The 66,251-nt window shown below is 43.8% G+C and overlaps 2 protein-coding genes across 2 annotated transcripts; both read left to right on the forward strand.

Moving 5' to 3' along the window:
- Positions 1-2,789: 2,789 nt before the first annotated feature.
- smim32 (small integral membrane protein 32) lies at positions 2,790-3,131 on the forward strand. Its single transcript, XM_076103293.1, has one exon. It carries the CDS (start codon positions 2,790-2,792, stop codon positions 3,129-3,131), a length of 342 nt encoding a protein of 113 aa, XP_075959408.1.
- A 2,970-nt stretch (positions 3,132-6,101) lies between these two features.
- On the forward strand, positions 6,102-42,630 carry diaph1 (diaphanous related formin 1). The gene is given in 19 exon segments (XM_076103972.1): positions 6,102-6,897; positions 22,369-22,395; positions 23,017-23,187; positions 24,740-24,841; positions 25,422-25,552; positions 26,024-26,107; positions 26,198-26,261; positions 26,659-26,798; positions 27,146-27,251; positions 27,446-27,556; positions 27,795-27,913; positions 29,275-29,391; positions 31,450-31,565; positions 34,116-34,180; positions 35,494-35,673; positions 37,759-38,058; positions 38,060-38,272; positions 39,771-39,885; positions 41,955-42,630. Coding segments are annotated over 19 exon segments (2,322 nt in total). The 5' UTR covers positions 6,102-6,798; the 3' UTR covers positions 42,017-42,630.
- Positions 42,631-66,251: the final 23,621 nt, after the last annotated feature.

The following is a 66,251-nucleotide window of genomic DNA, read 5'->3' on the forward strand; positions in this document are numbered from 1 at the left end:
AGTGAGAGAGACGGACCACACAACAGAGACATGAGGGAATTAGAGACTGAAAGAGCGAAAGACGGTCGGTGGTGTGCAGAGTCTGTTGTGTTCCCATCTGTGTGCATGTACACAAACACATAGCAGGTGAGAGGTCATTGTTTTGTTTGACGTGATGCCTGACAGTGTCGAGGAGGATGAGAGCGGCTCCAGTTAGTGGAGACTCTTATTGACGTATATATAGTGGTGGAGAACTACAATTCACCGTTCCTAATCAAAATTCCATTGTCATCGGGAGCAGCTAATGAGCAAAGACTGATAACTCTCACAATTAGTCACAGAGCAAGGCATCAATCGACATGGTTTATCATAACCCTTCTCTCTCTCTCTCTTTCATCATTTTCCTTTTAACTAAACCAACATCACATGATCGTGATGGGTGAGTTAGGTCTGTTGGCAACATCGCAGTGGATTTTTTGCAAATCAAACACTGATCACCACTTGAAGGCACTCACACGCATTTTGGCAAAATGGGTCAGATTGCCTTTGTGTGTGTGTGTGTGTGTGTATGTGTGTGTGTGTGTGTGTGTGTGTGTGTGTGTGTGTGTGTGTGTGTGTGTGTGTGTGTGTGTGTGTGTGTGATGTTGATGAGGATAGCAGCAAGCCCGTAGCAGCGAATGAGTTCCTCTTCCAAAAAGCAATAATAAACAGTAATCTCCTTAGCCATCACAATTACTGCTGTCCCTCCACATGTAAACTAGGCTTCTGGCTGTATTTAGATTTCCCATGTGACATGCATTTCACCGTACCCTAATCCTTTTTATTGCTGAATCGAGCTGATGTGGGACACCAGGACATCGCCAGCTTTTTGTCTGTTATTTGTAGACCAGTGCATACCTCAAACTTTTTATTGTCTGTCTGTGTGTATGTGTGTGTTGCATCAAAGTTTCCAAGTTGGGGATGGTTTCACGTATTTTGTTGATGCAGTGCGCGTGTGCGTGTGTGTGTGCGTGTGTGTGTGTGTGTGTGTGTGTGTGTGTGTGTGTGTGTGTGTGTTTGTGTATGTGTCCCTCTGTCCTTGCTCTCTATGCCTGCCAGTCATTCTATTGTGACAGAACAGGTGCAGATGAATATGAAACAGGTCGGCAGAGCTTTTAGGGTCTGGCCCTTTGTATGCATGCTCATGTCCGTACCATCGTTTGAGAGCAAACATGGCTTCCCATCTCCACCCTTAACACCTTCTTTTTGGTGTCTATAGCACCAATGTCAAATCAGTTTCACTGAGAGCACACACACACACACATGTTCTTAACAAACAGACAAGGTCATGTGCGATGCAGCTGCAGAGCAGTTTTAATGCCCTTTAAATCTTACAGAAAGGAAATGGACTGAGGATGAGTCAGGCTAAGACTCAGACAAAAGACCTCCTGGTAGGTCTTTTCTCAAATGTAATCACTCCCTATGAGTTTTTACACACACTCACCAATCTCACACCCTTTCCTGATGTCACCCCAGTGTGACACATTCCCCACACTGACCCAGAAATGGACAGTCTCAATGTTCTCTCATCGCTTTGAAAATAATCTGAGGGATACTGTAAAATGGAGATAGATAGATGGATAGAGAGATAGCTATAGACGGGACTTTTGTTGTGTGACTCTCTCTTTACAGTAACACACCCCTGTCTGGTGACGTGCCTCCTTCCCTTCTCCTGATCTGCAATTCTCTCTCTCTTTCCCTCTCGCTTTGTCATACGTAGAGCACGGGGGAGATGGGAAGGTGTTCACGACCCAGGGTGCTGCTGCGTTGTGTCCTTCATTAATCCCTCCTTTCGTCAAGTTGTAGTCATACTGGATCGATAATCCTGTAAAGTCAGACCGTCGGCGGTAGCATCTGTCTGACACGTATCGACGCTTAGCTGGATAAAAGAACGAGCGAAGGGTTGGAGACGTCCGGCGTGTCCTTCCTCTGCGCCCGGTACGCACAAGCAAAGGAGATCTCGTTTAACTGCGCACCAAGACGCGCAAGATGCGCACTGGAGATCGCCCGTTGAACTTCACCACCTCTGGCAGACCCTATCATTAGGATTTGTGTCCGGTAGCCTATCGCAGTCGGTGCTTAACCACACGCGTGGCAGAACGGTTTGGATTTAAACGCCAACAAGTGGAATCGGTAATGTGCTCTTTCACCGGGACCCATGCGCTGACACGTGGATTTGATTAGTTCTGTTTAATTAATGTGAGGGGAGACGCTCTGCTAATATCCCACTCAGCAACTCATGGTCTGCGGGCGCAGATTTGAAGCTATAAACCCACCGCTTCTTCACAGCGCGTCCTCGGCGGGGCTGGAGCGGAAAGAACCGGGAACGCTGAGGAATGCGGAGCCGGGATTTTGTTTTTTTCCAGCTCACCTGCGGAACTCTTCGCAGCACAAACCAAAGTAAGTTATTCCCTTACAAGGTCCTATGATATTTTGTTGAATTTATTGTTTGTAGGCTATACTTAATCTAGCCTCTAGCCTACTTCATGGTGTTTTCAAGATCACTTATGGTATCGCTATGACCTGATTTGTACATACTGTTTTATATTATCAGTGTCACTGGATGTTAATGAGTGACCTTGTCAGACATTAAGCTATGGGTGCAATGAGATGACTGGATTTTTTATCACACAGGAATCACTGATTCTTCTTGATCGGTGCATCAGGACACACACCCAGACTGAACGGACGCGGGGTCAGTACTACATAACCTTCTCCGTGTCTTTTCATCCTCCAGCCGACCGACGCAGCCGGTGAGCACGCGGGGCACCATGCTGAGGCAGATCCTCCTCAACTCCACTGACACCCCAGACTTCGACCTGGTGCTCATGGCCCAGTCCTCCACGCACGGCCCCTCCTCCCTGAATGCCTCTCACGGCGGTTCGGTGAGCGTCGCCGCTCTTCTGAGACCCACCACGGGGCGAGGGGGAGGGGGGCTCCGGGAGGGCGAGCTCCACAAACCGGACCTGATCACCTACATAGTCATGTGCCTACTGCTCTTCCTGTTGGTGCTGCTCATTGTGTTCTTCATCAACTGCCAGCTGCGGAACTCTTTCTTCGCCTCCATGCCATATGACAGGTCGCTGAGAGAGGCCCGGACCTCCTACAAGTAGCTAGACAAGACCCCCACCAGGACAGATCTCTGTGACCGGGTCTTTAGTGAGACTCCTGTGGGGGTCGAAGGACTGACTGGCCACCCCTGGACTGCTGCTGCACGTATACAGGACTCGTGAATTCGTTGCCTTTTAGAATTTGTAGACAGGCCTAAATAAAACCTGATTTGTCAGGGTCTCGGTTGAACAAATGTTGCCGATATTTTCCACTTCAACGCCCACAGCACTATCCCAAAAAGATAGCTCTTCGGACCATGGGGGGGCCTTGGGAAGATGAACACTGAATGGGCCCACTGCAGGTGGAAAGATAACATTAGACTATAATCCTGGTCAATTAGGCCTCATATAGCCTATTTTCTGTTGATTAATGAATAAAATGTGAAACAATCCATCATCCCCTTCAACCAACTCGTGGTCCCCGTATTGCACTTTGGAAATAAATGATGTATTGCTTTACGGTATATTCCTACGCTTGTGTTGATTCATCTGCTTACAAATGTGACCTATAGCGCCTGCAATTGGGGTCCAAATTCGCAGTATTTCTCACTGGCTCAGAAGATTCTTTTTTTTTTTTTTTTTCATAGAAACGTGACATAGGGTAACAGAAAGAGTACACAGTAGGTTGTATATACAATATTTTGTATGACTGTAACTTAACTGTCTTGTCTCGTGAAATGAAACAATCAACACACAAGTCGTCCATGTAACATGCTGATTAAATTACAGACTGTTTCTATATCGTCACATAAAGATATTCAAATGGCTTTGAGTGGCAGTCTCTTCATCTATCCGCCTGCGTATTAATGGCAATGCTGAAAATGATGCTGCAGCTGATGATGTGAAGATCCAACTGTTAATCATTTTAATACGTCCGTAGAGGCGTTCTCACTAGTGCCATAGGGCTGCTGGCCTTACCGTGCACTTTCACTTTTAATTAACCTCTCCCCCTCAAATTATAGCTCCAATACACCAGATAATGAAGACCTGACTGAAGTTTATGACGATACCTGTGCGATAAACTAAACTGCTGTCGGTTTAAGTGCCACCGGTGATGCGCAAATCCTCTCCAATCTTGTTGTTGGAAACATCTCTCCCATACCAAGACAGATAGATGAGACTATCTCTGTAATCCTGTGCGTGGTCGTGTGCGCGCCCAACTTTGTGTACGTCTGAGAGGTAAGAGACACGTTGCATTTCAAGTGTTGGACTTTATACAAACACAGTGCGTATTGTTGTCTGTGGTGCGTATTCCAAATCGTTTCTCTGAATCGGAGGAGCATTGCAAGCGAGGGACATAAAACTAGATCTGCCCGGAGTGTTGAATTCATAATCACCGACCAACTACTGTTTTGGAAGACATTCCGCTTAGATGGGTCGACTTAGTCAGCATATTCAGAACAATATGTGCCTTCTTGATTAAATCAGTTGCCTTGTATATTCTAATCTTCTTTCCCCAACTCTAAGCGCCACCAGTGCAAATCGCATCAGTGAATACAAATAAATCATTTTAGAGAACAAAAACACCACAATTGCATCCTAGTGGCACGTTAACTTTGCTGGACATTAACTCCACTGAGAGTGCAGCGCTTGCCAACGCTTGGTGGCGCCCCAAGTCGGATTATTTGTTTGGACAGTATGAAACTTCAATGTATATAGAAAAACACCTGCTGGAAATAGGAACCGAAAATAAGCAGCACCAATATAAGTTTCATAAGGAAAGGGGGTTTCTATAATAATAATAATAATCATTGTAACACTTGCTCAAGTAAGATCTCGCTTAGCTACATCCGACTCCCTTTCCAGATATGCGAGATATGATTAATTGCTTGTGTAACATCGGGGAGTGTGTAGCTTTAGATGTCTGAATGGATTTTTGGGATCTAAACTTAAGAGTCAAGGACAGAGACTTAAGTGTCACAGAGAGAGATGCATTTTGTAATGCGATAAGTAATTACAACAGAAACAGTGACAATGGCTGTGGAGCGATCACTCTGGTTTTTAACGACATGCAATACATTCTCTCTTATAGGCTACATGAATAGAATAACATGGGGAAAAGGTATATTCTTCAAACTGCACTCTGAGTGTCCCTTGAAGCGATTTAGTGCTGGACTGTTAAACAGTACAGTAATGCCTACCATTACATTGTACTTGCTGTATCAATATTCAGATAAACTGGCCTTTGCTGGCTCCTGGTGGTGGGTTATTCTACTACACTGCTAGTTTGATTTATGACTTGACCATCTGGATTTTCGATTATGACCCAACCGTGACACATTACATTGTGACATCAGAATTAGATTTAAAGGGGAACCACGCCGATTTTCAAATTCATACTGTACTGTTATTACATTTGTCTAAGACAGTTAAAAAATGTCAGTAAATAGAAAAACTATGTCCCAAATAAAACAATTTAGAATGTTAAAACTTAAATTAGGGATGCCATCAAGTACAAAGTCTGAAACTGCTCCATAAACAATGAATAGGGGAACGATGTTATAGATAACACTGAGAGCACCCAGGGTGTTCTGAGCTTATGGGTACATTTTCTGTTTCAGTACCGAGGACACCACAATAGAATAAAGATCATTTGGGTATTATACACTGGGTATTAAAAGTAACTTGACTCTAGTATTTTGTTACATATGGTTAAAAACAAGTAAAATAAAGGTAAACATAACACACACACAAGTATAAATATATTTATCTATATATACAGTAAGAAAGAGGTTTTATTTCTTTATTTTTAATGGGCCATGGTGCAGTCTCAACAGGGAGGTTTTCAGTTTGCATCCGAAGACGTGCAAGAGTTCCTGCTATCCTGAGTTCGTTCCACCATCGTAGCCATGATAGCAAGTAGTGAGACTCGTCCTCATTACACCGGGGATCCCTGTTCGTTAACTCTTTCATGGAGCTCTGATGAACTCAGTGCAGTCTCTGCAGAAGTGTCATCTAAATCCTCTCAGGTGTCGCTGCAGAGCTTAGGCTCCTCCCACAACCAGCTCTGAGCGGACTGTCAGAAGAACAGGAAGACTCCTCTTCAGCCACAGACGCAGTCACCCAGGGGTTAAAAAGTTTACTAAACTTGTAGGAGTCATGGGAACTAATTTAGGAGACGCAGTCGGGCCAAGTTATCCGTAACACCAACTCGCCGCCCGTGTTACGGTCGCCGAAACAACTCGTGAAAGTGGGAAGAGTATTTTTTTTTTTCCACGGAGACTTCACCTACTGTAGCCTAGCTAAAGCTAACGGCTAGCTTAGTTAGTGCCGCATATTTTCGCGACTTAATTGTTTAAAGCTTCGGGTTGTGTTCTATGTGGATACCATTGATGGCAGAATAAATCCTCATTTGTTTTCTATAAGCGCAACAGATTTGTTTTTGTACTTTACGTCTCGACGACTTGGGGCTGTGCTTTGAATTTCCCTCCTTCAGTGGGACACACAGGCGGCTTAGCGAGGGGCTCGTCCGGCGTAACGTTGGCTTTCTACCAAATCATTAGCAACGTTGTGCTAATTGTGGCTAAGTTAGCTTAGGCCCAAGGGAATTAACGAGTGGCTTCTTCGCAAAGTTAGGAAACATCGTAGGAGGAAACATTTGCTTTGTCCGGGGAGATTACCGGGTTTATTCTAACACCTAATTGAAGGAGATACGGATTAAGTTATAAATATGGATCCACACACGGGCAACTCTGCCTCTGCAGCTGGTCCCAAGAAGGACAAGAAATCAAAGAAGAACTATGAGGATGGAGATGGGAAAAAGAAATTTGTGAGTATCCCACAGGTTCAACTTGTTGCACCTTTTTTATGATATTTTTTTGGGGTTGCAAAAATGTTGCCCCTAACTTCACAGATGGTCTCATTTTCTTCCTCCCAATGTTTGAAGTGAAGCTACAAAAGCAAGAAGCTGCCACACCGTACCTGTAATTACTTTCACCCCCTCAGGCTGTGTACCAGCTGTCGTTCTAGCATGACAGCATGTCATGGCTAGGATGCATGATTTAGGTCAAAGTAAGTGAGAACACACGAGGAAGTAGCTTTGAATACTTGTAACAGGACTGTGCAAGATTGCAGGTTTTGTTATTTTGAAAAAGTATTAAAACATCCATTTGCCCAATCATATATATATATATATATATATATATATATATATATATATATATATATATATATATATATATATATATATATATATATATATATATATATATATATAATAATCTTCTATTGTATAAACATAGTACAGCATGTCTCATAAACACTATAAAATAAGTGACCTAACTTTCAATGGTAAGGTGTGGCATTGTGTTGTATTTTCTCAAGGTGACTTAATTGTGATGACATCATGTGGTCTCAGGCTACCTGGCTGTGTCAGCGTGTGTGATTCAGTCTGGTGTCTTGATGGGAGCAGAGCAGTACTTGTGCCTGTCATCAGCCAGCGCACACTGTTGTGTAACATAACCCCTCGGCCACGTCTAGCAACAGGCGAAAACTGATATTGCACCCTCTGACAAATGGGTAACCATAGAGGATGCACAGAAGACACATCTGGTCGCTGAGTAAACAATTACTACACACACACACACTTTATTTCAGAGACATAAATAGATGAAAATAGAGAAATTGATGAATGGCATTTTATTACAGTACACACAGGTTTAGGTAGGGCTATAAGTAAGTATGAGTCACAGACAGAAACCCTTTGTGCAATGTGTCCTGAGATAACGTACATGAGTATTTTTTGAGCGTCATTCTGCCCGATAGTGTAATCTAATTAGTACAATACAGCTCTTTCACTTATTTGATTTCAGTGGAGTTGGTCTGCTTTGTCCTTGACTTCAGTCCACGACTAACTCTGACATTTCAACCCATTCTGGCCGATTTTCATACAACACCGCAGTCAGAGTTCAGACAAAGGTGAAGCAGTGTAGAGTTATGCACGCTGTGTACTTGATCCACACATGTCTGTGGCTTTAAGGGATCTATGACTTCACCACTCTCTGCTTTCGCTGCTTCTCAGACATACCGGTGATAATAACATGATAAGATATGTACCACTGGGTGACGTGTGTATTGTCTCCAGGCCAGCTTGGTATTTGGTATACCAACCCCCAAAATCACCCTCGTGTGAGTTTCTCGTCACTGTGCCGTCTGGGACTGAATGAAGCAGCGTGGGTACATTATCCAGTTTTAGTCATCTCTTTCTCTAGACACGGTCACACAGATTACTCTTTTATTTTATTTAAATACATGCGTTATTGTAATAATGTCACCAACATCAACTAGATTTGGCATTTAGACAAATTCTATGGATGTTTGCAGCATGACACATTTTGGACATTCTTGTACTTTTGTTTTAAATCACCAAAATAAGTATCTTAATGTTCTGCCCAATCACCATTCAGTGTATTAAATGTTAACTCTAAAATCACCTTCTGTAATGTTTACTTCAGCTCAACTCCACAAAAACATGTAAACTGTGTTGGTGGAATGTGTCCCTGCTGTATATTAGCATGTTTGTGTTCAAACACTGGGTGTTTATTTTTTCACACATGTAACCTTCACAGGAACGCTGAACAGGAGTTGCTCTTCTGACAGATACCTCTGTAGCTGAGCATGATCCATGTATTTAGTTTAAAAGCAGGTCATTTTGGCCGTGTCTTCCTCCCTGAAGCGCCATCTGTGTTCTTCAGGCCCAAAGAGGAAGGATCCGTATCCGTAGATGCTGTTGACATAAACAGGCCGGCTCAACCAAGCAGGCAGGCGCGGTGTGGATTAGCCAGGGATCACTGCCTCGGACAGTGGTTTGGGACGTAAGGTCACTCGTAGATCACAGGTTCTCTCTCTGGGACAGCGTGTAGAGTTTGTCAGGTTATCTGTTTTATAGGTGAAAGGTTGGCCAAAAAGTAGATATTCTTCTGGCCTTGGTCAGGGAAATGAGTCAACAAGAAGACCAATAACCAATATCTTGATCATGTTCTTCTGGAAAATTGGAAAATTCTAAGTATTTTCATGATTTGCAAGTTTTGAGTCTATGTCACACAAGTGTTTAAGCAGCACATGTTTGTCTCTCCAGTTAAATATTCACAGAGTTGGGAAATATGCTGGCTTGCTCATGCATGCAACCTCATCCTACCGGTTCGATAACTTCTTTTGTGTTAACAAATGAAAGTGGAGGTGATTTCTTCTTACTCCTCTGTGACAGTAATGATGATATTGTGGATTAACAATAATGAAACACATGGAAATAAAACATTTAGATGTATAAATAAATGGATTGTAGCACACTACATTGAAATCAGATTTGTAGGTACAGAATTTCAATTTTTTTTGTCTGACTTGTATGTAGTGTTGTATTTCGGGGTGCTGCCCAAGATGTCGCCATTGGGCACAGGTTTAAGCGTTGAATGCAGGTTTACATATTAGTGTATGTCATGATTAATAACAAAGGTAAGTGCACCTTCCTTCAGGCATGAAATCTTGTGCCTGCATCTGTGTCTGTGCAGCCGTGCGCTACTTCCTGGGGGAAGCACCTCAGCAAACGCTTGATATAAAGTAAGGCCATGAATTAAGCCAGTCGGGTCACAGCTCTTTACTTACTCTGACTCAAGTAAGAGTCAAGTGGAGTAGTTACAAATGTGCTTTGTTGCACAGTGGATCTCTTTCTTTTCTAGTCCCCCAACACACACACACACACACACACAGACGCACACCTAGGCACACACAGGCATACAGCTTCCTGTCCTCTACATCTTAGGGGAAGAAGAGCATACTGTGAGCTGAAGAATAGGAGGACTGGGTGCCAGCGTGAAACTGGAGTGGTTAATGGACTGCTTGTGGCAGAGGCCTCTTGGCTCAGAGTGAACGGGAATATTTTAGTGAGCCTGGCTGAGCAAGGGACTGCAAGTGAGCCATCAGAGAGCAGGGGACTGGGCGAGTCGGAGAGCAGAAGAGTGTGTGACAGAAAGCAAAAGTGAGTGGGGAAGAAGCTAGAAATGCAGAGGAGGAGACTAAGGAAGGTAGAAAATGTGCGAGAGTGGGGGTGCAGTCAATGATAATAAGAAGTTACAGGAGGTGTGATGGCAATGGAAAGCTTACATTACCGAGTTGATTCTAAAAAAAACACAATTCAAGGTTAAATTCTCTGCGGTTGAAACATTCAAGTATGTTGCTCATGTGGTCACACCCCGAGTCAGTGATTGAATCACAGGTATTTATTGGTTGTCAAAGATAAAATTCCTGGTGTGCTGCATCATAATTGATGAGATGTGGATAGAGGTGCAACATGAATACACTAGGAACTGGTCCTCCATTGTTAACTTCATGAGACGTATGGTGGATTAACAGACATTCTTTGGTACTTGGGAATTGATTTCTTGTCATCATTTTTAGATACTTTAGCTCACGGCTGTTGTCGTTCCCTCTCAAACTAAACTATAATCCTGTCCAGACATCAGTGACACTCTTTGTAATAATCTGACATGGATGATCATCCTATTTAACATAGTGGTCTCTGTTAATTCAGTCCGTACTGTACTTCACAGATCAGTTTGGTTTGCTCTGAAGCCTGTTCTTACTGGATGTAAGGGCTGCATTGTGTAACATGCACACGAAGGAATGCAGAGTCACTACACCACTGATATACTTATGTGGAATCTCACCTTTTACCTGTTTTTTTTTGTTTTGTTTATAAGATTTCACATGTGACTTCTTGAGCCTTTGTCTTCTGATTACAATACATCAATACATCTGTGTAGCTTTGAGGTAGTCACAGAACCCTTTAATGATGGTGGTCCTAGCACGCTGCTTCAAGAACCAAAGTCTCCACACTTCCAGTGAGTAATCCCTCCACCACTACAAACACAAGCAGGGGATTTCCTAATAAGAAGACTGACAGAATACCCACCTTGATGGACTTACTCTGACTGCTGAAGAGTCACATTAACGTTGCTGAGTGTTGTAATTCATTTTGATGGGGTTTGTGTCCCTCATTTCTTCCATTGATCTGACACTATGGAGCTAATGTGTTGTGGCAACTGTGAAAAAGAGCTTTATTGAGACAAAGAGCCCTTCTATTTATATAGTACAATTCCATATTTTGTGATAGAAGACTGAATCCATATTGCCCACTCAGACTAACTAACGGACTGTTTAAGGAGCAGCCATGCAGGTACTCTTCTGTTTCATGTCACCATGACCAATCCTCAGGAGGCACAGTTGGTGTTGCTGTCTACTGTCACTTAAACAGTGTTCTGCATGTTTATTCTACGACTGCTACCGTCATTCTGTCACTTAATAAGCTGGCTGATCAGAAATGTTATTTTTAGGCTGCTGTGTGCAAAGTTAAGTCCTACAGAGGCAAAGCATGATATTGAATAGACAGGAATGATGACTGCTTGTTGAAGAGAAGAGTTAGATCAGTCGACAGCTAACGTATACTCTCTGTATGAAAACAGTCGCAACTCTCTCTTGTCCTTTTCAGAGAGTTTTTATGTTACTTTTGTGTTTTGTGCATAAAATCCTGTCCTGCAGTCTGTCTGCATAGTAGTGCATCATATTCTGCCATGTCTGTGTTGTTTAGTGTGATACAAGAGAATGTTTATGCACATCTTTCTGTTTCTCTGCCTGCCATTCTTTGTACTACTCAGAAAAGAACAACTGCTTGTGTGCATGTGTTGCCTGCAGCGGTTGAATATTTACCAGTCGGGCTCGGATGTTTGTCTAAGGCCTTTTGTAAGGTATAAAGTCAGTTCAGTTAAAAGAGAGAAACCGGCTCGTCCAGACAGTGGTCTGTCATTTGTTTTGTTTACTCTCATACCTTTCACTTAAAATAAACTGCCACCGCTTTGCATTTCTGGCACCTCATGGCGGAGTTAGGTAAATGTGGTCGTCTGTTCTTCAGTGGAGAGAGATGAAGATACGGAGCAACATGTTCACTCTGTGCTCGGACTACTCTGACCTCCTGGGTGTTCACCTATCGTTCACATGCTCACTTTGTCAGCTGTTCAGTCTAGGTTCTGCTTCTTACTTGTTCTAGTTGCATATGTGTACACGCGTACACACACATACATTCGCGTGCAGAGGTGTCAGCGCTTCCACCCTGTTGTTATTTCTCAAATTCTGAGGGCTGTGACAGGAAGTTGCGCAACAATAACGAACAGTGTGCTTCCTTATTCGTCCCCATTACTGCTTACCCTTATCTCCTGCCGTCTCTCCTTTCCATCCATTGTACCAGGCGGTACCAGCGGTCTACTACATATGTTTACACACAACCCGCTCCCAAATCTGTGGAGGTCTGGATGATGTTAAAACATGGAGCAGGTTTTTATCATAAGAGCCTAATGGACCGGTGTGAAACATTCCACACTGGAGATGGATAACTCGGAGTAACTGTGTTATCCTTAGTATGTCAGGACATAAGTTGTTCAAATATGATGTTTTTTGAGCACTGCAAATTAAATTTGGCTCACCTCTATTGTAATGGGGTCGTGGCATGAATCTCAGATGGAAGAGGTTGTAGTGTCGTGACCTCTGCCCTGAGTTGGACTTCCACTGATTATGTTGGTCAAGAAAATGTCAAGTTCATTATTATATAGCAATAGTATATTGTATTTAATATTTCTAGTAAGAAAGTGTCAGAGAGTAAGAGATGCTAGTTAGGTATAGCTATGATTAGCATACCAGGATGCAACTGCTTGGCTCAAGGACTTTACTTTTGCTAAGTAATAACAATAAAAAGTTCTTACTCTAAAAGTGATAGATGACGGTAAGACATGCATGCAGTTGCACTGAAACTGGTCTCCTTGTGTCTGGTATTTAGTCATAAATGGATGAGCTCATACATGCTGTCATTCTGTCTTTCTCAGTCAGTGAGCTGATCAGGGTCGGGCAGCGTTGTGAAAGGAGTTTCCCAGTTTCTCTGCACTAGTCATCTCTGTCACTAGCAGCAGAGCTGTGTACAGACAGACCTCTAGACTGATCCTCACAGATATGCATGCTCTTGACTGTGTTACCTAGGGTGTGTGTATGGGATGCTTTGTTAGGATTACAGTGTCAATCCTGCTCTGCCCGGTCGACCCCTGACAGATTACAGCTAATCTCAGACTGCTCTGTGTATCTCAGCACCGTGACTGTAAACAGCGTGAGCCTCTGTGCCTGGAGGACAGCAGTTTATTCTCGTAGGAAGGGAGGAAGACGTTTAGACATTCAAGAAATGAAGCTGCTGGACACACATGCGCACAATCAGTGGTGTCTTGGCGAGGAGTGTATGAAACTTAAGTTTAACCTGAAATCTCTCATTACTTCACATTATAATCACTACGTGAGCTGATGTACAGCAGAGGCTTTAGTGCCCGTATTCCAGTAACGAGTAGCTGGAGCTGTCTCGGACCACAGGCAGTAGCACTAATGTTAAACATGGATAAACCCAAGTACAGCTGAGCAATACTTGAGGCTCTCTCTCAACAGAACTCCGCTGTTTACTCGTGTACATCTTTAAAATCTACTGACAACAGCCAATGGTAAATGTCCAAATTATATTCAAAATATAAGTAGAAAGCTATACTAACTAATGCTAGTCTGTGAGTATCTTTGCTGGAAATTCAGAAATGTAAAAAGGAATAACATTTGTTTATTAATGTGCTTCTTCATATCCAAGAAATTACACTGTACAGATGAAGCAACAGATTTGTGTTAAAAATAGAAACTTACATTTTATATGGGCTAATGGGATGTAGGTACATATAGTTGTTATTACCTCCCTTTTTTACCTAGGTTGTATGTGTTCAGTTTACATCCGCGGTTGTTTTTGGCTACTTGTATCTAATAATAATTTACAGTATACTCACTCATCTCAATCAGCTCACAAGCCTGTGATTTATTGTGTTCGGCCTCTGCCTGAGTTCCTATTGTGGTGGTACACACCAAAGGGACACACAAAAACACAAAGCAGTTCTAATTACTTGCAGTGTCCGCCTTTCTTGGGTCATAAGTAGGGCTGGGCGGTATGACCAAAAACGCATATCACGGTATTTTGTAAGATTCTGGCGGTTTCACGGTATATCACGGTATTTTTTTTCTCACGTTAAAGCATTAATTAATTAACGCCGAAAAGAAACGGCCGGCCAGCGAGTGGTGAACAGCTGTTTGTGAGGTGTGTTTTCCGTTCCATCACTTCCTGTTTTCTTCACCTACATTCCTTTGGGTCCTAAGCCCCTCCAAGGAAAGAAACGGGATTAGACCGTAGGATTTAGTTGTTAGTAGGTGTTGTTTAGGTTTATTTCTTTATTTCTTTATATATATATATATATATATATATATTATTTTATTTTATTATCAGAACAGTGAAGAAAAGGTTACCCTGAAAATGCACACTCCGGTACAGTAGGTGGCGGTATGCACCTATGCAAGTTGGTTGCGATCCGCCAATGGAATTTAAAGAAGAAGAAGAAGTCTCTCCACGTACAGCTTCTTATCACCGTCTATGTAACAACATACATTTATAACAAATACCACACATATTACGGTAATCAGCGTTGCATATGTGTCTGACCACAATACCTTTTGTTGTTCAGTCTTTGTTCATCCTGCATCACTCTTTTCTGTTCTTCAATGTAACGTTACTGGCACGACAGAGCCTCTCCCAGCTGTTAGCAGACTGTTAGCGAGCTTTACCCAGCATGCAGTTCGGTGGGGAAATTTTATAAATGTACAATTATTAGAGCTACAGATTGTTTATCTGTCACAAACTGTTGTCGTGATGTTTTGCTCTGTTAAAGAGCGTTAGTTGTGGGTTGTTAATTGTTGTTATAACCATGACTAGGGTTCCCTCTCGATACACTTAAGACAACTAGCTTCGACTATAGCGCTCTCAGCCGCAAGCAATATATTTTGCTGCCTGTTGAAGAGCGACAGAAGTTGTTTCGGCTGTGCACCAGTATGACTATATGAAAAATTCATATTGTACGGGAAATTAAAACCGGTATACCGGTATACCGCCCAGCCCTAGTAATAAGTATGTAACGAGCTCGTCGTTGTTGGGCCTCTAAGCAACCATAGGAACAAACCCTGTCTCTGTTGATTCAGAAGGCTGCAGTCATCCGTAGGAGCAGTCAATGATGCAAGCACATCAGCCGAGTCTCTGTACTCAGTTCAGAATACAGTAGACCGAGTATGTGAGGGTACGAGGGAGGTAGTGAGAATGTGTGCGTGTGTGTGGGAGACACTTGCCAGTTCCTGTGGTAATGTGGAGGTGAAGGTCTGAGATTTGTATGCAGTATGGAAACTTGTTTGTGTTTGAGGGAAGCTACTGCGAAGTGCTCTGATGGATGCTCCGCTCTGCCTGTGAGCAGACAATGTACGTAGGTGGAGGAGCTACAGTGTGTTGTGTCGCCGCCTCATCACCTCTAAAACTCCAGGCCTTAAGATACAGACGCTATTTAAATTACTCCGAAGGCCGTAGTGTTGCACGGTATACCGATACTGGGAAAGTAAAGCAATACCCTACAGTTAATAACGGTACAGTACAATATAATGTTATTGGTGCCGATACTTTAAGATGACACTTGTCTCTGCAAAGATATAAGCAGCAGTGTGACGTGAAGGTGGAGAGATGTGAGGGTGTAGCTGATCTTCATTAAGATTTGACCTGTTTGGATATTAAAATATATGAACACCCTATGGTACAATAATTCACTCGTCAAAATATGTTCTGTTTATTTAAAATTAATGTTAAAACGTGAAAGAGATTTTATGATTCATAATTGAATTGTGTGCTAATAGCGTAGCTGATTCAGATCTGCTTTTAAATACCTCTTCATTTGTAAAATCCTGCCTCTCTCCAAATTATAGGTTCAGCACTTCGCTTGTGCTGTTGAATCTGCCTCCCGCCCTTATTTCCTACACACTGTTGGTGCGTCACGTTTCGTCTTTGTTGTTGGGTTTGTTTTGCTGTCTCCTTGGTTTTGTTGTGGACAAATGCAGCCTCTCTCCCATTAAGTGTCACGGCATGAGAGAGTACATGTGTGAAATGGTAACGTTATAAATGTGAAGGTAGCAGTGCAGTGTGTACACTTTATTTTTCAGGGAATAAGTGCTACAACTAACCACACCTGCCACAGCACCCCTGCATGCAAGGCACTAATCCTGTTAATGATTGCTCAACAAGGGTCAGCTATCGGTCAGAAAAAATTAAATTAATGTTATTCATTTGTCACTTTGTGAAATGTGAATATTATTTGAGAGGGATGCAGAAAGAGAGACATGGACACAGTGGCCTCCCTTGTTTTAAGACGAGGTGGGTGTGGGTGGGTGGGGGGGGGGTTGACCCAGGACGAGGAGCAGTCATGCAGTAAACATGCCCCACTTGCACTGACATACACTCACACTGTCGCTCACACAAAGACAGTCGGTGCACTCAGATGCACCTTGAGTCACTCGGTCAGCGAGGCGTGCGGTAGGAGCATTAAAAAGTGCCGCACGGAAAAGATTGGATGTGAAAGAATTGGATGATGTCAAATTCAGTGTTCTCCTCACGGCCTTGGTAAAAATATTGCGTTTGCTGTTTTGGGGACTCTTCATCTTTTCTGTTTTCATTGCTCTCTTTCACTCTTTGATGGGAAGTTATAACTAACCTGGCATGTGTCAACATACAGGGTTTCTTTGAATAAGCAACTACATTATGTTCAAATGAGCATGTGTGTCGGATAAAAATTGTCCATCTTACTTTTTTTTTTTCAAGATGTCTCGCTTTCCAGCGTAGGGCAAAGTAAAGTCTAAAGTGTTTTACCTAAGACGCCTGTTAATCAACCACTTATGTGTGTGTGCAATACTTCAGGGTTGTTGGTAATTTCCTGCTGAGTCGTTATTCACAAGAAACCGCTCAGCCTCGTCTGGGCGTGTCTGTGCTGCTTCCCCCTCTACGATGTCATACACTCTGTGTAGCCGTGGCAACACTGTAAGCAATATAATGACACACACACGCACACACACACACACACTGCTCTGTGGCTCATCCACTCTTAATATTCAGAGGGTTTCATACAATCAAGATATTACACCCATTTTTCCTCAAAACATTAACAGGCGGTGTCATTTGCATTACCCACTGCCACACTCCATACAGTCAGGGCCTCACCTGTCACGCTCATACCCCTAACCCTCACCTGTCTCCGTCATGCCCCTAACCCTCACCTGTCGCCGTCATGCCCCTAACCCTCACCTGTCGCCGTCATGCCCCTAACCCTCACCTGTCGCCGTCATGCCCCTAACCCTCACCTGTCGCCGTCATGCCCCTCACCTGTCGCCGTCATGCCCCTCACCTGTCGCCGTCATGCCCCTCACCTGTCGCCGTCATGCCCCTCACCTGTCGCCGTCATGCCCCTCACCTGTCGCCGTCATGCCCCTCACCTGTCGCCGTCATGCCCCTCACCTGTCGCCGTCATGCCCCTCACCCTCACCTGTCGCCGTCATGCCCCTAACCCTCACCTGTCGCCGTCATGCCCCTAACCCTCACCTGTCGCCGTCATGCCCCTAACCCTCACCTGTCGCCGTCATGCCCCTAACCCTCACCTGTACTCCTCTCTCCTGCCCCTAACCCTCACCTGTACTCCTCTCTCCTGCCCCTAACCCTCACCTGTACTCCTCTCTCCTGCCCAACGCAATATTAATATCCAGAAATGTTACAACCCCAATTCCACGTTACCTGGCATTACAAATAACAGAACACAAACAGAAATACAATACAATATCCCTGTAAGAGCCATATGAGACTTGATAAGATGTCTTAAGTGATTTGTGTAACAAACGTGGAAATGTCCTTTAGTTGCATTACTGACTACGTCACAGCCAACAGCCCTCAGTTGAGGTTATTCAGTCTGCGGAGCAACATAGTTTTTTGACCGTTGTGCTAACACTGACAAGTTGAGCAAAGAATGTATCTTGTAACTTTATTTTGTTGAGTAAACCCTTTTTAAATGAAGCTACTGCCTATGAAGATTCATTACGCGTCAAGCTTATTGCCAAACCCAGACTGTAACAGTAGTGGTAATGTAGACTATCGGACGGAGGGAAGATTGCCGCTACAATCCCCACATCCATCTTTACAGACAGGTCATTGGTTTTCTCTCCATTTCTGTGAATACTTATAAGACCAAAGGGGTTTCTATGGGATTTCTTTCTAACTTTAAACATTTGATAGTCTGAGACAAAAGGGTTTAAGTGTTGTGTAAAGCATCTATAGATTAGCAATTGCATTTTTATTTCATTTTTTTTTTTTTTTTGCATGTTTTTAAAAAAAAAAGGTCCCTGGCTGCTACACGTGATTTCTTTTTTTAGTACGGGACAATGGATGTTTGTGTGTGAAGCTACATTGTTTGACCAAATTAAGACCAAGTGAAACTGCAGGCCAGGCCGGATACAATGAAAACCATTACAACGCGGGACACTAATAGGCAGGGCTTGACACAAATTCTTGCCTCGAGATCACTGATAAGTGACTCAGGCTGACAAAAAGAAAAATAAGTAAATCCAGCTTAACTTTGACTTAAGACTTCCTGTCCATTCATTTGAACAGTTGATTACGAAGGCCTTTTCCCAGTGATATACTACTTTCAGGATAACGTACCAGCCAGTTGCTATAATCCTACTTTGATAAGAAAATGTGAATGATCCCACTGTACTGGTGCCTCACAGACTTTAATTGGTCAGCATCACGACCATTTTTAGACATACAAATATCTGTGGACACAGCGGACACATCGTTAGTATTTCTGTAGATGATATAAGGTTGACATAATACAATAATGACGGGATGTTATTCCCTTAATTAGCAAATCTAGCCCTAAGACAAATACAAAATATGTCACATCCTTCTCAAATTTCTGTCAAAACATCCTATTTTTCCCTATTGTGCAGCCTAACCATTAACCTAGTGTGCAACAATCAAACGATCATCTGACAGAACTGTCGCTGCTGCACTCATTCGCCTGTAAAAGTGGCCACTCTGCTTTCTGCCAATCGGCATTTACCTAGTCTTCAATCATGCTCTAATTTACATCAATCTATCTCTCACCACTCTCAGGTCCTGTGGTGAATACGTATTCACAGACAGCTGATTGTACGCACTCAGAGAAATGTATGACCCTCTCATTATATCGCTTTCACAAGCTAAATGCATCTGCATCAGCTGTCTGGTCCTAGAGACAGACGGAGCCCATTCCTTATTTTGGGGAACTTTACTGCAACTTTTTGTTTACTCAAATTATGTAATTGTTTAGACTTCTAATGACCATTTTCCTGGGGGAAACCCTAGTATTATTTGACGAGATGTAACCACCTAAAAGTTACTGAACCTGGCGAGGTGTCGGTGGATTGATGTTCACACAAACTGTAGTAGAGCCTGTCGCATGCACCACTTCATCTAATCCACTCATTGAGGCCGATTAGATGAATCTGCTCATTCAGCTGGCAGCTGAATTGCATAATTTATAATTGAGGAGTTTTGTGAGTTTAGCATTTCGTCAAAATCAGTGAAAAACCTTTTGAGCCCAAGTGGAGGGCATTCTCTTTATAGATGAATCTATTAATTATGTCTATTACTAAATGATCTAATCCCGTGGTCTATAGGATGTCACAAAATTATGAAAATTTGACTGACAGCATTATTTTTAATTTCTCTGGATATCCAGATAATATGTTACAGTAGATATTGTTGTAGTGAATTTTAAGAAAACAGTTGTTTATGGTAATGACTCCAAGCTGATTGTAATTAAACTTACAAACAACAATTTGATGATTTGATGCATTATTTTGCAGTCGTTTACTTATTATGATATGCTGTGTATCTGGAAAAAATCTTGTTATCGATGTGGTGTTTATCTTAACTATATCGCCCAGCCGTATGAATAACCAATCAGTACTTGGATCACAGCTGGCGTTTGGCTCACATTTATCTAACGGAGGCCTTGTTACTGCTTTTGGGTTCCCTTCAGATAGACAGTCGGTCCTGTCGTTAGACTTGTACGTGAAACATATTTTGTCGACTGTACTTGTGGGTTGAAAAGCGGAACTTTACAGTTCTTTGAATTCACAAATGTTTTTTGTCTCTTCCTCCCCGTCTATCTCTAATGCTGTCTTCCTGGCACATTGTACTCAGTTTCCTGTGCGATTACCCACAATCCAGTGTGCCTACTGTCGGCTGTGTATTTCTGCTCTGTGGGCTGAATAGCACCACAACATTTGTGAGTTTTTCTGCCCTGTCTGTGTGCATGGGTTAAGGGGCTTGTGTAAGCGGAAACATCCTTCTCTTGACTGCTCTCCCCATAATCAGAGCGCCTCTTTTGTCTCTCTGTTTTTCTTTCTTTCTCCTCTTTACCTTTTCTCCTGCCACAGAAAGAAAGCCAATTAACTTGTCCATCTGTTGTAAGGAAAGCCCATCTTGTTGTAGGTGTGCAGAAGCCCCAGGAAGTCTTAATAACTACTGATATTACAAAATCTACATTAAAAAAAGATACTCCATACCCTTTTTAATAGGTGTTTGGCCAGTGAAGCTTCAGTTTTGCAAGGCCAACTATTGACATCGTAGATCTGGAGACAATAAAACAACTAGAGTTGTCACAATATCAGATGTTCACTATTATAGTGGCCAAAATGTAACATCATCTAGCAAGCAGCCGATCTCACGGCAGCCTCTACTCATTTGATCCTAGCTATTGAGATGTGAAGGCTGTCTTCAATATGTAAGGCATTGTGTAGGTGTCGTGGTTGTGGTGTTGTGTATCATGCATTTCATTTGAAAGCATTCGGTGAAATATTCTGTAGTGCAAAAGTCTTTACTTTGTCCTGTCAGACTTAGTATTGACGTACGTGTCTTAGATAATGTTTGGCCTTTTTCTTCATGCGATCCTTTACTGTTGTAAAGTGAATTCTAATACTAACAAAAGACTTTCTGATGTTGCAGTATGTGCTCTCTCTGTAGAGCCGTTGGGGCATGTGTGAAGGCTTTTTAGGACAGTTTCTTTGTCTCTGCTGTGTTTCCTAGTGGGACATTATTGGGTGTAGCCTGACACCTAGCAGGCAAGACATGCATTCACATCAGCGCAGTCAACAAGAGACAAAGCAAACATATCACAATGTACTGCTATAGACGTATAATGTACAACTGTTATTTTATTTTGTTAGTATTTCACTTGAACGGTGAAGCTCACTATTGGAGCTAAGAGCCAATCAGCAACATCTGGAGGTCAGAGATGAATGGAGAGACAGGTTTCACGAGAAATACAAATAACAGAAAGTCAATGTCAAGGTACAAAGGATGAACTGTGGTCAGCAGTTATATTGATAAGTAGATGGTGTCACTTTATACTGTTAAAAAGCAGTTTTTCACAATATTGGTCCATACAGTTCACATTATGAAACCTCAAATAATTATTCCCAGCACTTATCATTGCATCTAAAACATGGCCTCGATGAGATGAAGAAGAAGAAAGAGTTGTCGTATTTTCACCCCACACCACCATTACTACAATTGTTACATTTGCTAATATTTAGAAATTTCGACTCCTGAATATCCTGAGACTTGTGAATTGTGTGAGTGTAGATTTTGTCTACAAGCGGAGCCAAAAATAAAGAGGCTAATGCACTTCTCGGCATAGGCTTTAGCTGACAAGAGAAGGGAAACATCTGTCCACAGCTGTATTAGTTCTGATTATTCCACGAAGAGACATTTGGATGTTGTTGCTCTGCAAGGACATTTGGTGCTGGACATGTTTGAAAGTGGTGCTGCCAGCAATGTGTTTCCTAATGGGGACATTTACGGACATAGCCTGACACCTAGTGGCCAAAACACGCCAGTGTATTTCATATTTAATGGGGCCTCTTTCCCCTCTTTAAAAATGTACTGACGTCTCTCTGCCTTTGACTGTTTGACTGCTGATCTCCGAGGTCTCTCATGTAATTACTACCTACCAGGTGTCTTGATTACTTCACACTCTAATTTACATGTGTTAGTTCTCCAGAGATGTGTATCAATGACGAATGCTTTGAATTCTAACGGTAATTTATTGACAGTGTTTCCCTCCGCCCTGCTGCGAATCACTCATGAGCTTCCTGGATCCGTTTCCTGTCATAAATGATTTCTGTCTAATTGGTTCTTTTTCTTTCTCTCCCTCCATCTTCCTCCCCCGTCTGTTTTTCCTTCCCTTCCGTTCCGTTTCGCTCCCTTTCATCCGTTCATCCTTTACAGAAACTCAAACGTCTGATTCCCGATGAGGTAGGTTTGTAAATGCTTTCAACCGTCTCCTGTTTGCTTCACTTGTCCATCTGTCACTGTGAACATAAAACAACTCACCATTATGCATTCAATGTCATGTCACACAAACCTAATCCACCATAACACAAATGTTCACTGTGCTGTGCTCACGTTGGATGTGCATGCTGTGAAGAAGATGCTCACTGAATTGCATATATCCAGAAGTTAATGTCCTGAAGTGTTTTTCATTTGGCAGTAAAACACACGTTTTGTCAGTTAAAGGAAGTCCCACATTGTTTATTAAAGTTGAGTGTTATGTTCTGCGCCGGCCAGTGTTGACTGCATGTCATCATAAGTTTGTCTGTCAGCGTTTGTTGGCAAAAGCCTTTGACGTCTTTAATCCCTAATCACTGTCACGCTGTTTAAAGGTTTCTACTGTTAACACATGATATCCCAAAACTAAGGGAGAAATATCCCATTGGTATTTCATTCCTGTTAAATGATTTAACATTGGTAATGACTGTGAGTTGATTAGGGATTGTTGCCTTGTTTTTGTGGCCTTACAGTAATGCTTCCACGTTGCAGTTCTTCTTCCCTCTGACCTCTTTCCTCTAACATGCGTCGTGTTGTTTGCTAATCCAGTTGGAACGTTTCACCAGCATGAGGATGAAAAAGGACAAGGACAAGGAGAAGCCCAGCCATGTGCCGGCTCAGCGACACTCTTCAGCTGCCAGCTATGAGATCAACACCCAGAGTGCCATGATGCACGACCATTCTGATGAATACGTGCTGGAGCTCTTTGAGCAGATGCTGGTGAGAAAGACAGTGTGTGTGTGTGTGTGTGTGTGTGTGTGTGTGTGTGTGTGTGTGAAAGATTCATCTGTTGGACAATCACGTTTTCATAATCTTCCCTGAACAGCCATGAAAACTTGTACTTGATATATTCCACTCTAAAATACTTCATCACTCCCTGATGAAAGACCCTTCATGTAGAATTACCAATACTGTTAAGAGATGACAAAGACAAACTAATTGTGAAAGAGTTGACTCTTTCTCTGTGACAAAAATGTAAAGCACTGCCTTACAGCACAAAGCACAGATCTCTGTGAGACTGCTGTGTGGAATTTCTAATTGAAAGTAGCGTTGCAGCGGATCATAAAACTCACGGTTCGGATCGTATCACGGATCAGAGTCACGGATCGGATCAGCACAAAATAAAAAAGGGAGCAAATATACCTTTTAGAGATCCCTGATCACGCTTTATTGTTGCCGCCCATACTAACTGCAGATCATTGATGATCCGTATTGGCAGATACAGATCCCTTTGTTGTTTGATAATAGCAGCTGGTCGACAAAGCTCCAGGCTTTTTGGCCACCGTCCCAAACATCATTTCAACCACTCTGAAGTCAGTGTACCATCAGAAAGTCTAAATGTTCTCCTTTTACTTTTTAAAATTAATTTATAGTGTTTTTTCTTAAAGCCACACAATTCACATGATTAGGAAATAATATATTGTGTTTTCATTGATTAAAATAAATCTTGTCATTGGTATTTTTAATGATGTATTATAAGCTGCTTAGAGCTTAGTGTAAACAGGTCATAGTTCATCTCTAATATCTATTTATGTTGCTGTCAAAACGTGTCCTTGAAAACAACTGGATTTATTCAAATTTCTCACCAACACTACATTTTACGAGTTCCCATGTGAACACATCATGATAACGTTATACTTTACCTTCGCCCAATACTCATTTTCACTGAACGGAGCCTGAACGCATCATAATGTAATTGAACAGAGCCTTCGTTCGTTGTCCGTTAGTCACGTTACCGGTCATTATCAACACAGATTGGTTGTTTACTATGTAACATTATCAGAGATCAGCGATAGAAAAGCATGAATGCTGATGTCCTGATCGCATATTTTACTGAATATCAACGGATAATAATGTCAGTAAAACTTAATTTCACACTGTGATGGTTAACGTTGAACTGTGTAATTAATCCGCAGTTCACATGTGTGCCGAACCGTGAAGGGTGATCCGTTACACCACTAATTAAAAGTGTTTCTGAGTACCAATTCTGCTCGGTATCTTAACACATGAAAAGCACCTCTGCTCACACCTTTAACCTGAGCATCTGCTACATCTCACTGGGGGCTTTATGTTCCAATCTAGGAGAGACTAGTTGAACTACGTTGATTCATTTCCTCACGTTTATTGACACAAAATGACTTTCGTTTCCGTACGGTTTATTTGTTATTCATTTCTTGAGTCTACAGATTTGTCATCATGCTATCTGCTAGTCTTTAAAATACTTTGTTCATCCTATCTCTCTCTTTCCCTCCTTCCTCCCATCTTTCTTCAGGTGGATATGAACCTGAATGGGGAGAAACAGCAGCCTCTGAGGGCAAAAGACATCATGATCAAACGAGAGATGGTCTCCCAGTACCTCCACACGTCTAAAGCTGTCAGTACCTAAATACGTGTTGCTCATTAGCCGACAGCTTTGTGAAAGTTACAAAGTCCTTTACGTGCCATATCGGGAACACAAAGTGCTGTATACAGTGTGGGTTTTATCTTATTCATTTTTAATAAATGATCAGATCATACAGTGACACCATTATGTTGGACTAATTGTTCTGAGAAATGTGCAGTCAAAGGCCTTTCCTTGCATGTTTGTGTTTAGGGATCGTCTTTGGATCTACAGTTCAGGTGTTTCCTCACTCAAGCCAATACTGGATTGTTAGACGCATTATACAAATGTAGAGTCAATTAAATATCACAGCCATCATTAGAAGGGTCGGGTACCCTTCTAGTAGTTGGGTAAATAGAAGCAGCAGGTGTAATATAATCAAATCTGGTGAAAGTGTGTCGCTCAAAGAAGCACAGATGGGTTGCTAACACCGTTCATGTAACTGAAATAAGCCAATGAAGAGAGAGCCCTACACGCAGTGCCCTTTAATCCTGCACATCAATCAATAGCATCAATCATAACCTGTTGTTTGTATGAATGCAAAACACAAAGTGATTTTGTCTTTGTTGATTAGGGTCAAAACCAGAAGGAGAGCGCCAAATCAGCCATGATGTACATCCAGGAGTTAAAGACAGACTACCGGGACACACAGCTGCTGAGCTGTCTGGAATCTCTGCGAGTGTCCCTCAATAACAACCCTGTCAGGTAATACACACACACACACACACACACGTAGGCTCAAACATACAGTGCATCCTTGACTGATCTTTTATGATCACTTGACTGCTGATTATAGAGTTTAACCTTAAGATAAAAAGGTGATTCTGAACTATCATAACATAAGGCTGTGACTCCTTTATTTCAAACATTACAGTATCAGGAAACATTAATAACTTAGGTTTTATCATCTGGTGATAAATCTACTTTTCAAAATACCTCTAATTCAATTTGGGGATGATGATATGAGTTTTTTGGACACTGGATCGTGGATTGTCCCGATATAAGAGGGCAAAGAGCCTATAGGCTACATACAAAAAAAGAACAAAAAATAACAAGTGATAATTGTGCTGTTGTAAAACATGTATATTCCAAGAGATTGTCAATGGGAATAAGGCGTGCACTAACATGTGACAATGTCAAAAGCACAATGTACTGATCGTATGTTGTCTCTTCCAGTTGGGTGCAGAACTTTGGAGACGAGGGGCTCGCCTTGCTGCTGAATCTGCTCAAAAGACTCCAGGAGGACAAAGACGATTACCCGTAAGACACTTAAACCACAGAACAGGCGATCTCACTCGACGTGTTTATAACGTCTTTATTTATCTGTCTTCTCTCTCGTCCACCAACTAGAATGATGGGAGTGAAATGTCAACACGAGATCATTCGGTGCCTAAAAGCCTTTATGAACAACAAGGTAAGAACATTGACTGTTTCTTCAGTTGCACCAAAATACCTAATCCTGTCTTTGGTCTATTGGACATAGTTGTTGCGTAATTCCTCCTCTAGAGGGCAGTGTTACACCAGTCTGACCAACAATGAACGCAGTCGCTTCATCTTTGAGACGGATTTGAGTTTTGAGTGTGGTGACGGGTCTAACCTTAGATAATTAGTATAATTATGTTAATATTTCACGTTCAATAACTCCACACTGGTGATTGAGTATCAATGATGTAGTTCCTGCAGAGACATTGTGATTCTGGTTCATTTCAACCATGAAAGCCTGGTCTTGCTGCAAAAAAATAAAATAAATCTTAAAGGAATTTTTCTCCATTCTGCTCTCTGTCGTCCTACTTCCTTCCTCTCCCCTTTAGTACGGTCTGACATCCATGCTGGAGTCGGATGAGGGCATTCCTCTGCTGGTCAAAGCCATCAACCCTCGGGTGCCTCATATGATGGTGGATGCTGTCAAGCTGCTTTCGGCCATCTCAATATTGGAACATCCTGAGAACCTGTAAGCATCGGTGAAATGTTCAGACCATGCTTTTTGAATATGTTGAACAGAAATAATGGCCCCGAACAACCAATTCTACACGGTTAAAGTCTGTAGCACAAGTCTGATACGCAGCGTTATGTGAAGTTACAGCATTCAACTAGCAACTTAGCATTGACATCAATAATTGAACAATTGCAAATCATATTTCTTTTCTCTCAGTCACCTGTATGTCAGGTTCCAATAAAAGCTGTCAAATGAGTTCTGCTTACATGTTGTTCATGGTACACTTTGTAGTTATGTATTATTTGATGTAACAAGGCGTAGCAGCGTTTTATATGATGTGCATAACTGTCTGTTTTTTGCAGTCATGAGCGTGTTTTGGAGGCCATTACTGAGGAGGCAGAGAGGCGGGACATTGAGAGGTTCCAGCTGCTCCTTGCTGGCATGCAAAATCACAACATTGCTCTTAAGGTGCACATGCACACACATACTTCAACAATTATACATCCCCGTGTGTGTTTTTGTTGACGAATGACACCAACCCAGTTGCATTTGATAGACGGCACAACTCTGACCTACTCAGCTGACAAATATAGTGTTTTGTATTATAGTTCTCATCGATCCACTTACTTGTGAAGTTGACTCTCTATTGTGTTTTTTTGCAGGGTGGCTGCATGCAGCTAATCAATGCCTTGATAAGCCGGGGAGAAGAGTTGGACTTCAGGATCCATATTCGCTCTGAACTGCTAAGATTGGGACTCAGAGACCTGCTGACGGTACAGAAAGCTCTCTTTATATATTCTCTCAAAGCGAGTCTCTAACAACACACATTTTGCAAATCCTTACTCGTCATGTTTCTCTTACTCTCGATGCCTCCGTGTGGCTGTAACACACTCGTATGCTGTGTATAATGCCTCCCGACTGTCCAAACTCAATGTTTGTCACACTCTCCCTGTTATTTCCCCCCCTATGCCTTTTCATCCCACCGCCGACGTCCCATCGCTCTCCCTGCAGGAGGTCCGGATGATAGAAAACGAAGAGCTGAGGGTGCAACTCACAGTGTTTGATGAGCAGGCTGAGGATGACTCCGAGGACCTCAAAGCACGTCTTGATGACATCCGCATTGAGATGGAATATCCTTCCACTGCTCAAAACTGTCCCGCTGTAGAAACTGTCAGGGTCCACTTTTTGACCTGAATCTATACACCTGGTTACATCACTTGTTTTGTGTTGCTTTGCTAGTTTCGATAAGCAAAAGGAACATCCGTCATACTGTTTTTATATAATGAAAGAATATGTATGATTCACACAGTTAGGATGCAGAATTATAAGCATGTATCCCCTTCATTATAAAAATGAGTCTACAAGGAGCAATATACACAAAAGCAGATTGCTCCTTTCTATCTAGTCATCAGGCTGACCACTTACTTTATTCCAAGACAGATTCAAAATGAATGTTTTCATACTTGATGAGCATAATCCTTCAGGCTCTAGGGACATTGTATCCCTGTGTGGACTTTTTTACATTCAAAATCCGTCTTTGCCAATTAGCATCTCACAGACACTTACTACTCATCTGCTGTGCAGTAAAGAACAGCAAAAGCCCCGATCACTGGTGGACTTTGTCATTGCTTTATTGCCACTCTGAGTCATCTGTTTTTGTTATACAGATGGGAGCCCGTCCAATTAGGTACACAACAACAACCGAACCTACTCCGTTAAGTGTTCATTTCTTTTGTTCTATGTGGACGTGATGGTTCATTCTACTACTCTTAGGTGTCATTTTCAGCACATGCATATCTGACCACTTTGTGGTGGGATAACTGGACCTCACAAGAGTACTTTAATGGCTTTATTCTATGCAAATATGGTCTATCCCAATAAAACAGATATGTATAATTTTGTCCTGATTTGACAAAGATACATATTCACAGGGAAAAAGGCAAAGGATGCTGTTTTATCTTTATCACACAACACATACTGTGTTTGGGTGTTTGATTTAGTGTGGCATTCAGGATGGACTGGATTATGATCAAATGTAGCCACCCTAACAGTGTTCTTTCAAAGAAATGGCTAAAAAATGAATTTCACCAACTGCTGTAATTCTCCCTGTTGTTTTTGACATGCAGTTATAACGTCCACCACCAGGTGTCTCCCACGGGTAGCGATGCAGTGTAAACAAAGTCTGCACTCGATGAACACTGAGCTCCGATGAGTTTTGAAAACATATTTCTGTGATCGAACTGATTGTGGTCGTTGTACAAGACATGTTGAAATGTCAACACATTGTCCCTTTACAACAAAGATTATTCGATGGTTTACAAGTTTGCTCTCTATTTCACTTTTATTTCACTGTAATTTTGAAACGCACAAAAGCAAACGTTGGTGTGAGACTGTTGAGAGTTGTCACTGATTGTTGAAGATGTTGTGCATCGGGTGTTTAGTATTTCTGTTGACTTCTCTGTGCGTTGAGCCTTAACTGCTTTTGCTTCACTGATGCGAGGGAAGTGTTTGACATCCTAGTCAACACGGTGAAGGACTCCAAGGGCGAAACCCACTTCCTGTCCCTGATGCAGCACCTGCTGCTAATCCGCAATGACTATCTGGCCAGGTAGCACATGAGCAAATACACACATACATGTCTCACACATTAGCTTATTACAGCTGATATGTGGTTGTTTTGGAAGACTACCTACCTACGGCTGTTCCATTATGCTCATGTCTTGTCCACCATTGTCATCTACGTGTAAGAAAAACTAGATTAAGGCTAATTGTTAAAATGATCTGAATGATTGGGCGCATTGTGAGAAGCTGCATTTAGCTGCTATATGTATGTGTGTATATATATATATATATATATATATATATATATATTAAAAACTGTTAAAGAAACACCCAAATAACAAGACAAAGTGAAACTTGAGATGTAGTTTCTTCCTTTCTTAGATTCCCACTCTTCATCCTCCTCTCCCTCCTCTCAGCCCTGTCCTCCATTTGCTGTTTGTTTTCTGGAGCACCGTTCAAAGGCTGAGAAATTAATACATGCAAAGAAGTCCAATTCCATTTTAATAGAAATGAACGCCATCACCTCTTATCACCAGAAATATGCTAATGTATCTCCCTGTGTCTTCCAAAGCCCTTGGGGGTTTAGCTAAGGAAACAGAGGAGGGAGGAAGAGCGAATAATTGAATGACAAGACCGGGGTTAGAATAATAACAAGTCCAGAGTTGCATGGTATAATGTATGCACACACGCATGTTCTCTTCTGCTTTGTCTTACTCAATGTCACAGAAAACGGGCAAAACACACAACATATGTCGGCATGCACACATTTTAGACTGTGATTAATGTTTAGCACAGTTTAAATAATGCATTGTGAGGAGGGAAAAGTTAGGTTGGCCCACACAAATGGTCCAAGCTTAGGTCCTTTTTTCTTCCACTCTCTCCCATCCATCCGATCTGTCTCTCTCCATCCAGGTGATCCAGTGGAACACAATAGAAGTGGTCTGTAACGGTCTCCATAGAGAGACAGCAGGTGTGGGAGGGAGGAGAGCTGTAGAGTGGCAGAAAATACAGCTGGATAATTACAGAGAAAGGAGGTGGAAGGCGGGACTATAATGAGGAAAAAATAGAGAGTTGAGGTAAATTGCTAGGTAGATGCAGAGAGAATGAGGAGGGACGTACGGGGGATATAAGAGTGAGCATTTGAGTGGGAATAAATGAAAGGGTACCTGCTGCTTTGCTATTTTTACATTCTTAGTCTTACTGTGTTTCAGTCTCAAGTGCAGATTGAGGCCTGAGGACTTTGTTCGAGTACACAAGTGCACTTATATGAGCGGTCATTCACATGCTGTGCATGTACAGGACTTAATAGATGTAGTTTAAAAGTGAAATGACTTCTGTATAGTATATTCTGTATATAGCCGTAGGTCTACCAGCCACCCTTTTCCTAATATACCGTCATGTCTGAGTTTAATTCAGGCTCGTGAAGAACGCCAGATCCAGCAAATGCAAATCTATTTGACTTTGACTCAGTTTTCTTGACGGACACTAGATGTCTCTCTCGCTCCACGGAAAAATCTGAGCTTCATGAGGAAAAAAAACCCCTTTAAGTATATTGAAGGAGTGGAATAAGTGTTAGACAAAGGCAGAGTGACTAAGAGAGACAGGGGAGGGAGGGTGGCAGAATAAATAAAGTATTGAGTTTGTGACTCTGGCAGCATCTAATGGGGTCAGGGAATAAGACACCTCCAAAATTGAGTGTCTGTGTGAAGCTGGCTTGATCAGACATGGGGCGCTGGACATACACCAACGCACTCAAGAACACAGTGGCACACAATCAATCTTAGTGACAAGAAGCTCAGACTGTCATGCTCACACGGTTCATGTCTGAACAAATGAACCGACTTGCTCATTGTCAGTCCCGTCCTCTGCTCACCCGATTTCTTATTAATGCAGACTAAACTGCTATTGTACAATACATACGTTTGCTATAATTGTCTTTGGGGACACAACATGCAAAGTTTATTGTAGAGGGTGACAATTTATCGTTTTTTTACCCTGCACCACATATTAACTCTCCTTCTCCATCGTTGCCCTCCTCCTCTTATCTTCCCGCTGTCTCTCACCACTTCTTATCCACCTATCTGTCACTCCGTCCTTCCTGCAGGCCTCAGTACTACAAGTTGATAGACGAGTGCGTTGCTCAGATCGTGCTTCACAGGAATGGAGCGGACCCCGACTTCAAGTGCCGGAACCTCAGTCTCAACATTGAAGGCTTGATAGGTGAGTCGTTCGACCAGAACAGACCAAGTCAACACAAAATGCACATAGACCCCAAAAAACAGCTGTCTTGCTGTTGATGTTATTTCAGAAATTGCCCGTAATACAATGTTTAATACAATTTGTAACTATGGTTCAATGTGTAGTGGCTCCAGAATACCACAAGGTAGCGCCACAGAGGGTGGGTGTGCGAGTGTGGGCTGAATTATGCCACAAGTTTCACAGTCGTAGGTCGAGGGTATAAAATGATCTTTATCAAGAGGACAAAAGCTTTATCTCAAACCAAGAAATCCCAGAGTCTGATTTCACAGTATAGTGTGATTTCTTTGTCGTCCTCCCAAGTTTGATCCCATGATGATAGGTTGGTTAGATGGTAACTCTCAGGCACTAGTGTTGTATGTATCAACATAATACAAGTGCCCAGGTACATCCCCTCTGAGGACAGATCTAAACAGAATTTTTCCAGTCTGTCTTAAAACAGTAGTCGGGCGCCCATATGATCATAAAAACTGTTTTGCTTGCTGTGAGCGTTCCTCTCTTTCATAGCGTCCATTTAAAGATCCGCTCCTAATGCGCTTCCAAACTCGCTCTGTGCCAGAATGTTTATCTCAAGCTAATGTGAGCCTTCAGCAGTTTGAGTTAATGAAATCAAGTACCTCCCAAAGTTGCTGTTTTTTCAGTACACAGTTCCCTCTTTGTGTCGCTACGCCTCCTCTGCAGCTCGGCAAAACAGAAGAAGGGAATTCTGAAAAGACTTTGACTTTGGGAGATGCTCAATTCATTTGATTAACTCCGACTGCTGAAGCCTCATGTTGGCTTCAGATTAACTTTGGAATACATTTTGCACAGAACGAGGACTGTCGGGGAATTGAGTGTCTTTTAATGGCCTGTATGGAAAGAGGAATGATTACAGCAAGCCCAAACTGTTTTGACTTGCATATGAGCACCTGAGTTTAAAGACTTTTCAGGAAAATGGTGAGCCTGTCATCTTGGTGCCCATGAGCAAGACGCAGCATCCCTACCAGCTTACCGCAAAGTATTATGATGGCCACTGATCCATGTCATTTCCTGTCGCTCTCTCTATTATACACACACACACACACATGAAATGCTGAATTTTGGTGAAAAGTGTTGCACACTAGTAAAGTGCACGTGCACTTGAAAGACTAAATGTTGACTAGGAACCACCTGCTAACTAAACCAGAGCATAATGGAGGTGCAGGCCATGTCTCAAGAGTTCAATACTCCTTTATGGCAGGTCTCCGTTGCTCACCGCAGGAGGCTCTAATTGCACTGCTTCTAAATGCGTCCTGACACACACACACAGACACACACACACACACACACACACACACACACACACACACACACACACAGGCTGGCTGGCCTCCTTTAAGGCTGCCAGAGTTATTATCGGTGGAAAGCAGCCCAATTCTGCCCTGCATGCATTATTTAGTGTTTTTCTTTGAACTCTGAAATTCAGCACAGTTTTCTGCTACATTCTGGCTCCCTTAGTGCTCTCTATTCGAAGTTTGTCCCATTTAGCCTAGCCACCATGACAGAAGTAACACCCCCACCCCCCTCCTCCATCACACATCCAATAACCGTGTAAACTCATACACAAATGCACACTCGGAAATTGTATGTGGGTTGGCATATCAATGTGAAGTTCTTTCATCTGGCAAAAATCTTCTCTTTCATAAAATAGATTTCTCATTTTGCGCTGCCTTTCCTTCTAGCTTATCTAGATATAAGATATAAGTCATCTTGCATAGTTTCAACTTCCACTCTTTTCTCTTCACAACATGTAATCTACTTTTCTATTTTCGCTTCTCTCCTATCTCTGCTATCTATCCGTTTGATGCCTCTCCTGGGCATCGTGATTAGCTGTCTTTGATCCAGTGACTTTGTGGCATTCATCGTCATGCTAATTAGTTCTTTTACTGCACATGCTCGGTAAGCCCCTGGGCACTGAACCACCTGTAGGCCCTGCAATTATTCTGTAAAAGTACCCTGTTGGTCAGCCGGTGTCCTCCTCACCTTGTCCTCTGCTGAGCAGAACCTCAGATAATGGATTACTTTCAGACTGTTTTACGGTCTTTCTTTCTTTTTTTGAATCTAACAATTTGATAGAAATTGGTGTGAGATGTGTTTCGCATAGAGGGAAATAAGTGTGCTCCCACTTCTCTCACACATCCCTACAGTGGGACAAAGGTGTATGTAGTGTAGGCTTAAACGGTAATGTGTAGAAGCAGCGAGCAACAGATGGCACCCTGTTGTAATGAGATGCCTCCACAATCTTCTCACGGATCTCCAGTTTGAGCAGTGTGATAAGGGAAGAAATAGGGATACGGATAGGATGCTTGCTCTGTTTGTGTGCATCTGTTTGTGAATGTATGTGGGTGCGCAGTATGTGCCAGACTGAAGGGTGCGATGTCTTCACGCCCAGACGTGTGCAGGTGCGCTGTCGGAAACCCTTATCTCACCCACCACCCTTTTTTTTTTTTTTGCCTTCTTCTCTTTTCCTTTCTTCTGTCCTCCGTGTGTCCACAGACAACATGGTGGACCAGACCAAGGTAGAAACCAGCGAGGCCAAGGCTGTCGAGCTGGAAAAGAAGGTGAAATACTCACATTGGAAATCCAAAATGCACACACACACACACACACACACACACACACAACAGCAGCATTGCCATACCCACAGACATATTTACATGTCATCCCAGAAGCCCACAAGCTATTACAATCATACATTGTAGAAATTAAATTCTATGCGAGCCGTGTTTGTCTGACATGGGATGACAAATGAGAAAAAAGGAGGGACAGAGGGTGACTAATAGAATGAGCATACACGTGTCTGACAGACTAATACTCTTACAGGCTAGCATAAAACACAAGCAACACACATATGGGGTAAATGCCTTGATTGCGGTGTGCTGCTGCCCTGATGTTTCTGTCCCAGTGACAGGATAATTGCAAAAAGGGAGTACAGACGAGCGTTCATTCAGGCACACACTCGCATGGGATCATATCCATTGAACACGTGTACATCCACACAAGCACGTATTAAATGAACACACTTGGATTCATTTCTGTTGACCACACACACACCATAGTGCTAGTTGTCTATGACGAGGTAATTGCAGTCAGTCTCTTTGGCAGGAATTAGGGATGAGGCTGTCAGGACGCTGACAGTGAGAGTAACAGATCTGCTGTCAGCTAATTAAAAAGCCGTGTGTGTGTCTGTGTGTTCATGCAGTCATCTGTTGGAACACTCTTATCCTGTTTGTCAAGTGTCCTAGAAGGGAACAATCCTCGAATGTATGAAAGTGAAAAAATTCAAGTTGGGGGTAAAATGTTTCTCTTTCTGTTTTTTCTGCATGTGAAGGCTTTAAAATGGAAGTGAGCTCATACAAGTGCACTGAAGCACCCTAACTCAGTAATTGACACTAATTTGCAGTGTAAATTATCCAATGAAACTGAAAGCGCTAGACTGCAGGAAATTGCTTCTACAGGTCTTTGAGTTACGGAAACTGCTGCAGTTTCAAGAGGGAGACTAAAAGCTTGTGCATACAGACACACTTTGTTCCCGTAGTTCATGCGAGTACCCTGGTGTTTAGCTTCAGGGTTGATATTTATGTGGAGTATTTCTTTTTTTGTTTGTTTGTGAAATGATTAAGCCTTCAAACACTGCTCGATCAACACTGAATCCATTCTTTGTTTCACACATCTTTTATACTTTGCAGTCGTGGTGCCGATGGGACCTTTTGTTAGTGCCTGAGTGAAATCTGAGAAAATGTTGTTCAAGATAATGCTTCTTAAATTCGACCACTACACAAAAGGTTGTAAAGCCACTAAAAAGTCTGCCTAGCCCACTAAGGGTACTGTAACCGAGTGTGTCTCCCTCTATGACCCTTCACATGTGTATTAGCTGGATGCCGAGTTGACGGCACGCCACGAGCTGCAGGTGGAGCTGAAGAAACTGGAGGGTGACTATGAGCAGAAGCTGCAGGACTTGAGCCACGAGAAGGAACAGCTGGCCACGTCTAAGCTGGAGCAAGACAAGGAGAACCAGGGACTACAACAACAGCTCACCTCTCTGCAACAGCAGGTACACACAAGCACACACATCCACCAACCTGTCCACGTGCGACTCGATGCCTTTTTAATTCATCTCACTCAAAATCTAAATAGAAGCTGTTTGCATTTTTTTTAAAGCTAAATGTGACAACGTCACTCAATAAGTTTATTTAAGTGAATTAACCTTAAAGGGATAGTTTGGATCTTTTGAAGCGTATGAGGTAATTATCAGTAGTGGTACAGTGCTACAGTAGATGGTGGTCGGCACGCCCTTAGTTTGGAGAAACACTGCAGGAGAATAGCAACGTACTGCTGTGGATGGGGCCAGCATCAACATGTATTTCAGCCACCTAAAAGAAGTGTGCCGACCACCATCTACTGTAGCAGGAAGGTAATACACACACTATGGATAAGTACCTCATCCCCCATCAAATAAAAATTGCGTTGAACCCAGTTTGACACTTCCAAAAATCTTCGTGGAAAGTTGAGCAGCTCAAACTGATTTCATACAGAACTCCCATCGTTGCTTGATGCCGATATAAAAGAACCAGAACATGAGGACAGAATCGATAAAGCTGGAGTCAGATAATTTAATCAGTCTGGTTTAATGTCCCAGAAACACATACGGAAAGAAAGAGAAAACTTCTGCTAAAGCTGCAAGAAGTAAAATATTTTTAGGCTTATAGATAAATACAATATTGCAGAAGTCCAAACACCAAAAAGTTGTCCAACAGCCATCCACACCAACACAAAAGCCCCATGGCCTTCAATGATTTAGCCAACTGCTTGAAAAACGGAAACAAAAAAAAACTAAAACGATATCGTGTGTGTGTGTGCGCTCATGCTCGTGTTTGTACACTCGTACAGTCGGGGGGCAAAGATGAGGATTGTTTAGCTGTCAGTGTCCTGCTGCCACACCAGCTGGACTTTGCCTCACAGTGACACCCGAACTCACAAACACACCAAGTGACCCAGAACAGTCTGCCTCTGTGCATGTGTGCTCATAACCACATGAAGATGTTCCTGTGTGTGTGTGTGTGTCTGTGTGTCTGTGTCTGTCTGCAAGACAACTAAACCGCTTCCAAAATGAGCTTCATCCAAAGTGGCTGATGCCAGCACAGTCATCATCCCACCACGCGAAAGCCCAAACACGCGCATATGCACACAGTTGCCCAACGCATCAGCGGCATCGCCATCCAGGCATCAGACAAGCTTCCATACTAAGATGGCTCACTTTCTCTGCGTTTGAGGCGCTGCCCATCCAAGATTTCTTCACATGTAGAGATCTCTCACTGTTCCTCCGTGTGATGCGGTGCCCAGCTCTTCATCTGCTGCCTCGCTAAGAAAGCTTGCCTCAGAGGCCCTTTATGTCTGTTACTGTCTTCTTTTCAAAGTCCGAGGAAACGACACAAACAATTTGTCACGCAGCATATGGACACTTCACATGCGCACCGTTTACACTTTACACACCTAAGAAGAACGCATACAGTAAGTCAACTTTTAAACGTTTTTAATCTCGTATAGTATACTCCCATTCAAAGCCCAGTCCTCTCTCATGGACCAGTATTAGCCGGCTGACTTAAATGACTTGGACAGTTTTCTCAAGAATTGGCTCCTCGGTGATGTAAATACTGAGATTAGTATTTCAGTGTTGAATAAAGAAATAGATTTCACCCTCGCATCTAATTTAGAAGTTTGTCCTCTTTAAAAGTTTTTCTTATAAATTCCTCTGTGGACTTAATTTCTCCCCCCCCCCCCTGTTATGTTTTTCTCTCTGGGCCTTGTCCTCCATTCTCTCCCCATCTCTCCCAAAACTCCCTCCTGCCCAGGCTTTAATCCACTTCTATGTTGCTCTTTCCCCTCCTTTTGTTCTGCTTTTTTATTCCCTCGAATCTAATCTCTCAGTTGGCATGGCTATTCATTGAAAATGGTGGAAATTGCCAAAGCTCTACAAAATTAATGTCAATTCAAGGAACAAAAGCCAAACAATACACAGTCAAGTCCTGCTAATATGATGAAGTTACTGTATGCGGTGTGAAGATTTACAGCTGTAGGTATTTTAGGAGTATTTGAATCAATATTTATGATAACGTGCTGTATTCTTACTTCCTTGCAGACTGAAAAGCTGTCTAAAGATCTGGAAGAGGCCAAGACCAAAGTCGTCACAGTTACTGTTCCTGTGGCACCACCTGCCCCTCCTCTCCCCGGCCAACATGCAGGTATACCCCCTCCACCTCCTCTCCCACCTATGCCAGGCATGCCTGCTCCACCTCGCCCTCCTCCTCTACCGGGTCAAGCCAGTATTCCTCCTCCTCCTCCTCTACCGGGTCAAGCCGGTATTCCTCCCCCACCTCCTCTACCAGGCATGCCAGGACCTCCACCACCCCCGCCCCTCCCTGGCATGGCAGGACCGCCACCCCCCTCCACCCTTACCTGGGATGGGACCTCCACCACCACCACCTGGGTTTCCCGGTATCCCTCCCCCACCTCCGGGCCCAGGCATGCCTCCACCTCCACCATTTGGCATGGGAGGCTGGGGGGCCCCTGCACCACCCCAACTGCCTTACGGGCTCCAGCCTAAGAAGGACTACAAGCCTGAAGTCCAGCTGAAGAGAGCCAACTGGAGCAAGGTCGGTCCTGAGATAGATGGTTCGATATACAATCACTTTTAAATCACTTATCTGGCGACGTAAAGAGATTGTGGGAAAACTAAATGTGCAATTTGCGTTGCTCCTTCACATTTATTTTCTCCATTCTTTGCCTCAACACGCCAGCTTTGATGAGGCACCTGTCCGCTAATATATCCTGCTGTATTCCAGCTCCTCATAAAACAGGGAGGGGTTTTATTCTAAATAATTCTAATGTGATTTATAGTTTGTGTGTATTTTACTGCGCTAAGTTTAACAGTACGGTCTGAAATAGCTGAGGGTGTTCTTTATTGTGTGCAACAGTGTGAGAGCATCGGAGCTCTAATAGTGAGATTCTGACCCAAAGTGACTCGCATGCAGACGTGTGTCTCATGACTATGTGCTTCATGTTCTTCTCCCCCCTCTCATCTGTGATGGTTAAAACATCAAAACGGCCCTCTGTCTTTCTTTAGCCTAAAGCTACTGTTTAATGGCTTCAGCAGACTTCATCTGCATTTAGCTTCTCTCTCTCTCTCTCTCGCTCTCTTTCTCTCTCGGGCTGGGGAGAGTGTTTGACGAGGATGTCACAGAAATTGCTTTTTAATAAGCCTTCTTCTTTTAACTGCGCCACTGAAAGATAATTAAATTGCTGCTAGAAAGGACAGTATTCTTTTGTAATTTAAATTAACTTTTTTTTTCTGGCTTGGTCTCATCCTTTTTTTTTTTGGCGTACTCTCTTGCTTTTCATTTCTTGCTCCTTCAGCTCATCCCCATATCACATTTCCTCTCCCGACTCTGTGTCTTTTCCGTCCTTCGCCCCCCATCCCTGAGGCTTTGTCCATAATGAAAGAACTGATATCTGTAAATTTACTACCACTGCTTTCTCTCTCGCTCTCTGTGTTTCACTTTCTCTCTTTCTCTTTCTCTTTAATGAGAGCACTCAGAAAGTGAAGGAAAGAAATCATACAAAGTTAATTTTGACTTGTGACCAGAAGAGAGAAATAGAGAGACGAGCAACAGCAAGACAAAGGGAGGGATACAGAGAGGGAGGGAGGGTGAAGAAAGAGGCCGCCTCTGTGTTTCTTTGCATTTCTGGGTGTGAAGCTCTGGATGCTTTGTAGTAGAGACAGTGTGTGAAGATTAGAGGAAATAACTACCCGTTTCCTTCTCTTTCTTTCCTCTTTGTGCCTTCCATCTTTCCTTCACCCTTCTCGACCCCCCCCCCACCCACACCCCACACCCCACCCCCACCCCTCTCTATCATACTCCTGCCTCTTCCTTTTACAGCCCGGCTGTTTCGTTTATTCTGCCGACTTCTTTATCTGCTCATTTCATCCTTTGCCAGGTGCACGGATGACCGTTTTGGGGAAAATTGAGTCAATTTGATGATATGGTTATCTAACAGATACAATACATCTCTCTCTGCTTCATTTAATCTCCCCGTCTCCCTCTTTCTCTCTCTCTCTCTCTCTCCGTACATTCTGCCGTTTCTCTCCCTTAGATCGGACCTGAGGAGCTCTCTGAGAATAGTTTCTGGACCTCGGTGAAAGAGGATCAGTTTGAAAGCAATGAGCTCTTTGCCAAACTCACCTTGGCCTTCTCCTCACAGACAAAGAGTGAGTGTGTGGCTTGTATGTTCCTTGTATGTTACTACCGCTGTCATCATGTTGTGTTTCACAGTAATCAGCGATGTCTTTTTCTGTGTCTCGCCTCTCCCACATCCCTCCCCTTCCATCCAATCCTCCTGCTTCCATCAGCCACTAAAGGTAAGGATATCACGCACCCACTTCCATTTAGTTTGTTTTTGTCACACATCCTCTCAACCTTTCCCTTCCCTCTACTTGGAGGACACGCTGCACATTTACATTATTCAGTAACACTGTGTCAAAACAGCTTCTCACACCAGTTCATGAATAAACCACCCACACCTGTGTTTGTGTATGCGTTCAATCTTCTCGACGCGCTCCGAGACTTGTTGCGCAGAGACACAGCGGCCGGGCGAGAGGAGTTGGGACTCGGGGACGGAGGGAGAGATGGACAAAGAGAGGAGGGCAGAGGGAGGGATAAGGAGAAGGTCACTGATGTCCTTTGACTAGCCACCTGCTGTCCTGGCACAAAGCGCTGACACACGGGCGTACGCTCGCACACGCACACCTGTCCACTCCTATCACCTTGTCCCGGTGTCACTGAGCCTTCTGCTCTAACTCCTCCATATTCATATCGTAACCAGGACACCAGGAAATCACAGACGGACACTGTGTGTGTGTGTGTGTGTGTGTGTGTGTGTGTGTGTGTGTATAATTCTATCTGACCTTCAGATTGAGTCTCGGTACACATATATACACACACCGACTCTTGCTCTTGTCATATACATAAACAGAAGCGCACATGCACACATGGCTGATGCTAGCCGTTGATGTCAGTTAAATGTCAGCGTCGGCAGCTGTCCCGTCTACATTCACCTGTATGGCGAGTCCTAACGTCCGCCTGTCACTCCTGGATTTGACCCCTTCACCCCCTTGGCTCGTGCACCCACGCCTCCACTTTTTATTGGCCAAGACAGCCGCTCGTTCCGGTTGATGTCTAATAACCTTTTCTGAGAGCGGACTATAAAGACACCGTGGCCTTTTCATAGCCCCACACCTGTCTGTGTGGATGTACTGTGTGTGTGTGTGTGTGTGTGTGAGAGAGAGAGAGAGAGTGTGACCTGGTCCAGTGTTTATTACTCTGTAAGTGTTGTTGATTTCCTCCGTGTTTCTTGAATCTGTTGAGGTTTGGTTTAACACATTCTTCAAAACAGAATTGGGTTTTCATTAAGCTGTTGTGTAAGCATCTTATTTTTTTTTTCTCAGTGTGCATGTGATGTTTAATCCTCACTGTGTAGAGTACATCTGTGTGGCTGTGCATGCATACATGCCCAATAAGCAACCAGCTCCGCTTATACAGACTGACCCTTCACCTCTTGTCCGTCCTTCTCTTGCTTAAACACCGCTCGAGGCGTAATACATTCCTCCTGACCTCCCCATCCTTCTCCTAATCCCTCATTTCTGGAAGCCCAGCTTCACTCTTCTTCATCTTCCCTTTTTCCTCCTCCTCCTCTCGCACCTCCCATTCCTCGTTACCCAGCAGACAGGCAGACAGCACATCGAGCCACCGCTGACCCTTCCTGACCTTTCTTCCTCCTCTTGATCAGCTGCCCACAAGTGCTGCTGGGGTAGCACACACACACACACACAGAAAGAGACGTGTGGGTGTGGGAGGAGGGTAGTGTGCTCAGGGCAGGGTCAGGGGTGTTGACCTCTAAGGCTCGGTGGAAGAGCACAGAGCTGATGGTGGCAGACATGCCCTCTGGCTGCACATGGCTCTCATGAACACAATTCCACACTTTGACGCACACACACACACAGACAGTCTACATATATTTAGTAGCTTGCTGTTTATCTACGTAGTTGTTTTTATTTCCAGTGTGTATTTCTCTAGCTATGTATCTGTTGAAAACAGGTTCAAGTTCAGTAGTTAAGCTCAGGCCAGTTGTCCTTGATGCTCCCGTCTCCTTTCAGCTGCTGAGCATGTCCGACTTTAACCTCACAAATCCCGGAGCAAACTACAGAGAGGATCATTAAAACCTTCATTATTTGTATCTTCAGATGGATTTTGCCCCAACAAGAGCAGATTGTGAGATAAGCCACTAAAGCTGTTATCGGACATGTAACATCAGTTTCCTTCTGTATCTGTATGCATGTCTAAATAATCTATAAGCATCTACAGCAAATATATCAGAGAGAATTTTCTAAATCTTTCCTTAATTCTGTGGGTCTTGTTTGTTTTTTAATGTAGTAACTTCACAGAATAACGGGTGAACAGAGTCCAAGCACAGATGGTTTTTATGCCGATACCCATTGTTTTGGAAAGTAGGATAGTGACGAGGCTAGAATCCATATTCTTCTAATATGTGTAGATATCCTTAACTGTCCTTTTCTCACTTTTTCAGACTGGGTTCTATAGCAGGTGCCTTTTGAAGTCGGCACCTCAGATAGCCCAATTAGCAAAAGAATGAGGGAGTGAGAGAGCGAGAGGAGGTGGAGGAAAAAAAAAAAAATGAAGAGTGAGCCAAGGGAAAGGCTGGGCTAGGGGGAACGTTGGTGATTAATTTGATTCGGGAGAGAAAAGAAGAGAAAAGAGCCAGGAGCATATATGATTATTAATCCTCATAATGTGAGGATCATTTTCATATCCCAATTCTCCAGCCTTTACACCCGAACCCTCTTCTGTGTCTCAGCCTCTACTGCTGTGTTTCTGTAGTCTGTTGTTGTACGACAACCTCATTTCTCCTTTCCACTGGAGATCCCCCCCCCCCCACACACACACACACACACCCACCCAAAGGAGTTGCTTTGGGATGTCATCAATTGTATATCGCTGCATAACACACCTACACATGCAACAGCACCTTCCTGCATCGCTTTCTATGAAACTCCGATTTATTTACAGATGAATGCGTGTTTTGTCAGTGCAAGAGGTGCCTGTGTGCTGGTGAGAGCGTGGGTGGGTGAGCTCCACCGCATTTACAAACCAATTATAATAAGCCTTTTGATCTGCCTGTGTTCTGAAGAAATCAATTTCCTTCTCTGTAGGTGTGTGTGTGTGTGTGTGTGTGTATATTTGTGTTGCTGAGTTCCCTCTTAGGTCTGCTCTATTCACTTTTCATCTTAATGAGCCACCAATCAGCAAGAGTGTGTGTGTGTGTGTGTGTGTGTGTTTGGCCATGCTTGCCTGCGGGCCTCTCTCAGGTTGTAGTCAGTTAAAGGGATGAGATGAGATATGTCATGTATTAGCAATGAAAGACCAAGAGGCGTGGAGCAATAAGGTGCAGTGTTGTTGATGAGGTCATTACGTCTTCTGCTAAACAAAGTTCACAACACTCGGTGACTTGTTTTTGTTACAGCGCACTCGCTCAAGGTTATTGTCAGCCGAAGGAAAATGTCCGTGCTAATGAAATAACTCCTGGCACTGTTTTGATTTTTATATTACAGCAAACTGATTGCAAGGCTGTTACAAAACATGTCGGCTGTGTGATATATTGATTTACCCTTCAGTCATCTATGAGGCATAGTTCATAGACAATACATCGCGGTCTAGTGTCTCTTCTGGTTCTGTAGCTGATGGCCGTGCAGTCGCTGCTCCACACTTGACAGGCCTGATAAATTACTTGCAAGTTTTCGATGAAAATGACCACAGGTGAGAAATGGGGAGATGTTCCTTTTTACTTCAATGGGCTCCTTTCTTCCCTCCCTCCATCTCCTCCTCCCCCCCCCATCCCAGTTTCATAATCCCCACACAGCCCACTTCCAGAAGATGTTTGTTTTCCACTGTTGGATCCCCTCTGGGTCACAGCCAAGAAGCATTTGTGAGTTGCATTCGAGTTTGTTGTGTACATTTGTGTGCGCATAATTAGGGAGAGTTTCAGATAAGAGTTTATGGGGATGTGTAGACTCGGAGCTGCTGTCTCCTGAGACTGTTTAAAATATGCACTAATAAAGCACTTAGATGACTAAATGAGGAATGGGCACACTTTATTAAGCCATGACAGTGTTTGTGCGATTGTGCTAAATTAGTATTGGCTTTGAAAAGCTTGTGTGTAATGTGTTTTAAGTTGTGTGTGTGTGTGTGTGTGTGTGTGTGTGTGTGTGTGTGTGTGTGTGTGTGTGTGTGTGTGTGTGTGTGTGTGTGTGTGCGTGTGTGTGTGTGTGTGTGTGTGTGTGTGTGTGTACTCGTGTAGCGCACAGCAGCAGGCCCTGTTAATAAATCATGCAGTATTCAGGCTGGGGCTGTAGAAAGAGAAGCAGGTTAATGCAAAGGTCACTAATGCTGTAGAAAATACCAAAGTATTCTTTCCTTCTATTCATTCCATTTCTGGATGCAGCCGTTTCTACTCTTACCTATTTTCACCCCCTCCCCAACACACACACACACACACACACACACAAACACACACACCTTTTTGCCAACAACAAATGGCCAGACGATTGGATGACTATGCTCAGTGGTGTCTGTGAGGGACTTAGATCAAAACGGCACCTACAGCCCATATATATAGACTAGCTTTTCAATATGCAGGTAGAACCTGTACATGGAAGATTTGATGTTTTCGGGTTGCGTTTATGTTTACCGGTGCTTAAGTTTAAAATCCCAACTATACCTCTTAAGCCCTTAACAGTAGCGTTGCATTAGGCTGGCTCCGCTCTGCTCTCTAAGCCACGGTGTGTATTCTCAGTGCGGCAATAGCAAGCGCTCCCTCATTCACCGTCTCTTTATGGTTGAGGAACAGCCGCGAAACGCCGCTCATTCATCAGGCCTTATCAGGTTCAAACACATCTGTGTGTGCTCAAATTGGCTCTCATTGCCAAAAGCAACAGCTCTCTCACATGCACAAGCAGAAATATACACATGTAAGCGCACACACACACACTCACACTCGTACATGCTTTTGTCCCACTCATTCTCTTCATTCCATCCCTCCCTCGTTATATCTCTCTCCTCTGTTTTACATGCAAATGAGCTAAGCGTACTCATACCGGAGCATTACCGCTGTGTGTGTGCCTAATCTCCTTGCTGCCTTTTCTCTTTCCTGGAGATTATCCTGTTTTTAAACGGAATAGGCTTTCTTCGCTTCACTCGGCTCCTCTCCCAGCCAGCCAGCCAGTCAGCCAGCCAGCATTCCAATGTCTCATCCGAACACCATTACCATTTCAGTGTTCACGATTCGGTCTCTTTTCACCGAGGCCAAGAGGAAAAAAGAAAAAACCTGAACAGAGATGGAATGTTGTGGGTATGAAGGCATATATGTATGCACACCTACACTCTTCCACCCACTCTTCCTTCCTGTTTGGCTCCTCTTGGTACTGACACCATACTCTTTTTCCTCCCCCGTCCTGTATTTCCTACATGCTTTGTGTGTGTGTTTGTGCGGACTTACATATGTGCAAACCTGCATCTCTGAGGTGTCAAAGTGTTTGTGGAGGTAGAGGTGCTTTAGTTTCCATACCGACTGGTTGAGGAAGAGAAGTCATACCGAGGCTGTATCTATGATTAGAATTCCTGTTAATCGTGAGACAGGGGGAGAGATGAAGAGAAGAAAGAGTCAGAGTGCAGATTGACTGTGGATGACGGTGCTTCCCCGCCTCAGCGACTCCCTCTGTTTATTTTTTTGCAATATTAGCTACCTACCCCCGAGGGCAGTGACACACTCACAGACGCACGCAAGAGGCTTAGCCCACTTTGATGTCACTGATAGCATACATTAAAAAAATGGAGTGGTAAAGAGCAACAACTTCAAAGATGGAGTTGACAAGATAGGAGCATTAACCCCCATCCTCCTTCTTCCTCTCTCTCTCCTGATTTTCTCATCTCTCTTCTCTTATCTCTGCCTGATAAAAGGGGTTCTTATGAAGAGAGAATGCAATAAACGACGGATGGAACCAGAAAAATGACAGAGGACTGGTGGGGGGGGGGGGAGATAAAGCAAGCTGTAAAATGAGAAAAGGCAAGATAGATGGCAGCAACGGAGGCCTTTGAAAGTGTCCTTTAAAGTCCAACGCTCCTATCTCAGTAGAATTGTTTAACAGTAGCCTTGAGCTGCTACTGCCGCCGTGTTAGCTAGCTCGTGAGTTATTACGATGCTATGAGACTATCTGCCCCATTATGCTGATGGCTCCCACCATGTCTTTAGGGTCCTCACGCAATCACACATATTAAAACTATCAATTTCACCCAAACTTTGCACACACTTGTTCCAACTTTGTTAATATACACATTATCTTGTTTATCTCCGTGTGTGTGTGTGTGTGTGCACTAGGCTAGGGTGTATGTGAGCTCTGTGTGTGTGCGTTTAGTAACCTGCACAGCTTTTATTGCCGCTGGTGTAGAAACGTCCCTGGTTTCCAGCTGTGGAGGATGTGTGTAATGTGGATAACCCAGTGGCATTTACACCGACACCGATGGTATTTACAAGGCTTGGTGGACCAGGCCATGCTCCACTTTCTGACCTTAATTTGCTCCCAGTAACCGTGTGACGGAGTGTGTGTGGACTAAAATGTATGTGTTGATGTGTCGTGGACGTGTAGGCACAGTAACTTAGACTTGTATGGATAGTATATGAGAGTACAATAATGCTGTGTGTGTTCCTTGGTCAATTACAGTTGGTTTGCTCCTGTGTGTGAGAATGTGTTTGAATGCTGAAACCCTTGCTCCATTACTCAGTATCTGCATTTTGTGTCGTGTTCTGTGAGATGTTGGTTCTGCTTCGCCCTGCAGGCACCTTCATTTTTCACCATGCTGTGTGCTACACTACACTGCACTGCGTGAAAGTGTACGTCTGCACCCTCTCCTGCTCTCTCTCTCTATTCATCTACCTCCCCTGTCCTCTTACTCTCCCCCCCACCCCACACACACACACACGCCTAATCAAAGCAAGGGGCTCTCTAGATTAGCACTTGAGAAAACTCCCTAAAGATATTCCTTCATTTTGACCATTTTCAGGTACTCTCTTTCCTCCCCGCACCTCCTCCTCTCTCCCAGCTTTGAATTTTTAACCTCCCTACTGAATAAGAGATGTGGCGATCCTCGTGGGGGAAAGGAAAGTTGGAGGGAGGGCAAGAAATGAAGGGAGGGAGAAGGAAAAAGGTTGTCCCTAAACATGCTTTCACATTTATCCCCTAAAAACTCCACTCTGTTTGCTAAATAATGCATGGCCATCGCTCACTCCCCTTCCCCCCCCCTCCTCTCATTCCCCCTCTTTCTTCATCGCCTTCATCTTCCCCTTGTTGGTTCCCCAAGCGCGCATCACTCCACCCAGCAGATTAACTGCAGGGTGAAAGTGAGACTGGCAAAGCAGGGTGATGGTAGCAGGGCACCAGGGACTAACAGTAAAAGAAAGAGGGAGAAAGCAGATGAGTACTTTGTCATGGTGTGAATGGAGGTACTACTTTAAGTATTGATCCCAGGGAGCGGGCTTTGAAGTTGTACCATCTCAGATGGGCTGTGGAAATTGGGAGTCAGAGACAAAAAACTATCCCTGCCCAACCCCAAAATCTGCCCGCTCCTGTTTCATCGGGGCAAGAATATGAAATATCGGTGTTGACACAGTGTAACCTTGATGTGCAGCGATGGCAGAACGTGCTACGAAGGAGGACTTAAAGCTGTGCCATTTCAGCTAAGATTAAATCACATCTCTAACACGCTACAGTACACCAGATATACGGTACCTATAACTACCGGGGGTCACACACTGCATGTGTACTGTGTCCGTCTTTTGTCTTCATGTGTTGCACTTAGAAGTGCTTTGTTCGCTAGAAGCGTTCCGCTGTAGATGCTCAGCGAGCAGAGTGAACCTTTCAGGCCTTGTTGTGCATGCACATGGCGTCAGCAGCAACTCCCGTCTGTTTGGGTGAATGGAGTGGTACGCCAGAGACTTCTAAAGCTCTCTCCAAGAATGTGGTTTTTTTTTTTCTGTCTGTTCTGGAAAGTTTTTGAAGAAGCCAGAGTTTTTTGGCTTTCAAAGTTTCATGTTGATTTTTGCTCTCAAGCTTTACCTTCTCACTGGTTTCTTTGTTTCTCACCTCAAAGAATATAGCAGCAAGAGCAACAGACCACAACAGCATCGCAAATGATACCACTAATAATAAAATACACATAATTCAAGTACTGGAAGATCTTGAAAACAAATCTCTGAAGTGATTTATTCTCTATATATAGACAGTTTTCTTTCTAGCTAATTTCATTTGATTGAAAATCCAAAATGACACTGTTATTGGCAGTTTTAAGGATATTCCGAGCTGTAAGCCGCCTGCATAGAACTACAAACGTGCTGCTTTTCCTTTCTTCCAGACTCTGAATAAAATGTGGGTAGCACTTAATGCAGCCCTGCAGCTTTTATGGGAGAAAGTTCCTAAAAATGTTGTTGTTTGTTGGCTCACAAGGTAGCTGGCTAACCCAAGAAAGATAAAAGCCTGCCGCCACTATGAGAAAGTGCACATTTTTTGGGAGCTGGATTGATGATAACAAGTATGCTGCTTGATTGAAGCCAGTTGAAGGAAACAAACATGAAGGCCACTGCATTGTTTGCCAAAAAAAACAAAAAAACATGTAGCATACAGTGAGTGAGGAGAGTAGCAGATATAAACTTGCATTCTGAGAGTCAAGACTGCAATATTACAGATCAGTATTAATGCTGTTATACATCAGTATAAAAGGTTGTGATGTCAGCCGTTTGTTTGTTACATTACTCTTTAGTTTATTCTACATAGCCTTAATATGGCATTACTATGACTTTAGAAAAAAGAAAGCAGGCTAGATTACTGTCAGAGATGGAGATGGATGGAGACTGATCTTGGTTCGGTAGACTAGAAGACGGATGGCGTTATTGAGGGTGGAGTGAAGGAGAGAGGTGCAGAATGAATGAGGCCGGGAGAAGGACGAATGGAGGCAGGAGTGACGAGAGCACTGAGGGAGGGAATGAAGGAATGACGAATGATCAGAAGGTGGAGAGACGTGAAGCGACCGGAGTGATTGAGGAGATGGATGTTGAGGTGAGGTAGAATAATGTGGAAACCGAGTTGAGTTGGCTGTGGGAGTGTGTGAGGGAGCTGGGCACAGAGTTCAGTTTTAGTGGCGTGCTGCATTGCTGGCTGCTGCGATAGCTGCAGGAGACTCTGCTGCTCCTAACAATAGGCGACTTGATCAACACGTGTGTCCTGTAGGCCTTTTTCTCACAGTGTACACTGAGTGAGAGAACAGATGGACGGAGACCTTCTTCTTCTCCTCTGTCCCTCTCTTTTTTTCTCTCTCTGCCTTTCCTCTCAGAGCAGTGGAACATTTGAATGCCTCGCTCCTCTGACAATGTTTGGCTCTCCACTGAATCCCTCCACTTCCCTTTCCTCGTTCTCTTCTCCAAATAGGTTATTTAGGGCTTAGTACTTAACTGTACACATGTTAGCGGTCAGTCAGCACACACCACACACACGCGCACACATACCGCCGGGTTTCCTTAGAGATTGTCTGCTTAATTCTTCATAGCACTTAGAGGCTTCAACAAGCCCCATGGTGCTCCACTGAGGTGTAGAACGCATGAAAGCATGCTAATCCCCCCCCCCCCCCCCCCCCCCCCCCACTCACTCCATCTATCCCTTTGTGACCACCCCCTCCATATATATCCATCACACTACCTCCCTTTTCTGCCCCCCAATCGTCTCCGCAGCCAGCATGGTTTAATGAGCACGGAGAACACAGCGCTGTACGCGCAGTACAATATGCTACACATTATTCATTTATACTGTGGAGCCGGCTTTCCTTGAGACTTTTAGACAAAATCTACTTGCACTTTCCGGAGGCCTTTGTGTGTAGCTACTGAGCTCAAGTTCCCTTTTGAAGACATTTTATCTTCTATATGAAGATAAATGTTACCTGTTGAGTGCAAAGGATTCTCCACTTGAGTTAAAGGAATTGGCAGCTTGGTCATTCTGTGCATTTTACAGCTGGCAGTCCAGCCTCAGCGTGGTTACCTCTGCTGATGTGAAAACCCTTAAAAAGTGACTCTTACGGTATGAATAACACAGTTACAGTGACATCAAATGGTTGGACCATTATAGTAGCTTGTTTACAAGAGGCAGAGGGTTATACAATGTGTGCTACAGCAAAACATTTTGGTACTGCTTGGTAAAGGTAATGGTTTAGGTTCATGCCATTATCGCAGCTACAGTAAACCAAAACAAAGTGTTGTAGCTTATCCAAATGTGAAACATTATTCTGGGTCATTTATCAATGCTCTGCTGTATATTTGTTGCATAGTATCTGATTTCTTACTACTCTCCCCGAGGCTCAGAAAGCAGTTAGATTCTTTATTCTGTTGTTTTTTTTTTTACCAAAAGTGATAGTAATAGTCCAAAGTTGGATGTGGTGAACAATGGGCCGTGTGGAGAGGGAGGGGTTAATCAGACAATGGTCCCAGGCCAGATTTAAACTCCACAATAGATAAAAACACAGCAACGTACATTCCCTTTTGTCCATTTACAATTGAACATAAACTTCATTAGTACTGGCGTCTAAGCCCTCTGGTTTTATTTCAGACTTCATAGTAATTCCGGCTACATCACATGGGACAGTTTGTGTGGCAGCTTTCAAAAAGAGGACAAGTGTGTGTGTCAGGGGACCCGTGTCTGTTATGTGAGTAAGCACATATCCCCCACGAGTCCTCCCTTAAAATGTGTAAAGTTATGCTGCCAGTCTGTGCCACTCACCACAATAATTCATAAGCTTTTCAAGACCCGTTGTCTAGGGACTCCTTGTGTGTGTGTGTGTGTGTGTGTGTGTGTGTGTGTGTGTGTGTGTGTGCGTTTATGTCATTGGGGACCACAGACACTGTCTGCTTCATTTCCCAACATCATGTAACTGAGGACAGGCTGGCCTTATGAGACCTCAAGCTGAGAAACAGTAAAGTGACATTACACACACACACACACATCAGGGTGAAGGGTGGAATCCTGGGCTTGTCATGCTCTGCGCCATAATCCAGTTTAGAAGGATTAATTAGGAATTAAGGAGTGTAATCTTATCGGTGCGTGATCCGTTCACATGCGTGCACGCCCGTGCACGTTCACATATCTCACTCTGTTTGAGTGCGTATATATAGGCCAAGGATCATTCAGAAAACTAGTCTTTTTTTTTTTAAATGATTTTTCTGACTTACTTTCTTCTTCAGTTCTTTTTTTCACTTTCTACTCTCTCTCTCTCTCTCACTCTCACTCTCACACTCACACTGCCTTACTTATTATCCTCTTATTATACTCTTCATCCATCCTCACACTCTTTCCCTTCAACTTCCTTCCCATCCTCTACGAACATCCATAAAATGACTATTGTTCCGTCTTTTTTGCGGCCTTGTTTTCTGTGCCACCATTATCCCGTCCCTGAAGGTCCTGTGTAGGCTTTCATTCGGTGCTTTCATCCTGCCGGGCGAGCTTTGTCAGAGAAAAAGATTTCTATAGTTCTGCCACTCTTTCAAGAAGGCTACGGCATTCAGGTGTGCTTCTCTGAATGTCCATTTTGTGCCTCGCTCCTCATTCTTCATAGTTTGTCTTTATTTCGCTTTGTGAATAGTGCGACTGGGGAGCTGTGCTACTTACAATTGCTCGACTCGAGTCTCCTTTCCTGCATGAAGCAGCCCTGCTCTCAGACGAGCGCTGAGTGGCTTACCTTTTGTCCTTGAGACGATGCTTTCAGTCGTCATGCTTTTTTTTTCCGCTTCTCCACCCATCTACATGCTCATTTGTGTATGCGTGGGCTCTCGTGTGCCCCCATACACTGTTTGTGCTTTATCTTGCACAATGATTGTAAAGATAGATTGAAAGATGAAGGGCAATAAAAAGGCAATAAAAAAAGCGGGAGGATGAATAGGAGGGGAATGGAGACGGAGTAAGAACAGGAAAAACACCGTGAGTGATGAGGTTGTTTGTGTCTGCATGTTTCCTGGACTGCAGTGGTGTGCCTGCCAGATGCAGTGAGGTGTGTGTTGATACTCCCTCAGGCAGACGGTAATGATATTGTTTTTATTAATGCCTGATTAAAGTTTTAGCGTGTGGCTGCTGGAGCTCTGAGTGCTTTTATAACACTGCGCCTCCATCAGTCGTCAGTTCTCTTAACACCCAAATACAAAAATGCTGCGTCTCCAATTCTTCTTCTGCCAGTTTTCCCCCCCGTAATGAGCAACAAGTATTTAAATCAAAACAAGCAACACTCATCCTCTGACCACTGTGCTCACCATCATCCCTCCATCTCGCCTTCCATGCCTCTTTACGCCCTCTCTCTCTCTCTCTCTCTCTCTTTCTCTCTCTCTCCTTTCTTTAGCTCTCCTCTGCTTCCCCTTTTCTTCCTCACTGTGTGCCTCCCTCCGGCACTATTGGCAGCATTCTGTCTCTGTCAGGTGTGTGCGAGATAGCCTTCACGCCGTTGACTTGGAGCAGATAGGCTTTTGGATGCCTCAGCCTCTGTTCGACCAGTTCCTTAACTCTTCCCTTACCGACCGATGAGGAGAAATCTCTTGCTCTCGTCATTCTCTGTCGATTCGATTGAAGGTTATGAGACATTTAATAGATCCTACCGGGTGCATGCTGTGTTTCAGCCCACTGCAAACCGTGTGCAATAAATTGCCACCATCCATTTCCAACGCTTTTTTTTTATTTTAATGTTTGATTGCTTTTTTCTTAGCCTCTAGGCATCCATTTGTTTCTGCTTATTTCAGCATGGCATAGAAATCGGCTTGTAAAGATTTTAAGTAAATTTCTTGAACTTTTTATTTCACTGTTTCTTGTATATAATGTCAGTGAAAGATGGTTTGAGGGTTGGCTGCTACACAGCAATATATTTTCATGATAGAGGTTGTCAGAAAATCAAAAACCTGGAGACCACAATAGGACAAGCGTCATGTAGGGATTGTTTGAGTTAATGTGAGGTGGCTTAACTCCAGGTCACAAACGCATTGCGTTCACTGACGATGGTAACGTAACTTTGTGAAAGAAGCAGGCATAGCGTTCGCTGTGATGGATTATGTACCTAAAGCAAGTTTCAAGTTTTAGCAAGTTGACGCTCATCCTGTGCTAAATCAAAAAAAGTTTCCAAAACTAGCTCTGCAACAAACTGCAAACTGTGGTCAGATTCTTATGTTTCAAACAGTTTCATATTTACGCTTGCAGCAAACACAGAGAAACATGGGAATTATAAGTCACGTTTCGAGCCACCTGATGGGCAGAAGTTCAACTTTTGTTCACCTTTTGCCACAAAACCACTCACTCTGAAAATAGATGTATCATCTATTCAGCTTGTCAGATGTTTGACTTTGTACAACCCTGTGCACCATAACGATGACTAAATGTACATTTTTTTTGACCTTATTCTAAAAGGTCAATGTTCCGACTAGGCTGTTGCCATGGCTAATGGGAATGAGTATCCCCCTAATATTCCTGTTTACATCTCTGCCTACTTCGATAATGTTGAACGAACCAATGGCGTACTTGTATTATATAATATATTTGCACATATCCAAAAACCTGTTGTCTTTCGTGACGTTTACAACTGGAAATGTGGGTTTGTCTTTTCGCGATGCATCTCTACCCCGGCTTTGCAGACTGTCAAATTCATAACATTGTCATATTCTGAATATGAGTGTGCATGTAAACATAGTCGAGGAGCTGGAGGCTGCTCACGGCTCTAGAAGGGGGTCAGCGGTGCTAGTAAATCGTTTACATTATAGTTATCGCATGGTTCAATATTAATGACAAGCAGTGGAGCTTTGACAGGCTACAACATGTACACTCAGGTATATGGGACTGTTTTTGGGATATCAAGATATATTTAACAAAAAAGCAGTGAAGTTATTCCTGAAATAAGTGGATATTCATTGTAAAGATGTAACATGTGTTAGCCATATCGTTACTACTCGTCTTACAGTGGCTGTAGCTGTGTTACATTTCAGATTGTGTGTTTGTTTTTGTGAAAGAGAGAGAGTAACAAGGCCAGCTCTGCCTTCAGGCTGTTTGGCCCCAAACTCTCATCAGCCTGCTGGTGCTGAAACAGAGAACCTTCTGCCCCTTGCCACCGTACACACGCACACACACACGCACACACACACACACACACACACACACACACACACACACACACACACCATAGAGCACTACAAACGCATGCATTCATAACACGCATAATGAAAGTTTGTGACGAAATCATCTTCCCCATCTCTCGCCGTCACATCCTCACTTGTTTCATCAGTGCATCCCATCTTCTTTTATCCACCTCCCTAATCTGTGTGTGCCTCTATCAGACACTCTCTATTCTCATATCTTGCCTCTGAGACGAGCTCTCTTTTCTCACTCCTCCACTCCCTTCATCCTTATCTTGTTTCCTCGCACCCCCATACATCCACCAGCTTTAGATTACTTTGAGAATGTTTCTTGTCCCCTCTCTCCTCTCTTCCATTTCTCTCTCTCTCTCTCTGTGTCTCCATCCCTCTCTACCCCCCCCCCCCCCCCCTCATCTCTCTCTCTCTCTCCTTTCCACGTCTCCCTCTCTTCTCAGCGGTGGTTTTAATGCATTATGAAAATGGACTGGGGCTATGAAAGCGAAACAGGACAAGTTTGGCTGTTTAATGTGACTCCTTTCACTCCTCATCTGCCTCATTGGCATCCCGTGTGTGTGTGTGTGTGTGTTTGTGCGTGCATGCTGCTGTGTGAAGTTGTGCTTTTTGTGTGCATATTGGTATGCGTGTGCCACACACACACACATGAATATTTCTTTGGCTGTTTTTTCCACTGTTAACACTGAAAGCTGAATGTGAGCAACACATCGGCCGGTCTTCAGATACGTAGTGACACGTTCCTGCTCTTTAACGTGAACTTCCAGCACTCTTAGCGCACACACGTGCACACACTTTGGGCGAGCATCACACGGCATGAATAATAGAACAGAAAGGCAGACGGCGTGGAACACATGTTTCTCTGAGACGCGTTAATGGAAAACAGTGTTGGGGCATGAAGGAAGCCGGGTGTTTACGAGGCACAGGATGAGTTCTACCCTACAGGGTGGTGTGACCTGGATTCCAGTCTGCCCAGTTCCACCTCTCTCGCTCGTTTCTCTGACATTTGGACCGACCTCTGCTTCAATCCCTCCACTATTCCGGTTGTGTTTAATTTGTGTGAAGTGAAAGCTCCTTATCTCTGGAGAGAGGGCGATCATCTCGTGAAGAGACGTGGCGCCCGATGAACTGATGGTGGATGCAGAGTGGGAGGAATACAACTGATGAATGAGTGTTCAAACTGAGGCCAGCTGGTGACGACACAACTGTTGCTTAGCTGGTGTACTGAGAGACAGACGGTAGAGAATGGGGGGGTGTTAAGAGGTCACTGACCCACCCCATGCCTTAATGTCAACTTATTCCAACTAGATTTGACGAAGCTGGTTTGTGTTTGGGTTGGAAGTGAAATTAACTTCTACTGTGCTACTTGAGAGAACCGCAGCATGGATTTAAAATAGCCTCAGTCTTTTCTTGTCATTTCTTTTCTTTTCTGCCTCCTTGCCACCTCCTCTCTTGCTCACGCTTTCTCTCTGATGTTGCAGAGCGAGTGTGTACGTGTGGCTGGCGATGGATATTCTGAGCGGGGGCGGCGTGTGTGTGTGTGTGTCTGTGTGCGCATCAGGGTTTAATTGCGGTGTGCATAGAAACGAGTGTAATTAGCCGGCGCTCGCTTCCCTGCCGCCCGGCTAACAACCAGCATCCCCTCTGTGCTTGCTCTTTCTCGCTCTGCCTTTCTTCTTTGTCTCCCTCCCTCTCTCTCTTGTCTCATGCCTGTTGCCACAACGACGAGCCCCACTCCGCCATTGTTCCCCGCTGTTCTCCAAGAACAAAGGAGGAAGCTATTAGCTCCCTGAGAGAGGAGTGGTGGAAATGGAGGAGCGAGATAGAGAGAGAGAAAGGATTGCTGTAAGGGTGATGAGATGAGAGTGTGAGAGCGAATTGGGGGAATCAGCGAGCGAGGGAGAGAGAGAGACAGGCATGGAAGAAGTGAACGAAGAGACAAAGAGATGGTTAGAGGACGAGAGTTTGGGAGATTTACTCTGAGGAGTAGGAAGGGAGGGAAGGAGAAAGCTGGAGGAAGAACATGTGAACAAGACTTTTTGAGAATTAGAGGAGGACAGACGGATTAGAGGGCTTGTGGGGCAGCAGAGAGAGTTCTGCTTTTCCTCCTTCAGGAGCCAAAAGTTCTTTAATTTAATTCAGAGAAACATACTTCTCTTCTACACAGTTTCATCCCATCTACCTTTTCTCTTTATAATCCCTCTCTCTTTCCCCTCCCCCCCCCTTTTTGCCCTTTCTCAGTCCGTTCCAACCAGAATTTGAGTCTTTGTGTGTGTAAACGTGCACACTTTGCACTTTTCATCCACTCCTAGCTTGTGTGTCCTTGCCCTCCGTGCCCGTGAGTATGTTTGTACTCTGTGTGAAGGTCATTAGTAGCGAGTGTAGGCGGGTAATGCGCTGTCTGCAACGCCGGCCATCTGAATGTTAACAGATTGTAACGCAGGACAGAAAGTGAATTTGGTTTCCCAAGGAAAATGGAGCAAATTACACTTTTATAGCTCTCTGCCACTATCCTTTGCTCCCGCCATTACTCACTGGGTGTAGCCAGGGAGAGATGAGGGGAGGGAGAGAACGAGAGAACAAGTGATTGGGAAGATGTCCTCACTGAGGAGGACGCTTTAGGTGTGATGGTGAAGCCGTGGTTTATGGGGAAAACGCAGGGACAGCTTTTTAAGTAGTTGATAACCTCCATCTCTTCTTGACCTTGTGCTACGGTAGAGACACAGCTCAGGGAGGAACGCCTGCTATTACCCCGAGGGAGCGTTAGATAATTGTCAAGATTACCCCCCCCCCCCCCTAGTTGTAATTTGCAATACCCATACACATGTAATCCTTAAAATATAGTCCAAATGTGCACCTCTACTGTACCGTTATTATTTCTGGATTTAGATATGTTGGTATTCCTCATATTTACAGTTCTTAAAGTTAAATACAGTCACAAAGTTTTCTAGCTGGAGTTAACTTGACTAATCGGCAAACAAACAAACGTGTTTTTCGAGTATTTGTATACAAAGCCCAATAAAGCCTCTATAACCTATCTTCAAATATACATTTCTTTTACCGTTATCTTTGTCATTACTGATTTTCTTTCTCTATGCAACGTGTGAAAAGCTCCAAAATGTGTTTATTTATGTGTAGCAACATTTAACATAAAACACCTACTTTATTGTGTTTATTATGAAGACACACAATGGCTTTCAGAGTTCTCATTTTCAAAACGGCAAACACTTCAGAAGACAACAAGTAAATAGGAAATGATCAAGCCAGAACAAGCCAGTTGTTTAATTCTACTTGACTTCAAAGTGAAAATATCATCGTGACATTCAAACGTTTATTTGCGACGTCTACATATGTTCTCCCTGATGGTGACAAATTAGCAGTAAGTCATTGCTAATGATGACTGACAGCCAGTGACATGCATTGACCGATCTACGGCTGTAACAGATTGAGATAACATGAGCTTCATAGTCTGACAGGACGAGCTGCTGATTTCATGTGCTGAAGCTTAACTGCCACCTGTTGCTCCTTTGCAGCTGTTTATAACCTTAATAGCTGCTCTCTACCAATCTACAAATCACCTGTCTATGATTGATTATACATAGCCAGCTCTGCTTTATGGGAACGATAACAACATAACACAACTTTGACCGATGAGACGGCTTTGCTAAAACTTCCTGATGTGCAACATCTGTATCTGTGGTGGAGTCTTGAATAACTCTGGATCTACCCCATTGACCTTTTGGTCAGTATTTTACTCATTAAAGTTTGATTTCCTTTTAAGATTCACATCGCTCATGCTCACCGTAACACAAGGCATATATTATCTAATTCACAGCTGGCTTTTTGACACTGTTGAGTGTTTAAATTTTAACGACTGCGGCCAAAGTTCAATACTTTAATAGAATTATAGAATTGTAGATGAGACATATTATATTTCTACTGCTTAGTTAATACCCTGGTTCTTTTAAACTTATTTAAAACTCAGTATATTATCACTTTTCCATTGCTGCCGTGTGTGTACTCCTGGCATTCACTGTCTAAAGTTCAATAAACAGAAATATGTAATTAGTGTTCTTTCGGTTTTGTAGTCTGATTCATCAAACTGTGATGATTTGGGGATATTGGAGGTATTCGATGCTTCAATGGATTTGCTCTGCATCTCTTACAAGAACATTGTCGACGACGTAAGGATCCTGTCTCACCATCAAGTCACAAGGAAGGAACATGGCAGAGAGGAAAAGATGGCTTTTGATTTGGGAATTAAAGCAAAGCTCGAGTGAAACGGCAGTCAAGGTTGGCTCAAGGGCGACATTTCCCAGCCAGGCAGTGAATGTGTCAGTGTACCAGCACACACACACACACACAGACACACACACGTATACACCATCATATGAGGATTCACCCGCCTGACCTGGCGGCTCTGATTCCCTCCAGTGGGAGACGGGGAATATCTTTCCTGGTGATGTGTTGCTTCTTAGCATCAGAAAGATTGTCTTCCTTCCTCCTGGAGGGAGCAATGATGGGGAAGTGTCTACATCACTCCAACCCTACCTGTCTGCTGCTGAATGTCGTCGTCTCTCCCCCCCCCCCCCCCCCGCCTCTCTCTCTCGCTCTTTCTCTCTCTCTCTCTCTCTCTCCCTCCATCTGCTACCCTCCCTGAGCTGACATTTGCTGTCAGGCAGCCTTATTATTTTGTTCTTCAGGTTTCTGATTAGGATTCTCTTGTTCCCTTCCTTTCGCTCTGTCTCGGTCCCTCTCCCCTCTCTTGTCTTCTTCTCTCTGGCCCTCCCCGAAAAAACAACTCTGTCCAATAATGTTTCCTTTACTGCTCACTTTTTTCTGTCTTTCTTTGCCGCATTCAATTTGGCATAATCTAATTCAGTCCATCTCCCACTATCCCATCTACTATTACACCTCTCTCATCTCTCTCCGTCTCACTGTGTTTTTAAAGGTCAGTTTTTCTTTTCTTTTTCTTTTTTCCTGTTTCGCCCTCCCTCTTTTTTTCCCCCCTTCTCCCCATGAAGTTCTTGCTGCAGTCGCTCCCAAGGACTGTGTGTCTCTGGCTTTTAATTACACTCTGTGGGCCCTCTGTAGAAACATGCACACATGCAGGTTTAAGCTGCCTCCCACGTGCTCGGACGTGGAGCAGACGTGCGCAGAGTAAACAAAGTATGCTCGGCCGTGATCGTCCAGCTGTTGATGGTGTTCCTTCATACACACCTAGTTTGAAAAAGATATGTTTGAGCTCGTTATCGCTGATTATTCAACCACAGGTTGATTATCCGGCAGCGGTAGTAAGTGGATATTTAGTCCGTGCTGAGGAGTCATCATGCAACTAGACAGGAGAGGGTTGTCATGGTGATGAGCATCCCTTGAGGGCATATTACCCCCCCCCCCCCCCCCCCCTCATTCTCTGTATCCTGTCCACTCACTGTATTTTTCTTTTTCTCCCTTGGTCTCCCTCATTTAATCTTTCTGTCTTTGTCTCTCTCTCTCTCTCTGCCTGTCACACTCTCTGTTCGCTTCTTTTGTCTTCAGGTCTCGCTCTGTCTTTTTCCCCTCTTTTCTCTTAATGTCTTCTTTTGTACTTCTTCTTGTTTCTCTTTCCCTCTTCTTTCTTCCGTCCCCGTGGTTCTCACCTCTTGTCCAGCCGTCGAGGGAGGGAGAAGCAGAGGAGGGAAAGGAATGCTAATTTTGTCACTACAGCGACGGAGGGCAGGAGGAGAGATGGAAAAAAAGAGAGAGAGAAAATGTCACTCGTCTGAGCGGAAATGAGATGGCCGTTGCACTCTGTGTGTGTCTGTGTGTGTGTCTCAACAGAAAAGATCAGGATGACAGTCTGAGTGACATTTCGGGTATTTTTCCTCCGCTTTGCCTTGCTCCCCTGCCCAGTAAATGATATATATGTACATATAGGTATGCGTTTTTGTGTGCAGGGGCAAATGCTAATGTATGGAGGTGTGTATCAATGTATTTGTTTTTTTATATTTCCATCCTGTTTTCTACCCTCTTTGTTTTTCCAAGTCAATCATCTGTCTCTCTCACTTTTTCTTCATTCCACTGCTCTTTCTCTCTCTCTCTCTCTCTTCACCCTCACTCATGTCAGAAATGTAATCACGATCGGGGGGCTGCGGCGAGGGAAAGAGAGGGATCATGGTGGGGGGAAAAAAGAGAGACTTTGAAGCGAACGTGGGGAAGAGAAAGAAAAAGGCATTTGTATGTGTACCCAATTACCGCTCCAGCCAGCCCAAAGTCACCTTCGCAGAGAACGGACGCGCACACACTCTCAAAATAGCTACTTCCATCCCGCCTCCTCTGTGTGCATGTGTGTGTGTGTGTGTGTGTGTGTGTGTGTTGGTTACAGTGGTGATGAGGTAGACTGAATAATGTAATGGCCTTCCTCTCGTCCGTCAGCTCGGGGCTTATTACGTGTGTGTGTGTGTCGTCGCTGTGTGTAATTGTAGCTGTGCGTGTGTGTGTGTGTGTCCTGGGTCTGATTGCACTAGCTGATTGAGTCCTTGTCCCGCAGATTTCAACCCAGGTCCTCAGCCTCTGATTAGGTGTTGTGATGTGTGTGTGTGTGTGTGTGTGTGTGTGTGTGAGTGGGCGATCTGAGCACAATGGTCTTTACCAGTGTCTGTTGCTGTTCTCTGTGTGTATGTACTGAGGGTTTGTTTACGTGGGTGTCTAGTCTATTCTTATATTTAGTCTATTTCTCAGTTTCATGGTACAGATTCAGGGTTAGGAGTTGGATTTGAATCGGGTCTAGATCAGTGTTGGCACCTCATGGCTGACCTGAGCCCATCCTCTCCGATGGTTGACTTAAACGCTGTGAGTTAGACAATGTGGGTCCTTGCAAGCAAAGCAATGCAAACTGTGTGTGTGTCCTTGTTAACTGTGGCCTCGTTCTGCCTTGCTTCTTAATTAAAAGACCGTAGGCCTCCCAGCACTGCCTGTGATCCCACACTCCACTGGGGCACAAAAGCACAGGAACAGAAAGAGGAAGAGAGAGAGCGGTACAAAAACTGGAGACGGAGAGTAGAAGACCGAAAAATGAAAAAGCAATGTGTGTCGAAAAACATTGAAGAGAGATTTTAAAAGGAGAGGGAGGGAAACTAAAGAGCACAGATTGCCTATGAGGGAGGGAGAAAGTAATAGCAAGTTTGGAAATGTGGATTTGGAGAGAGGGATAGTGTAGACTGATGGGACGCCAGGCCCATACACATTCTCAATGTCCCCCAGCTGAATTGATGTCACTCATTTCCACAGCCGTTTATGCATCAGATGTGTGTGGTTTTTAAGCGGTGATCTCTTCCATCTCATTCTTTACTTTCCATCTGTATAGGATCTTTCGCTCCGTCGCTCCCAATCTCTTGCTATCACATCTCGTGTGTGTGTGTGTGTGTGTGTGTGTGTGTGTGTGTGTGTGTGTGTGTGTGTGTGTGTGTGTGTGTGTGTGTGTGTGTGTGTGTGTGTGTGTGTGTGTGTGTGTGTGTGTGTGTGTGTGTGTGTGTGTGTGTGTGTGTGTGTGTGTGTGTGTGTGTGTGTGTGTGTGTGTGTGTGTGTGTGTGTGTGTGTGTGTGTGGTTGGTTGGTTAGATACATGCCTGTATATCCTTGTATGCCTGCCTGGCTATCTCCGCCATTCTCTCCCCTCCTCGCTTGTCAGAGTGTGGTGAGTGGTGAGATAGTGGGTTAAATTTTAATGGTGCTGCCATCTCTCAGTAGCTTCTGAAAGAGGGCCAATGCAGTCTGACATACTCACTGAGCCGTGAGAAAAGACAAGACGGAGAGAGCAGCAGTAGCTTGCTAGACACACACGCACGCATGCTAGTTAACAAGTCCACGGCACAAACAACAGGTAGTGAAGAAGAGACCACACAGTCTTGTGTTAGGAATAGAGATCGTGGCTGCTCTACCGTGCTGTTGTTTAGAGCTTCTCTGTGGGATATTCAGAGGATTAAAATGGCAGCTAACGGTATGGAAACATGAAGAGGAAGTAACGTGAGCAGAGACTGAAGTCGCAATTAAGTCTGCGTGAGATTTTCTGTGCTTTGTTGACACAGCCGGGCCTGCCACGCGTGCATGTTAGTGCATGTGAGCGCTAAATAATAAAAGAAAAATAAATCCCATCCGGGTCAGCCTGCAAGTTGAACATGGAAGTGCAAAGATAATCCTTCCATTCATTTTGCAGACCCTTTCGTCCGAAGATGTGCACAGCAGCAGTGAATCCTAAATTGATTCTTTTCCTGAACACTTGCATCGTATCATTTTTAGTTCCAGAAGAACCAGAAAATATCTCCACACGCAGCCTCTAGGAATGTACCGGGTGAGCCCAGAGGCTGGTCTCTGGTTGGCATTATGTGTGTTTTGAATCTGTCAACTCAATCACACACACACATACACACTCTGTCACTAGCACAAACACGTGCCAGTCTCTCGGCCATATTGTGTGTTGTTCCTTGATTGTTTTCATTCGCCCAACCTCACATAGCACTCTGATTGGCAACACGTCCCCTGATGGCTCACTAAGCACATGGTGGGATTAGGTGTGTACTTTTGTGTGTGTGTGTTTTTGTCAGTGTGCGTGCATGTGTGTCTTTTTGTCTAGCTTCAACTACAGCCAATTCCTGAGAGGCCAGCAGACAGATGTTCTAGGAGAGGATTTGATCGTCTGTCTCTCTGTTTGAATATGCTTTTCTAGTTTAGTTTATTTGGGGGATTGCTGTTTTTTTCCTTCTCTTTTGGGGATGGGGTAAAACTGACTTCACCAACTGGAAACCCTGCTGCACCCCAACGGATCTTTGATGTGAGAGACTTTCCCCAGGTTCCCACGCAGAGTTGGAGGTTGCCAGATCGTGGTTGTCATCCCCCTCCAGCTACTTAGTTTCACTATGATCCAGTGTTATTGATCTACTTCAAACACCTGCTATAGTTTTCCCAAAGCTTTGCAACAAAGAGAGAGGTTCACATACACAAATGCAAAGAGGTGCTCACCATGTTTTCAGCAGCATCGGTATACTTTCTGGTTTTTTCAATGATTCAAAGCTGTAAATAAAATACACAAAGTTTAAGTTCAAAGGGGGGGGGGGGGGGGGCTTTGTGTTGGAGTGTCCTAATCATCATAGCTGTGGCAGACTCTCTGAAACTGGGCTTTCATGCCCTCTTTCTTCTTACTTTGTTGACCAAATCACAACGTCTTACTCTAAATTCTTTTCCTCAACCTTTTTGCTCCATGGCCTCTCCCTCACAATACTGCCTCCCTTTGCAAGTGCTCCACTTTGAGATTCATCCCCTTCATCTCTCCTCCAGCATTGCTCTCCACGTGTCTTTTCCCTCTCTAGTTACTAGTTTCCTTGGCTTGGTCATATTAACATGTTGGCTGAAAGACACCATGGTGACAAGCACCAGACGACAGCCCAATCTCTTTGCCTGCAGTCAGATCCACTTCCTCAAGTGTGCGTGAGTGTGTATCTCCTGCGAGCGATGGCTGACATTAGAAAAGGCAAAAACTCCCTCCCCAGCTCCCCTTATTGTCTCTGGGCAGTGCTCAAGGGGTAATTAGACCTAGCAAAACTGGCCCTGGTCCTCCTCTTTGCCACATATGTGCGTATGCGTGTACATATGTGTGTGTGTGTACATGCTCCCGTGTGTGTTATTGCATGTGTGCCAATCTTTCCACCATGCGGTCAAGTCACAATTGCTAATCAGGCCCACGAGCCTCGCCTGAAGAGACCAAGAGAAGGAGAAAGGGGGGGGGGGGGGTGAGATGGGGCAAATGAGTGAGTGCTTTCCTTTGTCCTCATCACTGAAGCAGAGATAAAGACGAGTGAAGGGATGGATGGTTGGAGACGAGAGGATAGAAACTGAGGGATTAACAGGATGAGTGTGTGCTCCAGTCCAGCAACAAGCTTTTAACGGTCCTCCATGGCATGACACTGTATAGACCTCCATTTTTTTTTTTGTTCGCCTTTCATCTAGTTTGCTTTGCATAAGTCAGAACTGCTTGTATTCATAAAGTGCCTCTCTATCACTTACTCGTGCTCTTTTCTGCACTCTTCCCTTTTTCTAGCTCCTTCTGGCTCCTACTCGCTCTCTGCCTGCTATCTCTCCGTGAGGTAATAATGAATATTTGAGGGCTGACAGGAGCGCAGCACCTAATCCTTTTTGCCCGGGGCAAAATGGGCCTCATGGGGTGCATGTGTGTTACAGTTCATCTTACTTTTTAATTGAGATAGAAACCCAATTTCTAAGTTTTCATTTCCACCTCTGTGCTCATGTAAATGAGACTTTCTGCATGGTTGTGCATATGTCATGGAAGCGGTCGGGATGGACCGTACACCTGACAGGCAGGGAAATGTCACTACATTTGTCAGGCAGCTGGCACTGGCTGGATGGAGTGCATATGAGTAAGAGCTTGTGGGGGGGGGGGGGCAAACTCATCTTTCCCTAATAGGAATGATGAAGTATCAAGTTATTAGCAGTTTTTAATTGCGTCTCTATATATGAGATATCGCCAGACATTCACACGTTCCCGTCTGTAAGAACACTAATCTCATCAGTCAGTCCACACACACACACACATATATGCGTAAAGTATATAAGTGTCTGTAAATGTCACCTCACGTCATCCACAGCGCTAGGAACAGGGATCAGGGTTGATTGATAGCGGTCAGTGAGCCACCCTAACGATGTAATTCACTCTCCTCCCCGTAGAGGGAGCACTGTGCTGTGAAGGCCGGTGCAGCGTCAAGGACAGCCACACTGTGAATAACAAAAACTACAGAAAAACTACTCACACACTCAGTGAGTCACTCAGTTATACAGACGGACACACACACACGCACACACACGCACAGCTGCTTTGTGACTTTGAGGTTTGAACATTGAACCTTTTGTGTTGTTGTCGTTTCCGTGTCCCCTATTCAAGGCTCAGGTGTTGTGGCTGGCTCCAAGGTCACTTCCTCTTTGTCTTCGTCTTTTGAACTAACTTCTCTCTATCTCACTCCCCTTTATTTGCTCTCTCATCCTCTCCGTTCTCACACCTTTATTTGCTCTTGCTCCTTTTGATTTGATTTCCTTCCCTCCTTTACACTCTGTCGCTCTCCCCCACTCCCTCTTTCTCTCCTCCTTGTAATTAGCCGGTGTAATTGCTGTAGTAAATCTTTTCTGCTGTCCCAAGGAGACTGGCTGATATAGGACTGATTTAATAAGCACACCAGCAGCTCACCTCTCCGTGTGTGTGTGCGTGTGCGTGTGTGTCCTCTGTTATTCGCTATGGGGATTTATGGGCTGTTTGTGTGGTTTCAGCAAGTGTGAATGCGAGTTCAAGGTAGTGCTGTGTCGGTGTGTCGACTGTAATGCACTTTATCAGCAATGCAGGCAGCATACTCTGTGTGTGTTGGTGCGTGTGTGCTGGTGCGTGTGTGCGCTTGTGTGTGTCTCATCAGTGAAGCCGTTACGTGCCGAGTGTGCGTCATCGCTGAAGACCTTCATGGCCAGAAGAGCATAGAGAGGTCAGAATGGCCCTGAGAGAACAACACTGACACACACAGACCCACTGTTTCTAATCATCTGCCCCGTCTCCCACTTCAACACACTCCTTCCACCTCTGCCTCCCCCATTTGTACCCCCTAAACCATCACACATATGCACACACACAGTCAGTATGTTCATTCTTTTAACTTTTGTCTTCACACTCACACACAGCTTGGATGGTGAGTGAGATGGAGTGTGAAGGTAATAAACGGTGGGTCCAGGTGTAGGGGTTTGCGAGCCGTATGCCGTCATCTAGCAGCAGTACACTCATGTCTCCAGTGGAGGGCACTGCAGCTCCACACATAAACAGTAACCACACTGAAGGACCCACACATTGTGCCTCCTGTAGTCAATAGTTCTAGATTTAAAAGAAGACTTGTTACTCTACAGAACAATACAGAACAGAAATACTATGTGCAGAATAAATATCTACATGTTTTAGTTCAAGGCTAATGTAGAACATTTAAGTTAACATTGACAGTCTGTAGATTATTTTAAGTATACAGTTCTTCCAGTTTTAAGTATATTTCGAAGTTTTGTGTCATCCAAATGTTAGCAAAATAATCAAAATTCAGAACAACAGTTTGTGACCTGCTGCCAACTATGAGATTAATTGACTATCTTTAAGCCATTTAATACATTGACTAAGAATTTAACAATCACAATCCTCAAATATTCCGATAATTTATATGTTCAAACATTACTTAATGAGTGATACAAGATACAAGAAGATACTGATAAGCGCTCCAAATCTATTTGATTT

The sequence above is a fragment of the Anarhichas minor genome, unplaced genomic scaffold, assembly GCF_050575085.1.
Source record: "Anarhichas minor isolate MPS153535 unplaced genomic scaffold, ASM5057508v1 ptg000028l, whole genome shotgun sequence".
Classification (NCBI taxonomy): domain Eukaryota; kingdom Metazoa; phylum Chordata; class Actinopteri; order Perciformes; family Anarhichadidae; genus Anarhichas; species Anarhichas minor.

Excerpts from the sequence above, each read along its gene's own strand:
- smim32 (XM_076103293.1), top strand. The coding sequence starts at position 2,790 with ATGCTGAGGCAGATCCTCCTCAACTCCACTGACACCCCAGACTTCGAC.